Here is a 72,089-nt window from a genome sequence, read left to right on the forward strand (position 1 = left end):
ACAAGAACTGCTCGTAAATGCTTACATGTAGTTCATAGTGCCTGTACAAAAAGGGCATAAAGAAGCCATGCAACAAGTGCAGACCTCATGCCAGAGCTGGAGCTAATTAGCAAATGACATAATGAAATTTTCTCTCTGCAGCGGAGTGTGCGCTGATATGAAACTTCCTGCCAGATTAAAACTGTCTCCCGGACCGAGACTCGAACTCGGGGCCTTTGCCTTTAGCGGGCAAGTGCTCTACCATCTTTATTTATTTTTTTATTTTGTTTGTCATTGTTCGTTCTATTTGTTCTGGGCGGACATCCCATGACGCTTCTTTCAGTTCATTGTCGATCCATTCACTAATTTTTTTTTTTTATTACGTCGGGCGACTAACCCTCTGCCGAACACGCTGAGCTACAGTGCCGGCAAACTGTGAATCCTCCAATGCGTCTGAGCTACCCAAGCACGACACTCAACCTGTCCTCACAGCTTTAATTCCGAAAGGCAGAGCTTCTGAGTTCGGGTCTCGGTCTGGCACACAGTTTTAATCTGCCAGTAAGTTTCAGTTAAAGACATGCATATCTTGAGGATAGTCGGGTAGGGAGGGAGGGGGGGTTTAAAGTGCGATAAAATAATAAAACAAAACTTTACGCCACTATAGTTGTCATAAGGCATAAACGGAAATGTAAGTGCACGTAAGCAGCATAATAAGTGATATATAAAAACGTAATGATAGATAAAATAAATTAATACCAACGTCAAGTGGTGCTATGGATGGAAAATTTGGACCTAATTTCAAAACAGCAGTAGTGAGGTCAGAAGAATGCTATCAGGGGGAAAAAAAACAACGTGAATGACGTCATGAGTTTGGAAACTGTAACTGGAGCAAGTGGAGAGACAGTTTTCTATCACTTTCTAATACCAAGCGTAGGAGAGTCACTATAGAGCAAAAGAAGAATGGGCGCAACTGTATTATAGTGAAATAACTAGTTCTGGAATATATGCAGGTCGCAAGTACGATTCGTCACATAATCTTAACTAGCGGTATTCATACCAATTGAATGGTACCGTAAGTTTTCGAACACATCGTTGAACTGGTGTAGAGATGCCAATAATGTGGTAGTAGGAAATACGATGGCGCAAGCAGTGCGCAAGGCACACCAACGGGCAAGAAGCAAGAACTGGAGTAAACGGAGAGACACTTCCTAGTCAGTAGCTAAAACGAAGAATCAAAACTATCTATAGGAGAAACGAACCGTGGTGATCGCCGTATACTTTTATTACAGTGGAATTGCTAGTTCTAAATGTATAGAAAGTCCTAAACACGCTTCATGAAGTAGGTACAATGAGCGACAACTTGTATTAAATAAGTACAATAGGTTTGACTATCTGAGCGTGAATGACTAAAAGTGCTTATTACAGGTAAAGGTTACTTGTAACTATAAAATAGGGAAATACAGAAGCGTCCGATCCCACCCGTCTGCTTTGACCCATGACGTCACAAATATGGCGGAAACAAAAACAAACACACACTTTCCACAAGAAGCCTAATGACACTAACGGGATAAGCGCGGGAAATGGGGTGTTTTGGGTGGGGGGCAAACTAAATATAAATAAACTTAGACGCCTTGCGTAGCTACAACGTGTAAGTGAAGACAGCCATGAATACCCACCCACCTCCCCAAGGGTCGTAACCCCTGCAACCCATAGAAGATAAAGATGCTTCAGTAGCTGATTAGTGTTTTTTGTGTTTAAAAAAAAAATCTCACGGGATAGAACGAACAGATCAGAAAGATAAATATAATAAACTAAAACAGAAATTCGAGGAAACAGATAATTAAAATAAGTAATAAGTGTTTTTAAATTTTAAAAAAAATTTCACGAGATAGAACGAACAGATCAGAAAAGTAAATAAAATAAGATAAAACAGAACTGGAGACAGCCACACTCAAACCAAACTCCGCGCCGTCATGACGTCACACACGACAACACCCTTACGTCAGGGGTCAAAGATGACGCGTGGGATCGGACGCTTCTGTCGACCATAAAATAGAGCATCTGTAGCTGTAAGAATCGAATGTATTTAGGTCATTGTTTACATATGGCTAACCACCTGTATCAAAAATAAATCACCACCCATAGCTTGTAGATGATTTAGTATTGCAATAATAAATGGTTAACTACCTGGCAATGTAAGTGGCTAACGAAATAGAATTGAAAATCTTCACTATTTATAACTGTAGATGCCTAACAGCTTGTAACTATAATGATCAACTTATTAAAAATTAGTGTAAAAAAGTTACAAAACTAACTGTATGTAACAAATGTAACAACAGTAAAAGGTTGACTAATTCTAGCTGTGAGCAGCCATTTAAATGTAGCTGTGCGTAGATAACTAACAGCAACTAAACGCAACAGTATATGACAAAGCTGTAGTGTGTATAATACTACTAACGATTTACTGTTTCTAAATAGCAAATTAGCGACCATAGTCACTTACTGCGGATTACTGAAATTAGCGTACTGATTGCAACATACTGTATGCAAAGTACTGAATATGACTGTTGGGTTGACAGAAGATGGTTCAAATGGCTCTGAGCACTATGGGACTCAACTGCTGTGGTCATAAGTCCCCTAGAACTTAGAACTACTTAAACCTAACTAACCTAAGGACATCACACACATCCATGCCCGAGGCAGGATTCGAACCTGCGACCGTAGCAGTCGCACGGTTCCGGACTGCGCGCCTAGAACCGCGAGACCACCGCGGCCGGCGGTTGACAGAAGAGCCAACACCGTGTTACTAGAGGGGGCCGAAATGCACGCGTTTTAGCTCACGCAGGCTGGCGTGAGGAGGGAAGGACTATAGTGACGTGAGGTCTGGAACATGACAAGGTATTAGAATTCAGAAAGCGGACGTAATTAGTTTGGTACTTAACTTTAATCCATTAATGATGAACGTCGCTCTTGACGGTACATGATTCACAATATTGTCTGTCCAGAATTCATTCTAACTACTGAATATGGCGCCTTGCTAGGTCGTAGCAAATGACGTAGCTGAAGGCTATGCTAAACTGTCGTCTGTGCAAATGAGAGCGTATGTAGTCAGTGAACCATCGCTAGCAAAGTCGGCTGTACAACTGGGGCGAGTGCTAGGGAGTGTCTCTAGACTAGACCTGCCGTGTGGCGGCGCTCGGTCTGCAATCACTGATAGTGGCGACGCGCGGGTCCGACGTATACTAACGGACCGCGGCCGATTTAAAGGCTACCACCTAGCAAGTGTGGTGTCTGGCGGTGATACCACAATAACTCAAAACAAGTAGTTGTAGTAACGACTGTAACGTACCATATGACAATATTCTGCCTACTAAAATTAATTGGTTCATATAATTAACCATCTACACCTTGGGAATCCAACTGTTTCACACACTTGCTTTAAGTCTGCATATAACTGAGTGGAAGTAATTAGTTTATTTCGATTATGTGGTGAGCACTTTAATTTGGACAACGTATACCCATCAATTACTTTACTTTCTAATCCCTCTACAGACACTGATCCTATACGGGGATGCTGAAGATTATAAAATACTGCTTTAATTTCTTGTTATGTCTCTTCGTAGGCTGCGCGGGGTAGCCGTGCTGTCTTTGGCGCATTGCCACGGTTCGCGCGGCTTCCCCCGTCGGAGGTTCGAGTCCTCCCTTGGGCATGGGTGTGTGTGCTGTCCTTACTGTAAGTTAGTTTAAGTTAGATTAAGTAGTGTGTAAGCTTAGGGACCGATGACCTCAGTAATTTGGTCCCGTAGAACTTACCACAAATTCCCATTCTCTTCGCAGCATTTCTTCCTCCACTTCCCTCAAGCCCTCTGTTTCCTTGGGGCTGTTCTTATGTTAAAGGGACAATCAATGCAGTTTTCCACAGATAATTTCGTCTTCTTCTTCACTATTAATATTATCGTCATGTACATTTTTCATTACTGTTGGATCTAATTGCACCTACTAAATCTGAAGTATTGCTTCCATTACATCTACGCTCTCACACACAGTAAGCTTAACTTCATAGGTATCATTTGCTATGTTATCACTCGGCTCAACTACACCCCCTCCACTGTCGGATGATCACTTCTATTTTGACAGCCTAGGATCATCAGTTCCTTTTCTTTCCACTGTTTCGGAAGACTTGTCCGCTCTTATATTTAATGGGCAACTAATGTTGTTATCAAGTGGTAGTCATGGGGTAATCGTATCAGTTACTGGTTTATATATTTCTTCTGATACACATGCGTATTCTTTCTCCTGATAAGAATTTAAGAGACGATCAACGTCTGCTTGATCTGATTGGATGGCCAATTCCACTGATTTTTGTTCTCCATAATCTGATTCATTTTTATCAGTTCCGCTCTGCTGTCTTAGAAACTCGGCTTCACCAAACGGAATTTCCACTTTCTCTCTAGGATCTGAACACGAACTTCATGCAATTTACTAATGCCGGACTTAATCTCACTTACTACCTTTACTGATTCGTCTGTCATTAAATTTATATATTCGCACACTACGCACTTAACTTCGGGAGTATTTTGTTATATTTCCTTATTGGACGTAATCGTAGGTTTTATTGATTCTTCCAAAAGATTACGCAAATTTTGACATATCTTCCCACTCCTTAACCTTTACTTTTTCGTGTAAACATCAAGTTTTGCTGTATCACGTTCTACTTTCTGTTTATTAAATTTCGCTCTTTTTGATTCGCAGTACTGACTGTTCTTTACCTCTGAATCCCTTCTCATATTTCCATTTCCATTATGGTGACTGTTTTTATTTCTGTGGACACACTCGTCTTCTCTGTCCTTCAAGTTCGTCAAGTTGTTTTAAGTAACTTAGGATAGTACTGACCTATTCTCTTCTCTTCTATATATCTTTTCCTATAGTTGCGTGGGCAGACGAATTATTAGCGCCTTAATAAGATCATAAGATTGCCAGTCAAAGTACGTCTATATCGCCCCCATTTCCTTCCGTACGGACTTTGATCTAACAAAAAATGGTTCAAATGGCTCTGAGCACTATGGGACTTAACTGCTGAGGTCATCAGTCCCCTAGAACTACTTAAACCTAACTAACCTAAAGACATCACACACATCCATGCCCGAGGTACGATTCGAACCTGCGACCGTACCGGTCACGCGGTTCCAGACTTTGATCGAACAGTTCTTCTGTTAGATCCTCTTGTTCCCCGTGAGACCAACATTTATACTTAAACACTCTACAAAATTCTTTCCAGGCAATAAATTCATCTAAGTGCAACACTCAATTCTGTGACTTCCCCACATACATGGCCAGCAACAAATTAAATTTTTCTTTTGTGATTCCACTGTTTTCCAGTGTTCTTAAAAATATAATGTGGTGCACCCATTATTTGATAGCTCATTATTACTCTCAAAACGAAATTATTCCCACCAGTCTTTGGCGGAACGAGGAGCTCTATTTCTCCTATCATTTCTTTTGCACAGGCTCTCCCCTGGCCCCTTGGCGCAACGGATAACGCAACCATTTCGCCTAAGGGCTGCCTACACCTACATTAGAGGGACTATTAACATCGCTCTCCTCTGATGAATGTGAGGAAAGCGCATCAGTAGTCGGCCTATCTGTCTCTCCCACAAATCGTCTTGGATCTTTTCTATAATACTTTCGCGTCTCTGTCGTAATTGGTTCGTTATAAACTCTTTTCTATTATTATTATGATTATTTGCGTTGTTATTATTATTATAAGTGCAACAACGCATATATGAAAAGAGCCGCGAAATATCTGTTAGTAATGCTGTGCTTTGAATTTCTTTATCATCATTACCTTTTAACAAAACAAAATATATATATTGAGATCTTATTGTTCTGTATCTGGCCCACAGTTAAAGGAACGTCTTTTCGTGACTGTAACTCATTCTAAAAATCAACATATCTTCCCTATTTTATAATTACTGAAAATTGAAATTACTCTGTATGAATACTGATGTTACAGTTCGTATGATCGTTCAACAACAACATTTTGCAGTGGATTTTGTTCTCGGTAAAACACCATTCAATACCACGACTAGCACAAGAACATGAGACTCTTAATGAAAAAAAATACGTTTTCACTATAAAGTTTGCCAGACCAGAACGGAGCACAGCAAGATTCCTATTAGATTTTGAAGGTACATTAACTTATTTGTACTGTGAATTATATACTATCAGCAGCCCGCGTCAACCTGCAACACATCATAAAATCTGCTGATCTGCACTGCAAGTCTGGAAGCTAAAAGAAATAATATTATTTTACTATTACTTTACCGCTTCCTTGCGGTATGATAGACTATATTGGAAGTCGTTTGAATACGCCGTGGCGGCGGCTCTTTCGTTCGCCACGCAGTTCAGCACCACAGATAATATTTATATAACTGAAAAATGTCTCAACAGGATGGGATAATAGGCAAGCAAGCTTTAACAATTAATAATGCAAGTTTTCATTTAAATAACTCTATTAAAACATTTAAATATTTCAATTGTTACACACCTTTATGAAGTCACACGTAATGGCGTACATCTCTTAGTCTCGACAAAAGAATGCTACACTAGCGTTCGCTACTACGACACAGGATATCTTACTCGCTCGACTCCCAGATGAAGAAGACAAAGAAATTAATGTTCATCACGTATTGTATACTAGTTACTTATATTAATCTTTGTTCGACATTTATCGTCTGTGGCGGTTTCATTACTCGCCGACGCAGATGTTCTCAAAAATAAATAATTAAAAAAAATACATAATTTCATACAATAACAAAATATGATACATATAATTTTCTCATTACTACATAATATGTTGTTTTTGTTTCTTACTAGACGTTACAATGCCCCCTGGCAGCAATTGACTAACGTTAAGAATGTTCGGCAATATGCTGCCACTAACGTCTGTTTGGTTATTGTCTGTTACCTTGGTTGGAACATTCACTTTACACTTCTTAGTTCTTTTGCACTGTAGTTTTAATTACACTTTTTATACTGTTCTTACACTTTGCGAGGTGACCGTAAACCTAGTCCCAGGGTCATTACAGTTATCTGGCTCCCCCATTCGGGCTACGTGCGATCAGAAAACCTGGGAAAACTGCGCCAGAGCCATGGTCATCTCGCCTGGTTTGTTTTAATACCCAGTTTGATCACAAAAAGTTCAGATTCTATCCAATGTTCACAGATAACAAAGGCTATTTATGACAACATGTTACACTTTTAGTCTCTTTTTTACCAATATACTTTCTACCCTTTTTCACATTTGTGTTCTGTATTGCAATGAAAGTCACTCATTAAACAGTTTTACAGTAGTATAATGAATCGTCTTTGCACTTGCTCACGACAATTGTTTTAAAATGTTCTAGCATTCGTGCGAGTTTACTTCATTAACATGATGAAAACATATTATATCTATACATCACTGAACCAATGAATACTTTGAGTCTGCGTCGAGTAACTAAAGAAAAAACACAAATGTTTGTCACGTCATTTCGTGTCCAATAAACCATTTTCCTATCAGTGCATTAACCACATATTTGATAGTTCATTTGAATGACAACAATGTTGTACGGAGCGGGCGGCGCGAAGCAATTGTTGAGTAGCGTCGTCTGGAACGCCACGTGCCGACGGCCGCTGGGGTCGACGACCGGCTCTCAGTAACAGCGACGTCGTGCTGACGTGGCGCCCCAGCAGTCGCGAACCGCGCCGAACCATTCGCCAATGTCGGCGAGTTGCAGTGGTTTACCGCGACCAGCTGGCTGGCAGCACGGCACTCGTCTCTGCTTCTCCGCATGGCTCCCCGTCGTAGCGCATGAAACAAACATTCCACAACGGTGTACTGTCTTTAAGGACACAGATTACTAGCTGTGGAAGAAAATGCAATTTGTTTAAAAGCGTTTATTGTTCAGTAAGCCGTCGCTTCACTGATATGCACAGTCTGTTTTGGCGTGATAACAGGTTTCTTGTGGCATTGTGACACTGGTGTTCAAGGTTCGTCACACGCACATTGTACTACACACTTTCACTCACTCTCACGGTTGATACACTGCCAGAGCGTCTTTCAACACGCGAAAATGTTTCGGTACACACATACTAAATGTCTCCGTCGAGCGATGTTTGTTTGAATTGACTCCGAACGGATCAATAACTACTGTTTTTATATACTGTCTATTGTTCGTTGAGCACTGCACTATGACAGTCTGTCACTCAACACTTGACCTATCGACGTATATATTGGTGCAGATACAACAGTCATTTTCTGTCTCTACTACACACAATATTCCGTCCTTTCCTCAATTGTTTATGTACACAGTTTATTTTTAATGCATTTTAACTGTTCTTAGCATAATCACTCTCATCTACATTGTGTCCATTGTTTTTACCTTATCACAACACACTTTTAATGCTATTACTAGGCGTACATGGCCCTTTTGTAATCCTTTTTTAAAGGTGTGTGATTTTTTTGTACATAGCTTTCCTTTCCTTATTTCAGTGTAGCTTGCCTGGTTATCACCCATCTAGCAAACAGATTTTACCATGTGCATGACAGCTTGACTTGGGCATATTGCTCAATAAATACTTCATTTAGTACTAGCATTATTTTTAATGATTTTTCCTACATGACTACAGTGTAGGTTCCGCGTTGATTGACTTAATTCGCGTATCGCGTACTGAATATTCAAGGGCGTGTACCAAGTACACAGGCTTCAATTGAAGCTTCGATATATACAAAGCGGAGTTTACACGGAACGGGCTTGTTTTTGATTAGCTTCTGCTCCAGTGTAGTTCTCAGATCACTACTGGCAGCAAACATCACATCACATAATTGTTTCATATTACAAAGTCAATTTTTGGCTAGTAGAGACTCTCTCTCTCAGGGTTCCTTATTCTAATACAATTACAACTGTTACCTTACTATATAAGATTGCATCATTAATTGTACTTACATACTACACATAGAAAATGATTCAAGAAATTAATCCTTTGTAAAATAATTCAAGAAATTAATCCTCACTGTATCAACGAGAAGATTGTTCGTTGCTTGATGAGCATATAGTATTCTAATGACTCGAATTGTCTGTAAACAAAATCTTCCCTGTGTAAGCTATTGCCCACTTCCTGATTCCACTTCCTCCAAGTTTAATTACACACAAATTTCTTTCTTAATACTAACATACTTATATTCTAAAACACAATAAAAATCTTCTTACAACTATTACTCCTTATAAGTGACATGTCACTGAATAAATAACTTTACATCTTTACGTGGATACAATCCTTTTATCTTCCCCGTATGGGGATGTGCTAATAAATAGCTACATTCGTGTGGCACGCTTATTACTTCAAATGGGCCTGACTATAGCAATTGCCACTTACTATTCTGTTTTAAGGTGGCTGAGGATTTTGGGTGGTTACGAATAAGTACCAGGTCCCCTACATTATATTTCTGTTCGTTAGTTATACCTCGATCGTACCTCTTTTTTCTCTTTGGCCACTACTTCTCTCCTCGACCAAGGGATGGAGTATGTTTTGCGCGACAGTATGTTTTGTGGGGCATCACTTCTATGTGATAGTGGTACTCTTTGACTATTCCTGGTCGGTCGGTAAATACCATAGTATATTCCGATAGCAGCTGCGTCAACTGTTGCTTTTGTACATCACTTAAACCTTCGGATTCCTGCACTTTGGTTTGAAATGTCTCTACATTTGTTTCAAAATTTCGATCCTCTAAATTCGGGTAATAGAGGTCTGCTACATGTGAACAATCATCTAGTTGTAGTACCCAGGGGTTCCTACATTTGATATTAATTCGATTACAACATGGCACAAGTACCTCCTTCGATCTCATCATAGATAACTCAATCCTCCTACCTTTATTAACTATGCTTAGTTTCCCCAAGGAGAGGTCGATCACTGCGTCCCTCTCACGGAGAAAATCTACTCCCAGAATGCAGGCCACCTTTAATCCTATAACAACGAGGAACGAGCTCACTATAGCTTCGCCCTCCTTACAAATCTCCACCTGCACCTGGTACTTAACTAATTGGCTCTGTGCACTTATGGCTCCAGACACCTTACAATTATTAACCGGGAAAGTCGGTATGCTACGTCCTTTTCCCAGTGCTTTAAATAACTCTATACTCATTACACTTACTGAGGCACCTGTGTCGATGATTATATTCACTGCAACATAATTGATTTTCGCTTCTATTATGGCTTGCACATTTTCGTTATTATCTTTCTTACATTCGTGCGGTTCGTTCAGTAGATCTTTATCCATACTGATACCGTCGTTGTATCGCAGCATGCATATTCCAGGTATATTATTATCACTCGTGTTGCTCTCACTCCACCCCTCGGCCATCGATGGAGAGCATATCGAGGCCGATTCTAGTTTGTTGCATTGCTTACTTGTGAGGTACTTGGACGGCTATTGTCCGCGACCTCCACTATATGTACATTCTGATTTGTAGGCCGCCACGGCTGCGCAATAGGCGCGTTTTGCGGTGGTGGTCTATTGTTGTCATACCGGTCATTACCCTGTCGCTCTGGGCTTGTTCTCTGATTCTGATGCCAATTTCGATTACTATCGCTATAATTGCTATGCCACTGACCTCGCGCATTTTTCCAGCGGTTGGTCCCTGACATTCCAGATTCGTACCGGTCGTCAAATCGACGCTTTTTGTTATAAGTTGGTTGCCCATACCCGTTCTGGCTTCTACCATTATTACCATTTTGCGAATGCTCTTGCCGCTTGTTACCACCCCCACCATTTCCATGGTTGTGGTTTTGTGCACTATTATTTCTGTCATGTTTACATCCTGATCCATTATTTCGCGAGTGATCGCACGCTGATTTTGCGTCTTCCTGGATCAAGTCTATTGAATCTAGAACAGACAGGAAGTGTTCCATGTCGCTTTCTGGTACGTGTATTAATTTCTCTTTGATATGAATGGGTAAATGTGATTTTAGTAGTCTTATTATGTCTCTTGGTGATATAGGCTCGTCCCAGTAGCGCGTTTTGTTTATATACTTTTCAAAATACCGTCTCAAATTCCCAAGACGGGGTGAGTACGGTTCGGGATTGTATACTTCTTTTCTTAGCCGCTCTTGTATACAAGGCGACCAATATTTCGACAGAAACGCCCTTTCGAACTGTTCATATGTCATGCAGCTGTCCGCTACTTCCGTAGCCCACAACGCTGCATCACCCTGAATGTATGACATTACGTATTGAATTTTCTGTGCTTCATTCCACACACTGGGCAAGATGTTTTTAAAGCTTTTTATGAATACTACTGGGTGTACTGACTTCTGTTCAGTAGTAAACGTTTGAAACTGCCTATTTTTGATTAAACTTTCTTCAACTAATATTTTTGAACTACATGGGTTTGCTCCTGGGACATATGCTGTGTGCTCCGAACCGAAGCTACAGCTCTTCGCATTATCGACTACAGATTCACCATTGTTGTATCATGTATAAGTTTGTGGGTTGCCAAAACCATGGGCTGTTGGCGACATAGGTTCCTGTTCCAGATGTTTTCTGCTTTGTGCTAAACACTTTTCCAAGTCGGATATCCGTTTGTTAACGTTCACTTGCCACTGCGGAATATCCTCACTGAGTATTTGTTTGATGGTTTGCACGTCGTTCTGTACCTGACTATTTACTGCGGTACTGAACGATTCGGAATTTCTATCTGCTATGGCTGCTTGTACTTTAGAATTAATATTTTTGTCAATCTCACTTTCCTTCACTTCTAGCCATGAGTTGAATTCTGTTTCAATTTTAGTTGCTTGTTCGTTCCACTTCTGCTCTACAAGCTGTGTGGAATCTATTTCTAGCTTTTCTACTCGGTTGGCTAATACACCTATTTCGTCTACCCTGTTAGTGTTTGCTACTTGCAGGTTGCTGACCTGTACCGTCAACTCCTGCACGGCCTTAGGTATCGACTCATAATTCTGTTTCATATCTGCAATCTCTTTTTTCATATTTTCTAACGATTGCACAAGTTGCTGGTCCCGCTCAGCTTGCTGTCGATCTCGCTCCGCTTGCTGTTGGGCAAATTCTGCCTGGTAATTTAGCACACGCTCTAATATAGCCTGAAGTGAATACCCCCCAGGCAGATTACCACTCTCTGGTTCCTGCTTTTCTGGAGGTGGTGTAATTTCTCTATCTACATCTCCTTGAGCACTAGTGGGCGGTGGCACCACTTCCTGTGCCCCTGCCCCCACATTTTCGCATGTTATATCCTCAAAGAGAGTACTTGTACTGCTTAAAGTACCCGGTTCTACATTTCCTGCACTAACTAATTGCTGTTCCTCAGTATCCATATTGCTCGGACGTTGACTACGCAATTTAACCATATTCCTAAATTGTCTACTCAAACACAAAATCTGACAGTTTTGCCACTTGCACACAAAATACGTTAATTTATCTACACTACACTGCACACTAAAAATTTACTATCTACCATCAACTTTGTCCTGTCATAACACTAACATCAAACTACGCACAATATGCACACCACTAGCGATATGACATCACTTCACTGGAGCTCAGCTTCTACAGACAGGACAACTACACTGTAGTCTTACCTTTAATTTATCTGATCTCGGGGTTCGGCCGCCCCCGGATTACGTAGTCGTTACAGTTTCTCAGTACTATCAGGATCGTCTTCTCTGACTCGCTTGCAGTAGTACGTTTTTTCATGAAAGAGTGGTTGCACATTCATTAATACATTGCATTAATCACGATACACATACATACATTTATCACTAAATACATACATATATACATATATAACAATAGACACTGAAAGGAAAATACATAAAAATTTTATATTTGTGGCCACTGCAAATTCGGGCCCCGCGTTTTTGGGCGACAGTTCCGCGTCTCTGTCGTAATTGGTTCGTTATAAACTCTTTTCTATTATTATTATGATTATTTGCGTTGTTATTATTATTATTTGTGCAACAACGCATATATGAAAAGAGCCGCGAAATATCTGTTAGTAATGCTGTGCTTTGAATTTCTTTATCATCATTACCTTTTAACAAAACAAAATATATATATTGAGATCTTATTGTTCTGTATCTGGCCTACAGTTAAAGGAACGTTTTTTCGTGACTGTAACTCATTCTAAAAATCAACATATCTTCCCTATTTCATAATTACTGAAAATTGAAATTACTCTGTATGAATACTGATGTTACAGTTCGTATGATCGTTCAACAACAAAATTTTGCAGTGGATTTTGTTCTCGGTAAAACACCATTCAATACCACGACTAGCACAAGAACATGAGACTCTTAATGAAAAAAAATACGTTTTCACTATAAAGTTTGCCAGACCAGAACGGAGCACAGCAAGATTCCTATTAGATTTTGAAGGTACATTAACTTATTTGTACTGTGAATTATATACTATCAGCAGCCCGCGTCAACCTGCAACACATCATAAAATCTGCTGATCTGCACTGCAAGTCTGGAAGCTAAAAGAAATAATATTATTTTACTATTACTTTACCGCTTCCTTGCGGTATGATAGACTATATTGGAAGTCGTTTGAATACGCCGCGGCAGCGGCTCTTTCGTTCGCCACGCAGCTCAGCACCACAGATAATATTTATATAACTGAAAAATGTCTCAACAGGATGGGATAATAGGCAAGCAAGCTTTAACAATTAATAATGCAAGTTTTCATTTAAATAACTCTATTAAAACATTTAAATATTTCAATTGTTACACACCTTTATGAATTCACACGTAATGGCGTACATCTCTTAGTCTCGACAAAAGAATGCTACACTAGCGTTCGCTACTACGACACAGGATATCTTACTCGCTCGACTCCCAGATGAAGAAGACAAAGAAATTAATGTTCATCACGTATTATATACTAGTTACTTATTTTAATCTTTGTTCGACATTTATCGTCTGTGGCGGTTTCATTACTCGCCGACGCAGATGTTCTCAAAAATAAATAATAAAAAAAATACATAATTTCATACAATAACACAATATGATACAAATAATTTTCTCATTACTACATAATATGTTGTTTTTGTTTCTTACTAGACGTTACAATACCTTAAATCATAGTATTCAGCTTCTCTATCTCGGTGAATGTGTAAATCCTTAAGGTCTGTTCTCACATTCTCTAAAGCTAACCTGTCTATTTCTTTTTGTACTTAAATACTTTCAACTTTGCCCCAAGTGTATTACACTGCGTTTTCTACCCTTCTAATGTTATCTTCGTACAGTTTGATATTGTCAGAGCTTACTTTATTCAATAATCGGCTATTTCTCTCGTCAGCTCTCTTACTTTATAACTTCATCTACATCTGCATAGATACTCCGCAAGCCACAGTTCGGTGCGTGGCAGAGGGTACGCTGTATCAATAATAGTCATTTTCTTTCCTGTCCCACTCGCAAATAGAGCGACGGAAAAAGACTATCTATATACGTCCATAGGAGCCCTAATGTCTCGTAACGTATTTTTGTGGTTTTTACATGCTTTTTTTTATTGGCAGTAGTAGAATCGTTTAGTAGTCAGCTTCAAATTCTGGTTCTCTAAAATTTCTCAACAGTGTTTCTCGAAAAAAACGTTGCCTTCCGTCAAGGGGTTCCTATTTGAGTTCCCGAAACATCTCCATAGCGGTAACGTGTTGTTCGAACCTACCGGTAACAGGCTCTGAATTATGTCGATGTCTTTCTTCAGTCTGACTTCATACGGATCCCAAATACACGAGCAGTACTCAAGAATAGGTCGCACTAGCGTCCCATATGCGGTCTACTTTATGGGTGTACCACTCCTTTCTAAAATTTGGAACACCCAGATATTTAAACGACCTGGCTATGTCAAGCAGGGCACTAGTAATACTGTGTCCGAACATTGCAGGTTGGTTCTTCCCATTCACCCGCATTAACTAACGTACGTTGAATATCACTAACGGTTTCCTCTAGGCCTTCACTAGATTTTACCTTGAAGTTACTAAGTAAGATCGTAAACATAGATTGAGAGAACTCTCAAGGCACAATGATACGCCACGGACATCCTGCGTGTGTACGTATACCTTCTCACGCGACAGTATCATGGAGGCATTCTTCTACGGAACAATACTCTTCCACACGTGAGACGTGTCTCTATGAACTGTGTGATGCTGAGGTACTTCTGTGACCTGAAAGATACCCAGATTTGTCCCCAGTAGAACACGTGTGCTACCACTTCGGACGCCAACTCTGTCCCGGCCGAGCGAGGTGGCGCAATGGTTAGCACACTGGACTCGCATTCGGGAGGATGGCGGTTCAATCCCGCGTCCGGCCATCCAGATTTAGGTTTTCCGTGATTTCCCTAAATCGCTCCAGGCAAATGCCGGGATGGTTCCTTTCAAAGGGCACGGCCGACTTCCTTCCCCGCCCTCCCCTAATCCGATGAGACCGATGACCTCGCTGTTTGGTCTCCTTCCCCAAACAACCCAAACCAACCCAACCCCAACTCTATTCCAGTGCTACTATCGAGGATATTAAAGACCAATTGGAGCAGTTGTGGCCCAGCTTTTCAGTGGATGGTGAAGCGGCCCTTCCGAACCGTATCAGTGTGTACATTGAGGCCAGAGGGCGTTTAACATCATACTGATAAGCAGTCTCATACTGCCAAGATCTTTTTAAATTTAAGCCGGCCGGAGTGGCCCAGCGGTTCTAGGTGCTACAGTCTGGGACCGCGCGTCCGCTGCGGTCGCAGGTACGAATCCTGCCTCGGGCATGGATGTGTGTGGTGTCCTTAGGTTAGTTAGGTTTAAGTAGTTCTAAGTTCTAGGCGACTGATGACCTCAGAAGTTAAGTCCCATAGTGCTAAGAACCATTTTTTTAAATTTAACTTGATTTTGTAATCACAGAAATATTATCTGATACCCCCTGAGACCGTAAAATTTGAGTCCGCTTCCTCGTCCCCTTCTAGGTGCTTCGCATTTTTAGGCAGGCAGTGTGCAATTCGGTGTGACGGCGAGTAAAGGATAGGGAGATGTCTTCTACCGTTGTCGCAAAGTGAGTCCCAAGGTGTTCACAAAGGACCGACGCATCGGTATAAATACTGTCGTGAAACGGAAGACCAGGAAAAGTTGTTTGCCTTTGGGAGCTCGGTAAACCACAGAGCTAGGCCCACATCTGGGATTAATAAGCCAAGGATGGAGATGTAGCATCCCCACGATTTCATTTTGCTGTGTTTCATTACATAGAGAAGCTTAGTACGGAGCCACTTAACAGTGATTAGGGTGGTGTACGAAGGAAGTCGCTTGAGACGTTTTAAAGCCATTCGATGATCCCGAATGGTCGCTCCAATGTCTTTGGTCCACAGTGGCACCGGCTGGTGGCAGAGAGGGCCTGTAAAAATGGGAATAGCAGTTGGAGACGTTTCGCACAACCTCGTCTATGGAATCTGATACAGATGGGACGAAAGTAACAGCGGAGGTGTACAACTGTCAGCTGGTTCTTCGAAGAGCCTAGCGTGGTATCTGGTCAGCCAAGCTGCGAGAACTAAGTGACAGGATCATAGGAAAGCGGTCACTGTCATAGAGATCGTCGTGTAATAATCATTGTAGCCGAGCAACGAGACTTGGAGGAGAGCTTGCAAGGTACACATCCAAAAACAGTCCAAGGGCGACATTGAAAGGGGTAGAAGTACCGCCATTGAGGACACACTGTTCAAAACTGGGAAGAAGCTGTTCGATCAGATGGCGCCTACCAGAAGACGTGTTACTTCCACAAAGTGTGTGGGGCACACTGAAATCTTATGTAGGAAGGAATGTAGGACGGAATCGCAACTGTTGTATTAAGATGGTCATCTCAAGCTATGTAAGTGCACTGCCAGACAGTAGATAAACATTACAAATGGTATTTCTGGGGATTCTCACACTCGCATTGCTATTGCTTCCAGTGTAGTATGGATCAGAACATATTCACATATACTCTCTCGAGACCAGCACCTTTTTGACAGGGTACACAGCAACCACAAAAATTTGAATAAATGTAGCCAGTGAAACGTGTTTCTTATAGAACAATATAGATTGCAAATCAGCAGGAGACTAGTTGTTGTAGTTCTGGCAGGTGACAGCAATAACCATTCCAGTTCCAGTGAGTCATTGCTTTGAGGGCGTTCTGGTTAGGCGCGTGGAGGCCTAGCTGACAGGCTACGCTCCGTGATCGCTGTCTCTGTCCAGTGGAGGTGGGACAACATCAACGAACATCGTTTCGGAATCCGAGAGCATGAGGAGATCTGACGTCTCTGAGATCACTAGAGTACCCTTCTCACGAGATTACCTCTTTTCCTCTTTCAATGATTTTCGCAGTCGAGAATATTGTGAGGGCTTATACACTGTGGGTGTAGGAGGGGAAGGCAGCCTTGGGATCCACAGCCGATGGCTCCTTCAGTTACTGGTTGGGTGTCAGGTCGCTGATCTGTAGGTTTCCGATGAAATGGTTCTTGAAACAGAGATGTGTCACCAGGAGATGCAGGAGGCGGATCCTGCTTCTCCAGCTAGGTGTGGCCGGTGGTTCTACATCTACATCTACATTTATACTCCGCAAGCCACCTAATGGTGTATGGCGGAGGGTACTTTACGTGCCACTGTCATAACCTCCCTTTTCTGTTCCAGTCACGTATGGTTCGCGGGAAGAACGACTGCCGGAAAGCCTCCGTGCGCGCTCGAATCTCTCTAATTTTACATTCGTGATCTCTTCGGGAGGTATAAGTAGGGGGAAGCAATATATTCGATACCTCATTCAGAAACGCACCCTCTCAAAACCTGGACAGCAAGCTACACCGCGATGCAGAGCGCCTCTCATGCAGAGTCTGCCACTTGAGTTTGCTAAACATCTCCGTAACGCTATCACGCTTACCAAATACCTCCGTGACGAAACGCGCCGCTCTTCTATGGATCTTCTCTATCTCCTCCGTCAACCCGATCTGGTACAGATCCCACACTGATGAGCAATACTCAAGTACAGGTCGAACGAGTGTTTTGTAAGCCACCTCCTTTGTTGATGGACTACATTTTCTAAGGACACTCCCAATGAATCTCAAACTGGTACTAGCCTTACCAACAATTAATTTTATATGATCATTCCACTTCAAATCGTTCCGCACGCATACTCCCAGATATTTTACAGAAGTAACTGCCACCAGTGTTTGTTCCGCTATCATATAATCATACAATAAAGGATCCTTCATTCTATGTATTCGCAAGATGGTACTGCACCAACTACGAGGGTGCCTATCATCCCCATGGTCTAATTTGTATGCGCGATACCAGCAGTCAACGCCGAGGGAGTATATACGCCACGTACTGCCGATGTCTTGGCCACAGTAGTGGCAAAACTAGAGACTGTATCTAAATGGTCGTATTTTTTCCGAACTCCAAAATATGAGAGGCGATCAGAGAACATCAGTTCATGTAGTTCGCGTTCCTTAATCTGGATACCACACTCTGATGCTCGGGAAGGATGGGCGTTCCCACAATTGACACAGACTGGTGGTAACGCACATAGTGAATTATCGTGAAGCGGTTAGCCCCAGTCTCCAAAAATCGGGTCGAATGTACACTGGGATGTTGTATGCCCGAAGCACTGGCTTTTAAAGCATAGCGTCGGTGGGGGAGGCGGTGTTAGAAAATACGGCTTTGTAAGAACAGAACGATCCCTTCATCAGGGAAAAAATTAAAACCTATTCCCGCAGACTATTCTTTCAGTCTCTTAAGCGTCAGTTGTAATTGACAAGAGAAAAATATGAGACTGGGAGGGGAGCAGAAAATAGAGAAGTCGTCTACATACAGTGAGCAGTTCACAGGACTTCTCACTGCAAGCAATACGCCACTGATATCAGTTGTGAACAAAGCAACGCTTAAAAAGCTCTCCTGAGGGACGCGTGAGCCTGATGGAACCTAACGCAAAGAGCATTCCTGACTCTGTGCCTAAAATGATATCCGTCAAGGAAGGACTCCAGAAAAATCGTGATACGGCCAAAACATAGCTGGCAGATGATATTGTGCCTCCACGTACGGTCGTACTTCTTTTCACTGCCAGAAAAAAAGGCTAATGTTGCTTTCATAGGAAAGCACCGTGTATGGCCATCTGCAGTAGGTTTGGGCTAACAAGAGTGGAACAGTATCTTCTGAATACATATTGAAACGAGATTATGAGATTTCCATAAATCGTTCGTCGTAAGTATGAACCAGACGTAAAGAAATACAATCGCCGTGATTGGTCAGCAGCCGTGGCACATGTATACTGGTGGTGTTACGCTCTTGGAAGTAGATCATACTTATGTATTCCATATCTTATTACTGTGTTAAAGTAAATGAAACTTTAAGATTTTCTAATGTATTAAGAGCCAGTAACGTTTTTCTTAATAATACTTTAGCTGTGCAGTTTTTATTTCAAAAATCGTGTACAGCCTCAGTCTCCGTACAGTTGTGCTCTGAATGTCGCGGTGTTAATACAGGGTTATTACAAATGAATGAAGCGATTTCACAGCTCTACAATAACTTTATTATTTGAGATATTTTCACAATGCTTTGCACACACATACAAAAACTCAAAAAGTTTTTTTTAGGCATTCACAAATGTTCGATATGTGCCCCTTTAGTGATTCGGCAGACATCAAGCCGATAATCAAGTTGCTCCCACACTCGGCGCAGCATGTCCCCATCAATGAGTTCGAAAGCATCGTTGATGCGAGCTCGCAGTTCTGGCACGTTTCTTGGTAAAGGCTGTTTAAACACTGAATCTTTCACATAACCCCACAGAAAGAAATCGCATGGGGTTAAGTCAGGAGAGCGTGGAGGCCATGACATGAATTGCTGATCATGATCTCCACCACGACCGATCCATAGGTTTTCCAATCTCCTGTTTAAGAAATGCCGAACATCATGATGGAAGTGCGGTGGAGCACCATCCTGTTGAAAGATGAAGTCGGCGCTGTCGGTCTCCAGTTGTGGCATGAGTCAATTTTCCAGCATGTCCAGATACACGTGTCCTGTAACGTTTTTTTCGCAGAAGAAAAAGGGTCCGTAAACTTTAAACCGTGAGATTGCGCAAAACACGTTAACTTTTGGTGAATTGCGAATTTGCTGCACGAATACGTGAGGATTCTCTACCGCCCAGATTCGCACATTGTGTCTGTTCACTTCACCATTAAGAACAAATGTTGCTTCTTCACTGAAAACAAGTTTCGCACTGAAAGCATCCTCTTCCATGAGCTGCTGCAACCGCGCCGAAAGTTCAAAGCGTTTGACTTTATCATCGGGTGTCAGGGCTTGTAGCAATTGTAAACGCTAAGGCTTCTGCTTTAGCCTTCTCCGTAAGATTTTCCAAACCGTCGGCTGTGGTACGTTTAGCTCCCTGCTTGCTTTATTCGTCGATTTCCGCGGGCTACGCGTGAAACTTGCCCGCACGCGTTCAACCGTTTCTTCGCTCACTGCAGGCCGACCCGTTGATTTCAGCTTACAGAGGCATCCAGAAGCTTTAAACTGCGCATACCACCGCCGAATGGAGTTAGCAGTTGGTGGATCTTTGTTGAACTTCGTCCTGAAGTGTCGTTGCACTGTTATGACTGACTGATGTGAGTGCATTTCATGCACGACATACGCTTTCTCGGCTCCTGTCGCCATTTTGTCTCACTGCGCTCTCGAGCGCTCTGGCGGCAGAAACCTGAAGTGCGGCTTCAGCCGAACAAAACTGTATGAGTTTTTCTACGTACCTGTAGTGTGTCGTGACCATATGTCAATGAATGGAGCTACAGTGAATTTGTGAAATCGCTTCAATCATTTGTAATAGCCCTGTACATGCCGTGAAAATGGCCGGCGCTGCTTCCTGCTCCGTAGTGAACAACGCGCGTGAAACACCGCTAAAGTGTGGCGAGAAGCAGATTGTTCTTAATTTTTTCACAGATTTACAGAAAAGGTCAGTTTTGAAGTTAAGAGGGATTTGAAAACAGGATGTATAACTTAATCGATATCATTATAGAATGACAATTCTGTACAAATCATGCATCGATGGTACAAACTCGCTTTGGTCTTCTATTTTTGCGCTCAGTTTGGAATACTTAAATCTTTTAAACGTAAAATTCATCAAATATATGCTAATTCACAAAAATCTAATCATCATTTTAATGGAAACTGCCTGTCTTTTGCTTGTACAGCCGGCCTAAGTGGCCGAGCGGTTAAAGGCGCTACAGTCTGGAACCGCACGACCGCTACGGTCGCAGGTTCGAATCCTGCCTCGGGCATGGATGTGTGTGCTGTCCTTAGGTTAGTTAGGTTTAAGTAGTTCTAAGTTCTAGGGGACTTATGACCACAGCAGTTGAGTCCCATAGTGCTCAGAGCCATTTGAACCATTTTTTTTTTTTTGCTTGTAATAACATACTGCACGCCACATTACCGTACCACTGCAATATAAACCCAGCAGAGCAAAACTGATCGGCAGCCATGTCAAGGGCTCTGTGGCCAGAAACAACAAGGCATTTAAGGTGCCAGACGTACTGGAACTAATGCAAGAAGCTTTGTCAGAAGCCAATAACGAACGCTGGGGGATACAGAACGGCACGTCATAAAAGAAGAGGAGAAAATGTGGCGCTTGAATGGTTCCGTGGATTCTGCTATTGATCTACTAGTTATCAACATAGCAGATGGAATTCCCAGTACTGAAATGTACACTCCTGGAAATTGAAATAAGAACACCGTGAATTCATTGTCCCAGGAAGGGGAAACTTTATTGACACATTCCTGGGGTCAGATACATCACATGATCACACTGACAGAACCACAGGCACATAGACACAGGCAACAGAGCATGCACAATGTCGGCACTAGTACAGTGTATATCCACCTTTCGCAGCAATGCAGGCTGCTATTCTCCCATGGAGACGATCGTAGAGATGCTGGATGTAGTCCTGTGGAACGGCTTGCCATGCCATTTCCACCTGACGCCTCAGTTGGACCAGCGTTCGTGCTGGACGTGCAGACCGCGTGAGACGACGTTTCATCCAGTCCCAAACATGATCAATGGGGGACAGATCCGGAGATCTTGCTGGCCAGGGTAGTTGACTTACACCTTCTAGAGCACGTTGGGTGGCACGGGATACATGCGGACGTGCATTGTCCTGTTGGAACAGCAAGTTCCCTTGCCGGTCTAGGAATGGTAGAACGATGGGTTCGATGACGGTTTGGATGTACCGTGCACTATTCAGTGTCCCCTCGACGATCACCAGTGGTGTACGGCCAGTGTAGGAGATCGCTCCCCACACCATGATGCCGGGTGTTGGCCCTGTGTGCCTCGGTCGTATGCAGTCCTGATTGTGGCGCTCACCTGCACGGCGCCAAACACGCATACGACCATCATTGGCACCAAGGCAGAAGCGACTCTCATCGCTGAAGACGACACGTCTCCATTCGTCCCTCCATTCACGCCTGTCGCGACACCACTGGAGGCGGGCTGCACGATGTTGGGGCGTGAGTGGAAGACGGCCTAACGGTGTGCGGGACCGTAGCCCAGCTTCATGGAGACGGTTGCGAATGGTCCTCGCCGATACCCCAGGAGCAACAGTGTCCCTAATTTGCTGGGAAGTGGCGGTGCGGTCCCCTACGGCACTGCGTAGGATCCTACGGTCTTGGCGTGCATCCGTGCGTCGCTGCGGTCCGGTCCCAGGTCGAGGGGCACGTGCACCTTCCGCCGACCACTGGCGACAACATCGATGTACTGTGGAGACCTCACGCCCCACGTGTTGAGCAATTCGGCGGTACGTCCACCCGGCCTCCCGCATGCGCACTATACGCCCTCGCTCAAAGTCCGTCAACTGCACATACGGTTCACGTCCACGCTGTCGCGGCATGCTACCAGTGTTAAAGACTGCGATGGAGCTCCGTATGCCACGGCAAACTGGCTGACACTGACGGCGGCGGTGCACAAATGCTGCGCAGCTAGCGCCATTCGACGGCCAACACCGCGGTTCCTGGTGTGTCCGCTGTGCCGTGCGTGTGATCATTGCTTGTACAGCCCTCTCGCAGTGTCCGGAGCAAGTATGGTGGGTCTGACACACCGGTGTCAATGTGTTCCTTTTTCCATTTCCAGGAGTGTATTTCACGGATTTGTATATGAAAGTAGTTGAGAGATTACCAGACGACTGACTATAAATAACACCTTCAGTCGCTTCGATATGTAACTATACTGTGAAATACCTGCAATAGTTTTTGCGTCAGGAAAATTACCCTGTGTTTAAGTTAGCAATTTTCATCACTCTAGGTTTAATTACAATACTATTTTAGCTAAGAAAGACAGCATTGTTTCCATCCAGTCCCGAAAGAAGCGTGCGGCGCTGGAGTTTTGCCGCATATTGTTTCATTCTCCTTAGAAAATTAAATGACATTTGAAACTATATTGTTTCTCTGCTCGTCAGTTCTTACGTCGTAACTGCAAGTGGTAACTTGCAGATTTGTTGGACCAGCTGGCTGGCCGGTGGTGTCCAAGGTAAGTGCGCCGGTAAAGCTGTTGTCCCGTGTTATCGCTCAGCCGCTGTGCGCGTAGCGCGCAACATAAAACTTATCCTTACTATCTTTCTTGTCTGTAGTCGCGACAGCTTGGCTGCCGTTGCACGTGAAACGAAATCCATTGAGATTCCAGCAAACACTGAAGAATACATGGTGAATGTTTACATCAAGTTTATTGTTATGATGAACAGAGTATAGACTCCAGAACCCATACAAGGCGGGAAGTTGAGGATCTGCTCCAGTGTTTTTTCTACGCAGCTGGTAGGAGCAACATTACGATAGCTGCTGGCGTGTGTTCGGTCCTCCCCTTGTTTAAGAATGGAACTCGTTATCGATTCCCAACGAGAGTCAGGATAATTGACCATCACACCATATTTTAATAAAAGACTCAACCAGTATTTCTTGACATCAAGGTGTACCAGCATGCCGTGATGTATCAAGTCGACCAGGGAGCAGTCTCTCTAGTTACAAGTAGCGCTGTGTTGAATTCAAACATGGAGAAGCGTAGGTTATAGACCTATGACGCCAACAACACTGTGATACAATGTCAATGTTTTAACTATTTGCGGGCAAACGCACAAAAGGTTTGCGTTAATTACTTCTAGACACATCAGAGCAATAAATTTGAGTGGAGCATGAATTAATTAAGTTCTCAGGGATTGCACTCACAAATGCATTCGTTTGTATGGGTATATTACACTGTTGTTAATATTCAATTTGCGACCAGCCTGTATTTTCAATTAATATTCCGTAATCGCTGTGATGGCGAGAACAGTCAGCTGAACATACTCGGGAGCATATGCCCGATACGATTACAGTTATCACAAAAAATAAAAAATATTGTTATTAAAAATTTACCTGTACTGCTGACTGAAGATTGAATTAACTTTTTCTTAAGTAAGTAGACTTGAAGAGCCATAATTGACAAACTTAGTTAGGCCGGTAGCAATGGTGGCCAACAATAGAGAAATTAAGCTAAAACTACGTTAAATATCTCAGATGAGGGCACTATATTAAAAAAACGAAGCTTTTTATAATTGAAAAATATACTACTGTATTCTGAAAACGCATATGTAAATAATTCATACAATTTTTGTTAACAGACCTGTATTTTAATAAGAGCTATTGCAGTCATGTCTGTCTAACCAGCAGTAATCTTAAAGGAGTCAGAGTCAATCTTCGTTCTATGGACAAAAGAAGCAAAGAACAGTAATTATTAACGTCGCTTGTAATCAGAATCAGAGATCACACAGTCATATGTAATTGTTCATTGGCTGCGTCGTACGGAGCGTTAAGTGCTCCGTTCTGCACTTGACGCCACTTCAGAGAAGAGTCCATACCAAAATTTCTCTCCTGTCCTCTCATGGCAGAACTGCCACACTACACTTGGGTTCCTTTTTCACGTTATGGCTTTTTTCGACCAAAAGGAGCATTCCTCTTATACCGCAATGTCCCTTCTATCAAACTGCATCAGAACTTCAGTAGTTTTCTCCTTCCTTTTTCACGTCATGGCTTTTTTCGACCAAAAGGAGCATTCCTGTTATACCGCAATGTCCCTTCTATCAAACTGCGTCAGAACTTCAGTAGTTTTCTCCTTCCTAGTGAGCTTCCGCCAATCAGACGTTTTGTGCCCATTCTTGATGCCTAAAGTACATTGGCCTTTTCATGTGTCGCACTCGCTGGACGAAAATGCGTCACTCGCTTTTGTTCATATCCCGTTGGAACTTTGAAATGCAGTTTTCTAAAGCTTCTTCTCTGGTCTTGTACCGATGCCCTCGCTACAAGGAGCCCTCCAGCTTGAATCACCCGGCCCAGCGTTGCTGTGCTCCTTCCTGCCACCCCTTTAAGTGGTTGCCGGCGTAACTCCCACAGTGTGGCTTCACTACGCTGTTGTGAAGCTGGCTTTTCAAAACTAAAAGCGACTCGACTCGCTTTCCCTGTTCTACCTTCTGCTCAAAGACATGCATTTATAGGAATGGTGTGTTAATTACTGTCGATTGACTTTCATCCCTTTTTGCATTACATATTGATGGAGAAATGTTCTCACAACTGTCGATTTACATTAGGTGTCATCTTCACCTTCTCATTGCAATTTGTAAAGGTCTTATGTAAGATGCAAACCTGACCATTTATTCTGCCACCTTACAGCTTCACACGATTTCTTTTGTTTCCTACAGTACTTTCATCATGCAGATAAAAATATTTTCTGTCTGTTCTGCAGTAAATCCTAACCAGAAGACAGTACACTAGGAGTAAAGGGATAAAGTATGTCAGGGACAAACACTGTCACACCTCCCTTAACCCTTTGCCAGTGAGCCCTTTGCCACTCAGCTAATCTTTTCGATATAGGCGATAGCCCTGTAGCGCGTGGGTCTAAGTGAAATATGTTTCCTGATGGCATATACACCCAGTTCTACCCTGTGTTAAGGGTTTAGTTCTTCCACATTATTTCCGAAGAGATTTATATCAGATTGCAGTATGTCCACCATTTGTTGGTGAGGTTTTCGTTCTGTTTGTCTTTGAACACTCGTGGGAAATAACAGGGTTAATGCAAGCAGACTAGAGGGTTTGGCACGTCCTTTAAATTGAGCACTTCTGTTTCCAAATCTCCAGCATCAGATGTGGATGCTAGTTCCGCTGGTCTTGCTTTACTTTTCATTCTAATAGACTTCGACTTGTTCTGCGGAGTAACTTAGCTTTTTTGGGGCGAAACATGGAAAGGACGTGCCTGATTGAACCAACAGTGTAAATGGGAAAAACCAACGGGTATTTCAGTTCTGTATGACCTGTATTTTTCGGTGTTTGTTTGGTCTCGGTTACAATCGGTGTTTTTTATTTTTTACTAATGACAGAGCAAAAATAACGAAATATCAATTAGACATAGCAGTAGTGCTAAAATTTTTCGTTTGCAAACAGACTATTTTTTTTAAAAAAAAGGAAGTAATTTTTACACCTAAAATTTACGTTGGTTTGATTATTAAGTCTACAGAAAATGGAAAAAGCAATCAGTGATATTTTAATAACAATGCTAACAGAAACGAATATCAAACACATGGGATAAGAATTGGTACATTATTGCTGAGACAATAATATCCCCATTGCCCTATTAAGTTAATATTTAGATTCTATGTGTCTTGTAACTGACAGAGTCAAAATTTTTCAGCACTTGTTCGATTTCTAACATTTTTTCTGGGAAATAATAGCAAAAAAAAAAGAAGAAAAAAAAACGAAGATCGATTATTTCAGAAACTGGTTATTTTGAGCGGTCAGGTTAAGATGGCTTTAAAAAGAAACTATAACCGAAAACCGGTTGTTTCAGCTGTCACGACATGGATATGTGTGTATGTGCAGTGTGCATGACTTGGTCCCACGTGGTCTACACTGGTCATCTATTGAAGTGTATCCAATTTAGTGTAGGCACTCCACGAATTCCTCTCTTCTGCCAACCTTTTCATTTCTGAGTAGCACTTTCAACGTACGTCCTCAATTATTTGCTGGATGTATTCCGATCTCTGCCTTCCTCTACAGTTGTTCCCTCTACAACTCCCTCTAGTACCATTGAAGTCACTCCCTGATGTCTTAACAGATGCCCTGCCATCCTGTCCCTCCTTTTTGTCGGTGATTTCCATACATTTCTTTCCTCTCCGGTTCTCCTCACTCCTTACCTTATCAGTCCACCCTATTTTCAACATTCTTGTGTAGTACCACATCTCAAATGCTTCGATTCTCTTTTGTTCCAGTTCTCCCGCAGTCCACGTCTCACTACCATACAATGCTGCGCTCCAGAGATACATTCTCAGAAATGTCTTCCTCAAATTAAGACCTGTGTTTGATACTAGCAGTCTTCTCTTGGCCAGAAATGACCTTTTTGCCACTGCTAATCTCTTTATTTATGTCCTCCTTGCCCCGCCCATCATGGGTTAGTTTGGTGCCTAGATAGCAGAATTCTAATAATTTGTCTGCTTCTTATTCCCTAATTCTGATGTTAAATTTCTCGCTATTCCCATTTCTGCTACTTGTCATTACTTCCGTCTGTCTTCAATTTACACTATTCCCATATTCTGTTCTTATTAGACTGTTCATGCCATTCAACATATCCTGTAATTCTTTTTCACTTTCTCTGTGGATAGCAATGTCATCAGCGAATCTCATTACTGATATCCTTTCCATTTGCAGTTTTCTTCGAAAAGTGCTAAGTGGATGAATACCACAAAAAATCATTAGTATTCTCATACAGATATTAATTGTTTGAAACTCTGCTAAAAAATCATGTTATGATCGTGGATCATACCACTATTTGGGCATTACGAATAGTCGTTGCTAAAGGACGGAAGCATAAGTTGAAGAACTCTGTTTTTCGGGTTAATTTCTGCGTTTTCAAGGCTACAAGCAGGTAAAGGCATACTATGTGGTCACAGGCAGCAAATCAGCTACTTCCTATTTTTTGTGCGTAATATGAATGAACTGTTGTTAAGTTTTTTATTTATTACTGTTAACGTAATGTCCTTCCTCTTTGATTATTTCGTAGAGATGACAGGTATATCTTTAAACTCTTAAAGCAAATGAAGCAATTTGCTTCATTATTATGTCATCTCGTAAAAATATTTTAATCCCACTCTTGAACCTTTCATTTATTTTCTTCATTGCTTCTCCGATGTACAGATTAAGCAGTAGGGGAGAAAGACTACACCCCTGCCATACACCATTTTTAACCCTAGCATTCGTTCTTTGTCTTCCACTCTTATTGTTTCCTCCTGGTTCTTTTACATATTTTATATTCCCGCATTCCCCTATGGCCTTCCCCTATTTTTCTAAGAATTCCTAAAATCTCCCACAAATTTATTTTGTCAAATTCTTTTTCCAGCTTGACAAACGCAATGAACGTGTCTTGATTTTTCTTCATTCTTGCTTCCATTATCAACCGCAACGTCACAACTACCTTTCCCTAAAGGCAAAACCGGCCGGTGTGACCGAGCGGTTCTAGGCGCTTCAGTCTGGAGCAGCGCGATCGGTACGGTCGCAGGTTCGAATCCTGCCTCGGGCATGGATGTGTGTGGTGTCCTTAGGTTAGTTAGGTTTAAGTAGTTCTAAGTTCTAGGGGACTGATGACCTCAGATGTTAAGTCCCATAGTGCTCAGAGCCATTTGAACCTATAGGCAAACTGGTCGACATGTAATACGTCTTCAATTGTCTTTTCCATTCCTCTGGCTATTATTCTTTTAAGCAATTTGAATGCGTGAACTGTTAAATTGACTGTGCGATTATTCTCGCACTTGTCGGCTCTTGACCAATGATCACTTTCTGTGCAGACGCACAGCAAGCTCGAACTCTGACGGGTATTGACGAAATGCCTTAAGTAATGAGCATAATGGGCAGGGACACTACATTAGTAGTGCGTGGATAACTTGAGAATTTGGGTCTGACGGTAGTGCGTGCAGTTGCACTGCCCACTGTATCTGGATGGTTTAGCGGTCGTAGAATCTGCCTAGTAAGCAGGATACCCGGCTTAAAATCTCGGTCCAGCACAAATTTTCAACCTTTTCCACTGATCTCAATCAATACCCACTCGCAGCGAATATTTGTAATTCCTTTGTGTCCTAACACTAATAATAGATGGAATTAAACATGACACACAAATGCATGAATGTAAAATTGAATCACATAGAGGGGAGAAGTGTACTCCTCAAGAGCCAACATAATGTTGTTTCTAGCAACAGTTATTTAATTATTTTAACAATGACATTATTAGAGTGACTTACGTTTCATTATTTGGAGTAGGCAAGAAGTGTTAACTGATTTTAGTAGCATGGGAGTGTTCCTTGAAAAGTTAGTTCTTGGGTCACAAAGCTGCGAAATAGTATGTAGATGTGTATAAGTAGGTGTCACCGAGATGGAGCAGAGGCTGGTACACGACAACATCGACTTGTTGCGAAGGTGACATTGCCTATTTAATAACGACAAATCAGTGGAATAGCTGCCGAAGTGAAGAAAACTCGTGAGATCTTTTTCTTGTGTTGTCTATTCACCATTCTTCTATGTAATGCCGCAAACAAAACTAACTTTCCCCACTGAACACTAGGTAACGAATTAAAAAATAACCAAAAAAAGAGAACACAACTTTAATTGTTACTTCTGTTGGCTATTGTGCCGAGTATATAACTTTTCAAGTGAAACTTTATGTGCTGTATAGCCTAAAATTTTCGTTCCTCGTTCTTTATGTCAAAGTAAATTCTCATAGTTCCTTTAGACTGTGACCTGCTGACTTCTTCTGGGGCACATTGTCTTCTAGTCTGAATGTCTACCAGTTTCTACTCTGGCAATATTTGGAAACTAAGGCCGACACAATGGATCCATTCAAAAATTTAAAGTAGGTACACATTGCTCCAACCGAGATGAGCCACAAACACGTAGATAAGTATTGGCTCAGAGGGTGTCTCTTAAATAAAGGCCGCCAGTTCGGATATTTTCCTTAAAGCATATGGAAAACCTAAGCAAAATTTTCTTTTACTAAATTAATAGTTTTTTATGACCCTCGAGACAACGACATTAACTTTCCTTGTGACATACACTGGGGCGACGAGAGTCATGGTATACCTCCTAATATCGTGTTGAAGCTCCTTTTTACGGGCGGAGTGCAGTAGGTCGACGTGGCATGGACTCAACACATCTTTGGATTCCCCTGCAGAAGTACAAAGCCATGCTGCCTATACAGCTATCCGTAATTACGAAAGTGATTCCGGTGCAGAATTTTCTTCACGAACTGACCTCTGCATTACGTTCCATAAATATTTCGATGGTATTCTTGTCGACCGAACTGGGTGGCCAAATCATTCGCTCGAACTGACCAGTATGTTCTTCGAACCAATCGCTAACAGTTCTGGCTCGATGACAGGGCGCATTGTCATACACAAAAATTCCATCATTTATTGCAAACATGAAGTCGATTAATGGCTGAAAATGGTCCTTAGGTATCCGAACATAACCATTTAGTGTCAATGATCGGTTCAATTGGACCACGGGACCCCGTCTATTCCAAGTAAACAGTATTATGGAGTCACCACCAGCTTTCCTAGTGCCTAGTGACAACTTGAGTCCTTTGCTTTTGGGGGCTCCGTGCCATACACGAACCCTACCATCAGCTCTTACCATTTGAAATCGGGACTTGTCACCAGGCCACGGTTTACGAGTCGTCTATGGTCCAACCGTTATGGTCACAAGCCCAGGAGGGCTGCTGCAGGCGATGACGGTTGTCTGCTGCCATAGGCCATTAATGCCACTTTTCTCTCTATCGTCCTAACGAATACCTTCGTCGTACGACACATATTGATTTCTGCACTTTTCACGCATTTTTGCTTGTGTGTTTGCACTGACAACTCTACGCAAACGCCTCTGCTGTCGGTCGTTAAGTGGAGGCTGCCCGCAGTGTGCTGTCTGCGGTGAGAGGTAATGCCTGAAATCTGGTATTGTTGGCACACTCTGACATTGTGGATCTCGAAATATAGAATTCCCTGCCGATTTCCGAAATGAAATGTCCCAGCATCTAGTTCCAACTACCATTCCGCCTTAAAACTCTTCTGATTGCCATCGTGCGCCCATAATCGCATCGGAGGAGTGTTCACATGGATAACCTGAGTACAAATGACAGCTGCATCAATGCACTGCCTATTTATACCTCGTGTACGCCATGCTATCGCCATCTGTATATTTGCATACCGTTATCTCATGACTTCTGTCGCCTAGTGTATAACACATTAAGCATAAAGTGCTATAGACAGCAAGGGATGCGTTTTGAGCAGAGCACGACTTTTTACAGGTGGCGTCATCTACTGGAATGTCTCTTCCAATACCAGAAAACACGAGGGATCTTCTGGTGGCCAGCAAACCGTTCCTCGTGGCATGCAAACTGTTTGGTCTAATGCCATTCACAGTGGATACGACTACCGCATCCCTGAAGACGACGAAGTGCGACATTGTGGTATCTGTCATCACCTGCGTGTACCAGCTAATTTCCGCCTGTGCATACGCATATTTATTTCTCCATATTACAGGATCGCTTTCCGGGACGTATATTATGCAGTTTTTGCTAATTTTAGATATAATTGCCTTGTGTGGAGTATCTGTGGTTTCTGACCAATTGAACAAACGCAGATACGAAGAAATGCTTAAACTGATTGTGTCATGTGACACGATTATGACGATGTATAGCAGGCCGCTGAATGCAAGGGTAGGAAAAATCGTAAAAATTCAACTGGCATTTTTACTCAGTCCCTATGTTTGGGCTTTGGTGGACCTGTTCTGTGGGAATACTAGTTCCTATAGTGCTACGTGCATTTTATTTGGCAGAAATGCCTACGCAACTGTGATACTGACGACTTTCAGATTTTCGAACCTGCAACTGATCGTAAAGAACAGAACTTCGACTTTCAACAGTTGTCTGGTCGGCGTCAGAAATGAAATACGAGATACGTTATGCAGACGAGTATGTTACAGATACGCAGTAAACGGGCCGCTTAACACCAGCGTTGCAGGTGTTAGCTACTTGTCGTCCCACATCCGATCCCTAAGAAGAGCACACGCCAAGATATGTGAGCTGTCTCTCGAGGTGACTTTGGCACACGAAAACTTTCTAATGGTCTTCGTGGTCTCGCTGATCCTTATAGTTGCCACGGAGCTTTGTATGAGCTTCAGAAACGAGGGTGTCTTGGGCAGGGGGCCAGACATGTGGCTGGTGTGGTACGCGCTGACATACAACGCGTGCACGCTGTCCGCTCTGCTGGTTCCCGCCCACCTGGCCCGGGCGGAGTCGTCGCGGTCGACTCGGCTGAGCTCCCAGCTGTTGCTCGACTGCTCCTGGTCCGGGCTTAGTGCAGCGGAGCGCGAGCTGCGGCTGCTAGTTCGGCAGGTGGCCGCTAGGCGCCCCGAGGCGCTGCTGCTGCGGACGGTCGCCATGGACTTGCGCTTCGTCTTCACCTTCGTCTCCACAGTCACCACCTACTGCACCATCCTACTCACCTTCCTGCCACCAGGTGCGCTCTGCTCGCCATCTCATTATGTGTCTGCATATATCAATTTATTGACAGGTACCCCAGTTCCAGTGGCTATAACCGATGAAAAGTGACAGAAGCGGAAGCAATGGATCATAATTTGTGTCACTGCCGGAACTTGAACCCATGTCTCCTGCTTACTAGGCCTATGTGCTAACTACCACACCGCCATAGCTTTGCTTGTACGACAACTGCACGGCGCACCCTAGCCCAATGGCCTCCCTAACACAAACTTCAGTTCACAACTTCATCACAATTTTCCCTTCTTAAATTGTGACTACTGTCATGGTACTCTGACACTGGAATAGCACCCTAGTTTTTCACATAATGTGGAAATCCTGCCTGTGCCTCAAGTGTAGGTTATCTATTGATGTAATGGAATTACATTTTCCTGGAGACATACGAGTCTCAACTTTATCTTCGACAATGATGGAAGCAAGCTGAAGCAATGAATCAAAATCTATGCCATGGCTGGGCCTTGACCCTGCGTCTCCTTCTTAGCAGGCAGATGTGCTAAACACTACACCACTGCCGGCCGCTGTGGGCGAGCGGTTCTAGGAGCTTCAGTCCGGAAGCGCGCGGCTGCTACAGTCGCAGGTTCGAATCCTGCCTCAGGCATGGATATGTGTGATGTCCTTAGGTTAGTTAGGTTTAAGTAGTTCTAAGTCTAGGGGACTGATGACCTCAGATGTTAAGTCCCATAGTGCTTAGAGCCATTTGAACCACTACATCACCAAAGATGGACCACCATAGTCCAATGCCTTCCTTAACACAAATTTCAGTTCACAACTTCAGCACATATTTCCCTTTTTAAATCGTCAGTACTGCCGAGGCTGTACAACACGGCAACAGGACCCCAGTTTCGAACATAATGACTGTATCTCAGGCATAAGCAATGTATTGATCTGACAGAACTAGGCTTTATGTGTTATTGCATCCTTACCAAAGAAAAAGTTGATGCATATGTCTCCAGGAAAATGTAATTCCATCACATCAATAGATCACCTAGGTGTGAGGAACAGGGGAATTTCCCCATTGCATCCAAAGCTGGGGTGCTTGTCTAGTATCAAAAAGCCTCAGCAATACTGACAATTTAAGAAGGGGAAAACTGGGTGAAGGTGTGACCTGAAGTTTGTGTTAGGGAGTGCATTGGGCTAGTGTAATCCACGCAGTTGTGATAACCACAATCTTACAGCGATGTAGTGGTTAGCACATCTGCCTAATAAGCAGGAAATCTGGGTTCAGATCCTGCCCATAGTACAAACTTCGATTCATTGCTTCAACTTCTATCCTTATCGAAGATAAAGTTGCGACTCATACGTCTCGAGGAAAGTGTATTTCCATCAGGTAGATTAAAATGATTGTACAATACTGAATTGTTGTAATGTATGATTTCCAGGCCTCACCTGCGTGCTCGTGCTGTTCACTACTGGGGTTACTAGAGCAAGGAACCCTGCGGAACATGAGATTTTGCCCAGCCTAAAGATGCCGAACTGGTCTTTGTGCAATCTTTCTAAATTGGTTGTGGCTGGGGCTGGTTCTTTCGGTACCTTTTGTTATGAAAGTTTTGAAAATTCCCGGTGAGCTGTCGTGCATTGCCCTAGGGGGCTGTTACGTTCGCGTACGTGCGGTGGAACTACTGGATGCGTATAAAGGATCCGCCGCTACGATCTGATTTCAGTTCCGGCGAGTTAGTGCGACGGCTTACTCAACCTGAAGATGGCGGCCAGGTGGGCCGCCGAAACATTGAATCAAGTTGATGTTATGTTCCGGCTAGAGACACGATATGAGCATCATCAGTTACTACGCCGGGAAAGTTTACAGAGCCACATCACAGGGAATTCTGCTCACAATCATGTCATTATTGCCAATGATACAATTCCTGGCTGCAATTGCACATCATTCTATTTCGTTCTCAATATGTTTCTGGGAAACCTCCTTTCTTACTATACGACAGAACGGATCAACTAACAAGCACAAACGAGTAACGCTTATTACCACACAGTTATATACACAAGCAAATTAGACACCATCATAACCAGAACAGAATACAGTATAGAATAGGACGGAGCAAGCTTTGTTCCCTTCGAACTTGCAAGTTTTATCGCCGCCTTGAGTTTTCACTGGACGAGTCCACACTCGCCTAAAATGTCTTAGTGAAGACAAACCGGAGCTGAAGAATCGGGAATGAGTACGCAGATAATCGACTATTGGCCGCATATATAACAGTAAATATTACTCGTGAGTAACAGACGCGTAAAACAACACTTGGAGGTTGGCAATTACGACAGAAAACTTTCAAGTTATAATTTGGCATAACGCTAAACGTTAGCATGAAATATAATAAATCACAACATGTAGTATTTACAGTCATATTTCCGGAAACAGAGACTGCAGTTTTGTCGTAGGTTCTGTTCTAATCAGTCAACAAAGAGCAAATGTGAAGTTTCGAGAAAATGATTGAAACATATCGGAATTAAACATCTTGGGGTATGTATCTGGTACATGTGATCACTATGTCTTTCGACATTGCAGTATTGCAGTGTACATCCACTAAAAAAGACGTCTCATGTTGACATCATACACTTGTCAAGAGTGCATACTGTTCCACTCGACTGTGTTCTAATCTGTTCATCGCAACTTATTACACTCAGATGAAGAATAAGCGAAGAACGTCCCCTAGCACAGAAACTTCAATATTGAAAAACTTGACACACTAAACAACAACTGCAAGTGTCAACAAGCAGTATTCCACGTACCAATTTATAGTAGCTTTTCGCCAGATAATTGCTCATTTATTACTGTCGAGTATCTGCTGGTCGTAACTGCGTAGAATTATTTATTGAGTTACTTGTGCTTCTGTAGTCTTTACACACTAATTGCTCACAAATGAAAATTTTTTCCGAAATATGGCCTTGATGTTTGGTAGAACAGACCCATATCTGTGTTTTAAAAACTTTTTTTTTCGGATTTAGCCATTCGAGCTCGGGTACTTCCCTTATCAGAAGAATTAATGAAAATTCTGTGAGTTTTAGACTCTTTGACTTGGCAGCGCTTAATCGTATTCTTTACTTCGACACCCACAGTCGCTATGAATCTGTTGAACGTTAAAACCACTATTCCACTGGAGCTATAAAGTGTTTTCAAAATCAAAAACTTATTTCTTGAAGGAAGTCATCTTCCTGGGCTAGTTGTTTTCATTTTTGAAACTAGGAAACCCGACAATGCTTCGTAATTGTTAAATATGAATAGTAATTAGATACATGTCATAATCTCCTGCTGTCCCCTGACTGTCCATCTCTGCCCCCGTCTCTGTCCATCTACTCCTCCCCCTCTACTCTCTCCATCTACTCCTCGCCCTCTGATCTTGAGCCTTATTTATTGTTACTGTTAATTCAGATTCCGTAGTAGAATTCTAATCGTATGTTGATAAACATAAATACATCTTGTCTGTTTTCTGTGAAAACCGGCTGCGAGGAAGATAACGAAACTACACATTCTTGTGTATACATTTTTTATTAAAAATATGTGTAATGAGAATGAACAAGTTCGGGAGAAACAAGTTTCCTAATGACTTTAATGCCCTTCAACTTAACTGAAACTGAGAGAAAACAAAACCTCACGGCACGTATTCACAGCAGAGCAAAGCACAGCATTTGATTTCTCGCAATCGGTTTTAACAGAAAACTTCTACATCGTTGTTTAAAAAATATAGCCCATGTCCTTATGAACATTTGAGTGTCCACCATCATTTATTATATATGCATTTGTATATTATATATATTTAAAAATTACATAGCCTTTGTTCATCCGAATGTTTACAAGAGTCACGCGCAAAAATTTGAAATAAGTCGGTCAAGAACTTTGAGAGATTTTTGGTAACAACGTCTCTCCTTTACATTCTACGTGTATATTTATATATTACATAAGTATTAAAAATATGTAGCTTGTGTCCGTCCGAATATTCATTACCGTATCGAGTAAAAATTTGAAGTTAGTTGATGAAGTAATTTTAGACATTTTTGGTTACCTCGTTTTACCTTTCTATATTGAACATAAAAAAATTTCGATGGTACTAAGCCACCGCCATGCAGTATTTTTTGTAAGAATAAACAGCCATTTGAGTGTATATTGCTGTATTTTCTCCTGTACTATCTAGCTTTCGATTTTTATGATATTATTGAATAAAATGCTAAAAGTTCTTAGTCCATTAACACTCTGTCTTGTTAACCTGCTTTGGATTGACTTCACCAGATATGACGTGTTAATCGTCTAAGAATTTTTTGCATTGGGCTCGAAAATAGCACAAAAGCCGAAATCTAGGTGGCACAGAAGAAAAATACAGTAATATAGCCAAATAGTGGTTTATTCTTTCAAAAATGTATTTAATATGTATTTATATAGTACAAGATGGCGCCCCCAAGATAAATATAAACACGAGCGTATCCGGATGCGAAGTTGTGTCAAAATTTCAAAGCTGTCGCTGAAGAACTTTCTGAGATCTAAGATTTTGAACAAACGAATATTTACGTTTTTATTCATACAGATAATCACTCTATTTCATGACTCATCTCTCAGCTAATTTCGTACCCTTAGGCATTTTCAGGGTACCTTAGTTACTTATATCACAACAAAAATTGTAACCATACAGCATCTTATATTCCACATACCTGTGTGGAGGAGGCGACATCTGAAAGCTTCTTTAATAACGTTATCTTACAATCATGGTAGTCACAGGTACAACTATCTCATGCGTGTATTCGTATGCAGAAAGAGAAAAATAAGACCATTATGAGCGTTTTGTCTGCAGCACATTCAATGATACTCAGTACACCGTCAAATGTTGCTTCCTCCATACAGATACGTGTGGAATATAAGATGCCATACGATTAAAACTCATTAGAGAGGTGCAAGTAACAGAGTTAGCTCGAAAATACCGAAGGTGGCGAAATTGCTTAAGACCTACGTCATGAAATACCGCTAATTTTTTTTTTAAAATAACAATAGCCTAAGCAGAAAAATTACTTCATTCAAGAAATTCACAGCTGACGTGGACACATGTACACCAAAAACTAAAAATTTATTGACATTCTCTGTAAGTCTACGACGGATTGTAAGCCATCGCCGAGTAATACTTGCATATACATCTGCGTCAACACTTCTGCACTGAACCATTTTTGAATCTGCATTCCTATCTTTTCATTCCTTTATTTTTGAAGTCCAGAGCTTATTGAAGTGAACAATGCTCAGCTGTACCTACAGAAATAAGGATTTCGACTTGATCATCGTACAGTGTAAATTGGTATACTTCCTTGAAATTCTAATCCTACTGGATACAGAAAATGATAAATTCATTGTTCGAAACATTCAGCATTTACGTTAAAAATATTACGAATTGGATGCTTCATCTATAATTGCTGAAGTACATACATCGTACTAGACACCACATTTCTTTATTTGAAGATCTTCACACAAAAGATAACATTTTTGTACGGTGAGCTTTAAAATTAATAACCTGGAAACTAAGCGAAAGATGCAAGAGTTTTATTAGCATTTTCGAGGCACGAAGAACTTTTTAACAATCATTGTGTTAAATGCTACTAGTGAAGAAAGTATTTCCAAACTAAAGGTAATAAATACCTATCAGGTATCAACTATGAGCCAGCGAAGGTTAAGTAACCTTCCAACTTTATCAATTTAAGGAAAAATTAACGTAAATTTTAACCATGTAATTGAACAATTTGCAAGAATTAAATCCAGAAGATTTTAAATAAGTGCAATTTGATGTTTCCTGTTTACCCATAAACTGTTTCAGTTTCTAAGTTAACGTTAACGACTTGCGAGGAGTAATGTGATTTTATAATTGTAATTGTAGGTTTGGAAAATTAATGATTTTAAAACTGCGATTTGAAACGCCTTATGAAGAGGCGCAGTATTTTAAATAGCCTCAGACACTGAAACAATATGGTACGCCATTGCATTCGTGATCTTCACGGTCTGACACCATAGATCAGTCTGAGCTGAGAATATTCTCGGTGAATGTACGGACTTTCCTCAAAAGATCACACCGTACGAGAAAATAGAGCGGATGTAACCAAAGTGAAGCAACACTCGCGTTTCAGTCTCACAGACAGTAGACATCATTCTCACAGTGAAAACAGCAACATTCAGTATTGGGACAATAGCCCGCCCGGTTGGCCGTGCTGTCCAACGCACGTCTTTCCGGGTGGGAAGGTGCGCCTGGTCCGCGGCACGAATCCGCCCGGCGGATTTGTATCGAGGTCCGGTGAACCGACCAGCCTACGGATGGTTTTCCATATACCTCGGCGAATGCGGGCTGGTTCCCCTTATTCCGCCTCAGTTACACTATGTCGGCGATTGCTGTGCAAACAAGTTCTCCACGTACACGTACACCACCATTACTCTACCATGACAACATAGGGGCTACACTCGTCTGGTGTGAGACGTTCCCTGGGTGGTCCACCGGGGGCCGAACCGCACAATAACCCTGGGTTCGGTGTGGGGCGGCGGAGGGGTGAAGTGGACTGCGGTAGTCGTCGTGGGGTTGTGGACGACTGCGGCTGTGGCGGGGACGGAGTCTCTCCGTCGTTTCTAGTTCCCCGGATAACATACAATATCTTCAACGTGATACTTTCTTCTACCGTCAACATTAAGAATTTAACATGGTCAGCTTCACCAACATTTTGATCACTTTGCGCCAATAAAATATTGGTTTCTAACGGTTCTGTGTTAAACTGCACGCAATGCATTTTGTTGCAGTTAAGTGTCAATCTGTTCTCCACAAGCCACATACCGATGTTACCCATTCACTTGTTAACTACATGTTATTAGACATGAGGTTGTATTGCGTATAGCATTTGTAAATACACTCCTGGAAATTGAAATAAGAACACCGTGAATTCATTGTCCCAGGAAGGGGAAACTTTATTGACACATTCCTGGGGTCAGATACATCACATGATCACACTGACAGAACCACAGGCACATAGACACAGGCAACAGAGCATGCACAATGTCGGCACTAGTACAGTGTATATCCACCTTTCGCAGCAATGCAGGCTGCTATTCTCCCATGGAGACGATCGTAGAGATGCTGGATGTAGTCCTGTGGAACGGCTTGCCATGCCATTTCCACCAGCGTTCGTGCTGGACGTGCAGACCGCGTGAGACGACGCTTCATCCAGTTCCAAACATGCTCAATGGGGGACAGATCCGGATATCTTGCTGGCCAGGGTAGTTGACTTACACCTTCTAGAGCACGTTGGGTGGCACGGGATACATGCGGACGTGCATTGTCCTGTTGGAACAGCAAGTTCCCTTGCCGGTCTAGGAATGGTAGAACGATGGGTTCGATGACGGTTTGGATGTACCGTGCACTATTCAGTGTCCCCTCGACCATCACCAGTGGTGTACGGCCAGTGTAGGAGATCGCTCCCCACACCATGATGCCGGGTGTTGGCCCTGTGTCCCTCAGTCGTATGCAGTCCTGACTGTGGCGCTCACCTGCACGGCGCCAAACACGCATACGACCATCATTGGCACCAAGGCAGAAGCGACTCTCATCGCTGAGGACGACACGTCTCCATTCGTCCCTCCATTCACGCCTGTCGCGACACCACTGGAGGCGGGCTGCACGATGTTGGGGCGTGAGCGGAAGACGGCCTAACGGTGTGCGGGACCGTAGCCCAGCTTCATGGAGACGGTTGCGAATGGTCCTCGCCGATACCCCAGGAGCAACAGTGTCCCTAATTTGCTGGGAAGCGGCGGTGCGGTCCCCTACGTCACTGCGTAGGATCCTACGGTCTTGGCGTGCATCCGTGCGTCGCTGCGGTCCGGTCCCAGGTCGACGGGCACGTGCACCTTCCGCCGACCACTGGCGACAACATCGATATACTGTGGAGACCTCACGCCCCACGTGTTGAGCAATTCGGCGGTACGTCCACCCAGCCTCCCGCATGCCCACTATACGCCCTCGCTCAAAGTCCGTCAACTGCACATACGGTTCACGTCCACGCTGTCGCGGCATGCTACCAGTGTTAAAGACTGCGATGGAGCTCCGTATGCCACGGCAAACTGGCTGACACTGACGGCGGCGGTGCACAAATGCTGCGCAGCTAGCGCCATTCGACGGCCAACACCGCGGTTCCTGGTGTGTCCGCTGTGCCGTGCGTGTGATCATTGCTTGTACAGCCCTCTCGCAGTGTCCGGAGCAAGTATGGTGGGTCTGACACACCGGTGTCAATGTGTTCTTTTTTCCATTTCCAGGAGTGTATTTGAGTTCTACACATTTAAGTGCTGTATAATGTATTAAAGCTATTTGGTATATGATGTTAATTCTTCAGGTACAGAATTTTGAGTACAATGCTATATATTGTTAGAATTATTTATATAACATCTGGACAGTTGAGCGATCTTTGTGGCTAATGCACTGTCTAGTGTCTTGGAACAGTTGCAGCTCTCTTACCATGGACAGGTGAGATTTCGTAATTAATTGATTTTCTTTAATCTCTTAACAGTTTTACCTGTCTAGAAAATGCAAATTTATTTTAGCACACAATGGTTACTACTTCTGAACGTGTTTAATTTGTAAATGGTTTCTGAGAATACTTCTACTTAATTTGGCTTCACTTACCGATTATTGGTGTGTAGTAGAGTTATAATGTAACTTATAGACTGTTAAATATAGCACTGGCAAGAGTTTCTCGTTTGCAATTCCCTTAAAATTCAATCTAATATTTGTTCCTAGGTACGTGATCATGTTTTAACTTGGAACATGTTTTCACATTTGGAAAAACTTAGTTTGCCAGAGTAATTTTTGCAATTTCAGATTGTACAGTTGACTGAAAAAAGAACAACTGCATGGTGGGTTCATAGCCATAATACAGCTTGGAATTTAATCATAAGTCTTTATTTTTTTAAAGCGTAATAATTGATTCAGTTTTATCTTTGCTTGTTTACGTACAATGTAGTTACCTTGGAACATTGGCTTCTAGATATTCTCAATATGAAAATGTACGAAAAATATTTTATTTATCTTGCCGACCATTAACGAGCTGTGACTATTAAATATCCTGCAGAACTCTGGTGGATCACTATTAGTTGCATTCTCACACAAGCGCATTGTAATATGTTGAGCGCCCAAATTCATCTCTAATAGTTCTTTCACAATTGACCACACAGTTTTCATTTTGTTCAAAGAGTTTTCTGTTTTCTTCGTGTAATCTAACATTTTAGCCTGGCTCAGCACTTTACAATGCTGTCAGTATCGAAATTGTGCACCAGTCCTGCTTGTGTTTGTTATAAAACTGATCTCTTTTCCTCGTACATGATATTCGGATGCTACCAGTTATCCTAACCGATCGCTTATTAATACTACATACATGACTGCACCTTTTTTTAATGGGACAGAGCTGTCAAATAAAGTGATAAAGGTCTGAAGAAATGTATTAGTTCGTCGTTCAGGTCGTCTCTAGTGTAGATTTCTTACCAAGTCTCCCTGTCGATATAGGTCGTAAATGACTGCATTGAAAGTGGACTCATATCTCCAAACTTTTTATTCGTTACTTTGAGATATTCCTTGAGTCCTTTCAGTATTCAAAATGTGCTGCTCCAATAGATAAAAATCTTTGAAGATATTGTCTATGGCTGTCCTTCTGTTTCCCTGAACTTTAGTTGAAAACCATACTACATTTATTAAGTTGTAAGTTTCCAGTTAATATTTTTTTCTCTGGAGAGTCAGTCATAACTTTTAAACTGAAATCTCGACACACAACCAACTTCATGTCTTTCTTAAGAATGGAACCCAGCAGATTAAGGACGGAAAGGAAAATCCTGTACTCTGGACTCAGGTACATCTAGAGGCCCAAAATGAAAATGTTTTTCCTTTGGACTTGAAACTCTCCAGTGCAACCTTCAGATAAACAGGATAATAATGTAATACTCAATTCTGTATTATTGTCAGTACTTAGTATCAATGCTGCACAAGTATGGGCTGCTGGTACACACAGTAAGCAGTATGTCAGAAAGATCTGCATCCATGTGCATGACTTTTTAACGATATGTTCTCTTTTACCCACAGACACTCGAGAATATTAAGATCGATTATGAGGTCGAATCGGGGCAGCTGCAGGAGTTCGTTTCCATAGCCGCCAATCTATGCACGAACAGCCCTAGGACACTTAACTCTGAAATTTTCATCGTGAAATAGGGGCACTCGTTGCTCTTGCCTAACCAAAATTCGCTAACAGTTCTTGGTTGTAATTCAGCGTTGCAGAGTAGGAATACATCCAGCTGCAAGCCATGGATGTGCCGTCCACACTGTCTGAGTCACATCTGTATTCAGGTAGTCCAACGCTGCAGCAGTTCGTGACGGCTAGGACATACATTGTTTAATACTTCACTTGCGTCTAGGACACCCAGTAGTCAGTGGTGTGGCCTATCTTCTTGTTGACATTCTTGGGTCATTTCTGACTGGTTGTGTTTGTTTCTGTACTGAGTCCTCCGACTATGGTGCTGGTGTTCGATACTTCGATACATAACATCGGTCTCTTACGTCAGTCAACCTGTGTTATTGCTTTGAGGTAATGGTACCATAAGAACAGTACCAGTGGGTCCTCCTAGTGTGAATAACGGAAACACTAATACAGAGCTGTATTATTCTACTCAGAAGATGATAAACAGCGAACTGTGAGTCCCTGATGTGTAAGAACGAGCCCAGGACTTGGTAACAACATTGAGCACCTCCAGTAACATCAGCAGGCATGCGGGGATAATACAGTAGAATGGTCCATATGTCAACAAGTATTTGTTTCCAGATGTTTATCAGACTTTTTTCTAGTTTTGATCAGTACTCATGTGGGAGTATGGAGTACTATTCTTAAAAGTCTGTAAGTAAGATAGCAGGCTTCTTCCTACGTTTAACTAGATACAGTTGAAGGAACATGATTTAAAGAGGCATGATTTAAAGGGACAGTAGTTGGTTATCAGTGAGCATTCAAGACCAGGATCGATTATAACCGGTTTCTTATATCAGGGTCACTGATAAGGACTTCCAAATCAGGTTCACACTTGGCTGACTTAAGGTCATCCATCAATTCCCCCCCCCCCCCCCCCCCCCGTGGGTAACCACTGGTACATGTATATTGTACATTCAAGGTCACCCCAGGGGCATCCCCAGCTCTTCCTCACACCCTCTAGTCCCAGACCACCCTGGACCAATGATATTAAAGGACCCCCACCATCTTTTATAACTGGGGCATAGTGAGAGGGTTTCACTCTGGAGCTGTACATCATAGGTAGAGGATCAGGCTGTGTCTATTTGTTAATAAAAAAATTACATTATTTCGCACTTATACGCTATGACATCCCAAAGTCACACACACACGCACACACACACACACATAAACACACACACATGCACACATACACACACAAGCCACACATATTAAAAATGTAATGGTGCTTAGCAATGACAAATAACTCAGGTATGTACTCTGTTGTCACTGGCTGAGAACATGATGTAAGACAACACCACCATGATGTTGATGTCATGTTGAGAACAGTGGGATGGAACTAACGTAGTTGGATCAAATTGTGAAAAAATACTTACAATTGTTGAAAATATCAAAAATACAAAGAATGTGGAAAATACATAAAATTGTGGAAAATACAGAAAATATGAAAGATACATAAAATTATGAGATAATGAGAGTACTCACATATCTGCTTGGATGTTGTCTCTGCTACTGCTTCAAATGACGAAAATCATGCAGTATTAAACTTTTTTTGACAAATCGACCTTGAGTGATAAGACTTAAAGTCATTTGTTACTAACAAACACAGCCTGATGCTTTTCCTGTGATTTATAGATCCAGTGTGACCTCCAATCACTACAGTGCATCAGTTGTAAAAAATGAATATGGGGAGGGGTGCTTAAATCTCATTAGTCCAAGGTCCCTTACATGACCCTGAATGAACCACATATACATGCCACTGTTTCCCTGGGGATGGGAGGGGGGATGAAAGGAAGTGGGGGTGACCTTCAATATAGGTAGCCCAAGTGTGTAGTCTGACACCAGAAGCCATTATCAGTGACCATGAGATAAGAAACTGGTTATAATCAATCTTGGGCATGAATGCCCACTCATAACCATTGTAAACAGCCATATCTGATACTAGTGCAGACAGGCCGTGTTAACTGGCCCGGGACTCTGCTCACCACCAGATTCGAACTTGGATTCTCCGTTAGGCGTGACGATGGTGAGGGTGCGTCCAGTGATGGCTCCTGATGACAGAGTAACAACATTTATTAATCAGCTTCAATACATTGGTTGTGGGCCCTCTGGGCGAGGTTTGCCTCCACTCATAACACTCTTGGCGGGGACGAAGGTGACCAACAGACGTTCACACATGCGCTCGCTGCTGCGTCTGAAGCTGTGCTGGCGTAACTCGAATCTGCTGCCTCGATAGCGGTGCTCCAGCCTTGCACCGATTTACTGCGGCAGCTGGAGCCATGCACCCTGGGCCTCTGTCGTGCCGCCAGTTGAACAGGTCAGTGCCCTGTCTCAGCAGACATCCCCGGCAGTAACTTCCGAGGTGGCAGCGTCCCAGGATGACGGCGACAGTGCGTTACCACAATGCATCCCAAGCAATCACCCCCATTACAGGCGGCTGCAGCCGCGCTGAGTAGCCGCGCAGTTTGAGGCGTCATGTCACGGACTGCGCGGCTCCTCCCGCCGGAGGTTCGAGTCCTCCCTCTGGCATGGATGTGTGTGCTGTTCTTAGCATAAGTTAGTTTAAGTAGTGTGTAAGTCCTAAGCAGTTTGGTCCCTTAGGAAGTCACACACATTTGAACTTTGAACAGGTGGCTGCCTGTTGATGGCATCTGACGATAGTTACAGCGACGGCGTCACTCTGGCACCTCCTAGGCGACGACCTGCATTAAGACGGTGAATACATAGAAAGAAGGATCCTTTATTGTATGATTATATGATAGCGGAACAAACACTGGTGGCAGTTACTTCTGTAAAATATCTGGGAGTATGCGTGCGGAACGATTTGAAGTGGAATGATCACATAAAATTAATTGTTGGTAAGGCGGGTACCAGGTTGAGATTCATTGGGAGAGTCCTTAGAAAATGTAGTCCATCAACAAAGGAGGTGGCTTACAAAACACTCGTTCGACCTATACTTGAGTATTGCTCATCAGTGTGGGATCCGTACCAGATCGGGTTGACGTAGGAGATAGAGAAGATCCAAAGAAGAGCGGCGCGTTTCGTCACAGGGTTATTTGGTAACCGTGACAGCGTTACGGAGATGTTTAGCAAACTCAAGTGGCAGGCTCTGCAAGAGAGGCGCTCTGCATCGCGGTGTAGCTTGCTCGCCAGGTTTCGAGAGGGTGCGTTTCTGGATATCGAATATATTGCTTCCCCCTACTTATACCTCCCGAGGAGTTCACGAATGTAAAGTTAGAGAGATTCGAGCGCGCACGGAGGCTTTCAGACAGTCGTTCTTCCAGTGAACCATACGCGACTGGAACAGAAAAGGGAGGTAATGACAGTGGCACGTAAAGTGCCCTCCGCCACACACCGTTGGGTGGCTTGCGGAGTATAAATGTAGATGTAGATGTAGACTGTTACGATGGCTGTAATGGCAGTGACGACTCCAGACTGGTGGTGGCGCTAAGTGACACGCTCTGTGTCACTCCAGCACCTCATGATGGTCGATTTTATGGGCTGGCTGACGAACCTTAAATACGGCTCTCTGCCGCTGATGTCTGCTGTTCTTCTTCCCCAATAGGTTGGTTAAATATTCTGGTGTAGCTCGGCTAGCGTAACCGGCCGGATTACCACCTTCGATGTCGATACCCTGACGTGTGCCAAGCTGCTTCTTGTTTCGTCTTCTGCTGTACAGCGAGCTGGCCGTTGACACAGCATTCTCCTTCATGTTGTTGAACTTTGCACTCCACCGACCCAATTACGCCACGGTACCATAACACTGAACTGCACAATCGAATGAAACAGAATTCTGGCTTCCAATATTCCTGCATATTGTAACTATTAGTAACATGATTACTGCAGAACTCCTACCTTTAACTAACTTAACCATCCTCATCTTTCGAGTCTCTACACTTCCCCCTTCTATGGAAAGAATGCATCCTCGCATTCTGCCTCTACATTTATTTACATCCAACTCTGCTCACATGGTTTTAAACACTCTACCAATACCGGACTTGTACAGTATTTACACAGTTCACTTCGTTTGAGACTGTGGCTTGTCACTGCTAATAACACTACAGTTCTCCCTGTTGTACACAATTGTTCCTTATGGTCCTTCGAGCACATTTAGTCTTTGACTCCATGACTGATTGATTATTACATTGCCTTGCCAAGGGACATGCCGTTCTGATCGGTTTAAACTTGTAGGCTGAATGTTTGGTGGGGTGGAAATTGGGAAATCTTTCTCTTGAACAAGAAATACATTAATCCAATCACCACAATAAATTCGCAAGTGGCTTATGTTGATGAACCAATGACTAGCAATTGCTGCTGGTTACGTCTGTTGACTTTCATGTGCTAGAAGAGATGTTCCATGGCAACATACCATGCTCGGTGGTAATCATCCGATCCAGAGAAGTGTGCAGGTCCTCATCAATGGTACCGTTAAGAAACGAAATGCGTTCAGGTGACAAAACCGAGGAAGATAGGTCAGGTACATAAGTTAAGGAATGGACTATACTGATGCCTATAGTTCCCGTTATCATAGCTGATAAGAGAAAAGAAAATCCTAATGTCAGTCTCGCTCCATTGCTCTAGGTCTTACATGTACTGATGATTCGCCATATTATCGTGTTTCCTTCACTTTGCTTTTTTCAGTTTTCGTCCCCGTGTCCACTATCCACCCCTTCTACAGCAACTGGGGTCACATGTATCAAATTGTCCAAATCCCCCTTAAACGGCAAAATTCGGCTTACATGAACAGTCGAAGGGCGGGTGGGGACCTGCAATTTAACGTTAACTGGTGACTTCATCTCTATTATCTGGTAACAGCCATTATAGTGCGACACAAATTTCTTCATTTTCCCCTTCAGCACATAAGAATTCGTTAACATAATCCACTTACAAAAAATGGTTCAAATGACTCTAAGCACTATGGGACTTAACATCTGAGTTCATCAGTCCCCTATAGTTAGAACTACGTAAACCTAACTAACATAAGAACATGACACACATCCATGTCCGAGGCAGGATTCGAACCTGCGACCGTAGCAAACACGTTCCGGGCTGAAGCGCCTAGAACCGCTCCGCCACAGCATAATCCACTTACACATATGATACTTACGTAACCCTGCTTTCACATCATGCACCCTTTCCTGTATCTCTAACGGCTTCGTATTCATCTTTTGTACTTGTCTCCAGATAAGATTCATTCTCCTAGCGAAATCCTTCGCTGACCAGATGTCTCCTTGTTGCGTCGCTTTGCAAAACTCAAAGGGCGACGGCATCTTGCGCCCAAAAATTTCTTCATATGAGGTAATCCTGTGCTCTGGTGAAGTTTAGAGTCGTATGCAGCTATGACGTAGGCCAATAAGACGTCTGAATTGTTATGCGGAATTTATTTAAAAGCTCAACATTTTCGCTATAGTCCTGTAGACTCGTTCTGTGTCACCATTAGCTTTAGGATGCAGAGCATTAGTCCATAATTTTCCAGTGCACAACAGCGTTCATACAGGTAGTTGCTGCGTTAATTCCGACATCAAATTTGTGTTCTGATCCGTGATTATGGTTTCAGGTGTCCTAAACCAAAGTATTCACTGGCTGACTAGTGCTGAGTATCTGCAATGGCTTGCTGGTCTGGTAAAGCTATCACGGAAACGTACCAATAAAAATGGTCAATAATGGTTAATCTGTAACAGTTCCCTGCTGGTGTTTGTGGTAGTGGTCCAAGGATGTCCGTCTTACAATTTGGAAGGGCTTATAAGCTTCTGGTAACCTTTGTAGCCGCCCGTTGTGGCCGTGCGGTTCTAGGCGCTTCAGTCTGGAACCGCATGACCGCTACGGTCGCAGATTCGAATCCTGCCTCGGGCATGGATGTGTGTGATGTCCTTAGGGGACTGATGACCACAGATGTTACGTCCCATAGTGCTCAGAGCCATTTTTAACCTCTGTAATTTAATTTTCTGGTGATTATGCTCTGCTCTTTTAGCACATGGAACACAATTTTTCACGTTAATGGTCCACGTCCTGCCTACATGTCATCCACCAATAATCGTGTACTACTGTAATCTCTGTTGCTCTTCGATCTGAATGTCCCACTAAAATCGCATCACGCATGTGCCTCAACACTTCATCAAACAAGCTCTGTGGTGCTACTAACTGCAGCCCATTTCGCCTTGTGCAGTACAATACTCCGTCCTCAGTGCAGAACTACTGCTGTTTAGCAAATCGCTGAGAGCCTGGATGAGCACTCTGTTCTGTCCTCCGTTTACTTACGTCAATGACTTCGCTTTCCATAGCGCATTCCTTATGGCTGAGTCCGTCCGCAGTAGCTTGCGACCTACCCAGCCGATGTACTGCCTCGTAATCGAACTTGCTTAACCGAAGGCCCATCTTGACAATCTACTCGCTGAATCTTTAAGTTCTAAAAGCCACTTAACTGCTGCATGAGCAATCACCACTATAAATCATCTACTGAAGAGGTAATAAAGAAAGTACCCGCTTCCACAAATCATTGCATTTCCTTCTCCTTTCGTTCAGCCTTGTTGAGCTGCCATGAAGCGTATGCAATAGGGTGCTCATGTACATCTACTTCCTGACTCAAAATAGCTCCTAGCGAAAAATCTCTGGGATCACAAAAAAATGGGTGATTTTTCAAAACCCAGATAGACCAAGACGGGACTAGATGTCAACACATCTTTCAACTTCTAGAACGCCACCCCATACTCAGCTCACCAACGAAACTTCACTCCTTCCCGTAGCAATTGCATGACAGGTCTTGCAATTTCTGCAATTTTTGGAAAGTACCAATGGGAAAAATTCGCGAGCCACAAATAAGATTACTTTTGAATACATTATGGGCACAGCAGTGATCAATGTCTTATAAATAATTACTATTAAAAACAGTCTTGATCACAATTTATTTATCAAGGTGACCGGTTTCAACCACTACTGTGGTCATCTTCAGACCATTGAGTAGGAACCTCTTTCTGTTGAAGAATCACTACTTCACTTCTTCAACAGAAAGAGGTTCCTACTCAATGGTCTGAAGATGACCACAGTAGTGGTTGAAACCGGTCACCTTGTTAAATAAATTGTGATCAAGACTGTTTTTAATAGTAATTACAAATAAGATTGCTATTGCTTTACCTTGGTGGGTGTTGGAAAATTTTGAACGGCAACTAGCTTTGGATCGATACGAATTACGTCTTGCCCTATCACGTGACCTAAATACCGAACCTCTTGCAATACAAAATGATATTTCTCTAAACCCAACGTTAAACGTGCTGCGCGCAGACGATCAAACACTTTGTGCAACCGCTGCAGATGTTCAGGAATATTCCTTGAATACACGATTATGTCATCTTGGGATACCATGCACTGTTTTGGTTTTAATCCTTGTAACACACTATCCAACAAACGCTGGAAGGTTGCCGGTGCGATTTTAAGACCAAAAGTCATGTGGCGAAACTGGAAATGACCAGTCGGCGTTGAAAACACGGTTTTCAGTCGGTCCTCTAGTGTTCCAACTGGTGGTAACCACTACGTAAATCCAGGGTTGTGAACTAGCGACACTGACCCAAGTTGTTATATCAGGCATAGAATACGCATCCGACACCGTTTTCTGGTTGAGAAACCGTAGTCACAGAAGAAATTATATGCTTTGCCACGATCTGGTGGTTTTTTTTTTTTTTTTTTGCCTACAATTACGATGGGAGAAGATCACGGACTACAAGTAAGTTCTATGATGCCATCTCTAAGTTGCTTATTTATAAACTCTTCCCTAATTGGCTGTAAATGCCTTGGAATTCGATACCATCGTTGATAGATGGGTGCTTCACGTCCAGTAGGAACTTGGTGCTGAACAAGCGGTGTTCCGGGTAATGGATGGATTAAATAATTCCACATACTCATTCAACAGTTTTGCTCTATCCTGAGCTCCCAGGTGTGGTACCTTACTCCTTGGCGCTGTCCAGTCTACAGATCCTCCCAGAATTGTGCAGTTTCCTGTAAAATCACAGTCTAGTTCATCTTCATGTAACACTTCTAAATTCGCATCTAAAATACCCTGCAACAACTTCACTTTCTGGGGGTGAAAACTGTCAATGCTGACAGGCACTACCCGGCATGCCATCTACCTCCTGAACGTAGGATACTCTATGTCGAATAAAGCAATCAGCTGCATCTAATACTTCGTTATTCGCCAAAGGTTGACTGGAAGGTCAGTACCAACATCAATCCAGACTATCTTTCTTGCCGGCCGCGGTGGCCTAGCAGTTCTAGTCGCTTCAGTCCGGAACCATGGGACTGCTACGGTCGCAGGTTCGAATCCTGCCTCGGGCATGGATGTGTGTGATGTCCTTAGGTTGGTTAGGTTTAAGTAGTTCTAAGTTCTAGGGGACTGATGACCTCAGATGTTAAGTCCCATAGTGCTCAGAGCCATTTGAACCATTTTTGAACTATCTTTCTTGAACCCTTCAGTATGCGATCCCGCGAATTAACCTTAAGGGACCTTCTATGGAGTTTAGTTGGCTTCCCCTGGCCTTGGGGCGAACCTTGCGACAATGAAGGTATTCCGGCTGCAGAGCCTAGCTGAATCTAAGTTTCATCCCGTTCTACCGTATGCTGTTCCAGATCAATTGCGGTGCGACGTGCACCGAGGAAATAAAGTCCGATAATCAGCGTCGTTCACTTAACCTGTTTGCCCCAAATACTCGCTTACTTGCAACCGATACCTGCGAACCGGTATCCAAGAACGTTTCACATACTGGGGGCGGGGCACAGCGGACACCCCGCCCCTGTGCTGTGTAACTGCTGCCCATAAGATCTACTCTGAGACTGAAACTTCTGTTGTTGCTGACTTCTGTTACAACATTGCTGATCCGAGTGACCAAATTTCCTACAATACCTGCAACGTTGCTGTCTGCAATCTATTTGTACATGACCCTTTCACCCACACCAAAAATAATTTATGTCCGTACTAAACACAGTCCGACGTTCACGTGACCTAGCCAATGACTCAACTTCGTCTAACGGTAGTGTAATATCCATTGCTTCACTCAAATACTTAGGAAATTCTAAACGAACCTCTCTTTACATTTCCCGTTGTAACGCCAGCATAAATGCTTCAAGAGCCCTCTGCTTTGCTTCCTGTAAAACTACCGAGGTAACCTTATCATTATCCGTGAGCTTATAGGTATCAACATTGATTTTTCGAATGCGGTCGACGGAACCTTCAATTAGTTCATCCTGCTTACGAAAAACCCTAGTGAGTTGTTCCCGGCTATATCTGGCTGTGTTCTCCTTCCGATATCCCTCTATTAACCCTTCCCGAAACCCCTCAAATGTTTTAGCCTCCCTCAGATTGTCAGTACACATAAAATGTGCTCTAGCATCTACTCTTAAGTTCAATCTAGCACCACTTAATAAATCCTCCTTACTCTATCCTCCTGATTTGGCGGCTGTAGCCAAACTGTCCGAAAAATTAAAAAAAATTTCCCTGAAAATGGGGTAACCAATGTCGCAGCAGTGCCATTAAGAGTGGATGGGTTGGGATGTGACAGCTCCATAGCTTTTAGCTTATTTATCTCTTTCTGTGATCTCTCTAGCTGATCCCTAAGTTGCTCGATAACCTCAGTGGCTGAAAGCTCCTTTGCACAACTATAATTTAATCAAGAGAAAAGTATCCCTGAGGAATAAAAAAAAAATGATTCAGGCAAAATACAGGAAAAGGGACAATTCAACAGGGTCGAAACGAAAGTAAATGAAATCTGCACTTACTTTCTACGCTGCATGGTACAGTATCGCTGCAGGTGCTCCATACTGCTCACTCTTAACTCCACGACGTTCATCCTCCATAACGCCTCAGCGGTATACCTGATACCAGTGTAAATCGCCGTCTCAACAAGACGGGACTGCACTACTTGTCATCACATTCGAACTTGTGTTCTCTGTTAGGCGTGAGGAAGAGGATAGTGATGCTGTGCCCACGGATGACTCCTGATGAGAGAATAGTAACATTTATTAATCAGTTGCAATATATTGGTTGTGGGCCCTCTGGGCGAGATTTGATTCCACTCATAATACTCTTGGCGGCGCCGGAGGTGACTGGCGTACGTTCACACATGCGCCCATTGCTGCGTCTGAAGCTGCGCTAGTGTAACTCGAATTTGCCGCGCACCGACCTTGCAGAGACTTAACTGTGCCAGCTGGGACCACGCGCCACGGGCCTTTGTTGAGCTGGAAGCTGGGGGTGTGGCAGAGGTCCTAGGGTGATGACGACAGTGCATTACCACAAAAAAACCCAAACAGTGACTCCAATGACATGCAGCTGCCTGTTGACGGCGTCTGACGATGCTTCACGACGGCGGCGTCACCCTGGCGCTTTCTATGCGACGACTAGCATTAAAACAGTGATTGTTACGATTACTGCGATGGCAGTGAAGACTCCGCAGTGGTACGTCACTCCAACACCTCACGACGGACGATGTTGACAAGCTGGCCCCCGGTCGTTAAATACGGCTTTCTGCCGCTGATTTCTGCTACTCTCCTTCCCCATTATGTCTGTGGAATATTCTAGTATTGCTCGGCTAGCATAACTGGCCGCAATATAGCCCTCGACGTCGACACCCTGGCATGCGGCGAGCTGCTTCTTGTCACGTCTTCCGCTGTGCAGTGAGCTGGCAGTTGACACAGGGTTCTCCTTCGTGTTGCTGAACTTGGCGCTCCGCCGACCCAACTACGCCACGGTACCGTAGCACTGAATTGCGCAACCAAATGTAACACTCATACGACTTACGGCTCGCAGTATTCCTTCACATTTTAACTAACATTATTACTGCAAGACTCCTACCTTTAACTAAATTTATCACTCTCATCTTCTAACTTCTGCACTACTTCTGTCTCTTTAAATTGCATCTCTTTAAATTGTGTCCCTTTAAATCGAGTCCCTTTAAATCTAGAAAGTACTCTTGTAGCTTACTCCTGTATAGTCACTCACTTAGCAGTAACAGACATTTGAGACGCTGACAGGGATCCAACGTCTTAGTTACATGTTTGACTTGCAACTGTTTTCCATTTTTCACAGCGCCAATGTATAAAATTTAGTTTTAATCCAAATTTACTCTTTGCTTATGAGGTATTGGAATGTCAAATGTAGTGTCAGTACATTAGACACTACTCACCTCCACAGACGTGTCACATTGGCAGCCACTGCAGTAACGCTACGGTCTCAGGTTCGAATCCTGCCTCGGGCATGGATGTTTGTGATGTCCTTAGGTTAGTTAGGTTTAACTAGTTCTAAGTTCTGGGGGACTAATGACCTCAGCGGTTGAGTCCCATAGTGCTCAGAGCCATTTGAACCACTGCAGTAAATGACACACAATGCGGATGAACGATCAATGTTACCACTTTTCAAAAATGTTGCATTGCAGCACAGTGTCTTTTCCACAATTCTAAACCATCTGTGCAGTTCATACACCCTGTAACAGACCATACTTACCTTTATCCAACATTGTTTATCCCAACGATAGTGCTGCTCCAACACAAGGCATCGAATACTTCACAATCGCTTAGAATATTTAGTGTCTCAATATACACTGAAGACCCGAGGAAATTGGTACACCTGTCAAATATCGTGTAGGGCCCCCGCCAGCACGCAGGAGTGCCGTGACACCACGTGTATGGACTTGACTAATGTATGAAATAGTGCTGGAGGGAACTAACACAATGCATCCTCAAGGACTGTTCATAAATCCGTAAGAGGACGGGGGGTGGAGATCTCTTGTGAACAGCACTTTGCAAGGCATCCCAGATATGCTCAAAAATGTTCATGTCTGGAGAGTTTGGTGGCCAACGGAAGTGTTTAAAGGCAGCAGAGTGTTCCTGGAGCCACTTTGTAGCAATTACGGTCGTGTAGGGTGTCGCATTGTCCTGTTGGAATTGCCCAAGTCCGTCGGAATGCACAATGGACATGAATCGATGCAGGTGATCAGACAGGATACTTATGCACGTGTCACTTCTCAGAATCCTATCAAGACGTATCATAGGTCCCATATCACTCCACCTGCACACCCCCCATACCATTAAAGAGCCTTCACCAGCTTGAACAGTCCCCTGCTGACATTCAGGGTCCATGGATTCATGAGATTGTCACGCAACGTGTTTCCAATCATCAACACTCCAATGTTGGTGTGGACGGGCACAGGCGAGGGGTAAAACTTCGTGTCTTGCAGTCATACACTAATGGGCTTACGGGTCAGAAAGCCCATATCGATGATGTTTCGTTGAATGGTTCGCAGGCTGACGCTTGTTGATGGCCCAGCATTGTAATCTGCAGTAATTTGCGGAAGGGTTGCACTTCTGTCACATTGAACCATTTTCTTCAGTCTTTGTTAGTCCCGTTCTTGCAGGATCTTTTTTCCGGCCTCAGCGATGTCGAAGATTTGATGTTTTACTGGATTCCTGATATTCGTAGTACACTCGTGAAATGGTCATACGGGAGAATCCCCAATTCATCGCTACCTCGGAGATGCTATGTCCCATCGCTCATGCGCAGACTATAACACGGCGTTCAAACTGACTTATATCTTGATAACCTGCCACTGTGCAGTAACCGATCCAGCAACTGCACCACACACTTGTCTAAAATAGGCGTTACCGACCACAGCGCCGTATTCTTCCTCTTCACGTATATCTGTATTTGAATACGCATGCCTATATCAGTTTCTTTGGCGCTTCAGTGTAGTAAGTAATGAGAAATACTGAATACGGTACCGATCTTCTAGCAGAAATTATTTAAAAAATAAAACTTTCTTAAAATAAGTTGTATTACAGCGTAACATGAGATGTGTCATTCTTTTGTTGCAGGTAATGCGAACACACAAAAGACATAAGAGAGTGCCAACGGTGTAGCAGTGTGATGCTGGGCGTTTTCTCCATTAGTCTAACCGAGAAAATAAATCGGCATAAATTTTTTTAGGACTCGTGTCATTGTTAAATAGTACCTGTGACACACGACTTTTCTTCTACACTTTTGGTCTTGTTCCAGTTCTTATTGAGAAGTGTTTCTTCATGTTTGATGTTAGATATGTAGTCCTTCATCAAAAATAAAAGGTTCTTCAGTTATTTCAGGTGCACGCTGTTGCAGTGCCTACAACTAATCGCCAATGTAACCACGTAGAAATGTCTTTTTTTGTCGTGGAAACATAAATAACATACACCTCACGTGTAAGAAGGTTTTGAAAATTGTCATGATTGTAAATAAATACTCTGTTCGATTGCGTATGTTTAATGTAATACCTTTGACTACACAAGTGATAATAAAAATGTAAGAAAATACACGTAGTGTCTTGTGCATTAATCTCTCTCTCTATTCGTTTAGTCGGTTCCAACTCTTCGTGACCCCATGAACCAAATCACGCCACTTTTTCCTGTCTTGCACTTTCTCCCGTAGACCTTCCAGATTGGAACACATTGCTTCTGTGATGCCATCAATCCATCTCATCCTCTGACGTCCTCTTCTTCTAGTTCCTTCAATCTTCCGCAGCATTAATGTTTTTTTCCAGCGAGGCATGCCTTCGCATTGTGTGTCCAAAGTAGGTCAGCTTTCGTTTTAACATTAGACCTTCCAGGGAGAAATCTGGTTTAATTTGCTCCAGTATTGATCTGTTGGTTCTCTTTGCAGTCCATGGAACTCATGCATTAATACACGACATAATAAAAGATGATGCTGAAACCTGGGATCCTGTGATCCCACTGACTGAGAGTGCAGCTGCAAGCCGAAAAACGACGTTCATGTGTCTTACATCCTCAGGTTGAGGTAAGAGCGGAGACATCATATAGCAGAACAGTCTGCAGTCATAAAAAATAGGCTCAGAAATTAAACAGGATATGTTAGAGTTCTGCCAAATGCACATTGAATGAGTTAGTATGAAGTTCATGTATGGGTAAAGCACACTACGTTGTTGCTAATGTGGGATATCAACAATGGAAGTAATGATAACATAAGGATACGAAATATTGAAAAGCAAGCAACGCCATTTGTTGTTCGCTCACGTTACTGCTATAGGGATACAGTCCAAGACCCTTACAGCCATCATGGTTGTGTCTAACATGGTGTTGTCATGCAGATGTGTTTACGCTCGAGAGTGCGAAGAAAACATTACTCCCAGGAGCGTGTTTATCGTTCAGAAATACAGGTTGTCTTACCTGCGCGGTGGTTGCTTAGTCGGGCCAGTGGTTTCTGGACTCCATCAGCATCAGCAGCAGCCAGCATCCATTTCCAAGTGCTCTCATTGACGTTGAAGGCGTGCACCCAGGAGAGTTGCCTTCCATCCAAAACTGAAGTGCTCATTACCTTGGAGAGCTGGATCTGTGGCCATCAGTTAGGGGACAGAGGCTGACAGCAACAGTGTTGGCTGTAGAAAGCTGCAACAGTTGCTGCCCTGCACAATGCCGAGCAGCGAACAGCTTCTTGGCCCCAGTGGTGAAGCCCCCATTTGGCCAGCAGGTTGATTGTGGCGGTCTCTGCAACCCATCAGTGATGACCCAGAAGTTTCAGTAGCAGAGACACTCCAACAAGAGTTGCAGCTATATAGATCATTGTAGATAATTAGGTGTGCAAAGAATTGACTGAAATAACACCTCCCATCGTCTCCATAGCACAGGTAAAAGTCAGATCATTGACTGATTAAGAAAGGCGTAGTACTTATGCTGGCACTTCCCATGTGCACTATTGAAGGGGGGCTAACAATGACATGACGTGTACTAGTTTTCCTGTTCGTCAGCTCTCCTGGTGACTTCTGAATTTCATTATTTAGCCTTTCAGACGCTCCTTTCCGCTGCATTAGTGGCTGAATAGTTACTGTTGCGTATCTGGACCTTCTTGTGACACACTACTTTGTCACCAGTATGATGACATCTTTGTGTTGCCATGACATCACTGTGCTTCGTTTGGGAACCTGAGTGCTCAGCCAGTGTGGTGTTTAACAGCCACTTCTGCGTTCACCTTGACTTGGTCAGTGTTTCATCCTAGCTGGTAGTCTACCGATCATTGACTCAGGTGGCTTGGCTTCTGGTATCGCCAGTGAAGAACTTTAAAGAATTTTCTCCAAAAAGAGCCCAGGCAAAGAGAAATGGAATTCCACTCCTTAATGAAGAGGTCAGAGAACAGATGGAGAGAGCAAATTGAGGGTCTCTTTTAGTGGAGGAACTATACGCTAACACAATAGAAGAAGATGTGAGAGTCGATATGGAGGGCAAAGCGAGTTCAGTATTGGAGTATGAGGTTGGTAAAGATATGGAAGACTTGCTGTCGAGCAAGACGGAAGGATAGATAATATTCCTTCGGAGTTTCTAACTACACTCAAGCATGTAGTAACCTAACGATAATTCCGTTTAGTGTACGGAACCTATGAAAATGTAAACATGCTATATGATTTACGGAAGAATACAAAGCACAACCAGTCTCGACGACAACAAGGTCAGAGAAAGGAACTATCGAATAACCAGCTTGACAAATTAATGCTGATTGGAATAATATACAGTAGAATTGTAAAGAAAGTAGCGGATCTGTTTGTTAGACTTAATGGACGGTAAAGGCAAAAGAGGGGTAGCTCTGATATCTTATATACACCCATGCTCATAAATTAAGGGTAATGCTGATACATCGTGAAACAACGCTCTGGTGGGCGGTTTGCGGGTTTAAATCACCTCGGGGTATGACCATGCGGTTCATTTGACCTGCGGTCGTCGCACGGGGGCGCTGGCAGCAGTCCACATACGCAGAGGTGTGTCGGTGCATGTCAGAGTACGGTGCAGCGAGTAAGTGTGCAGACCTTTTCAGTCGTGCTAATGGTGACTGTGTGTTGAAAATGGCTCAAAGAACACATATTGATGACGTTATAAGGGGTAGAATACTAGGGCGACTGGAAGCTGGTCAAACACAGCAGATCGTAGTACGGGCCCTCCATGAGCCACAAAGTGTGATCTCAAGATTATGGCAACGTTTGCAACAGACAGGAAAAGTGTCCAGGTGCTACAGTACGGGACGCCCACAGTGTACAATACCACAAGAAGACCGATATCTGACCATCAGTGCCCCCAGACGGCCACGGAGTACTGCAGGTAGCCTTGCTCGAAACCTTACCGCAACCAATGGGACAGTTTTCTCCACACACACAGTTTACACATGACTGAACAGACACGGCTTATTCGCCTGGAGACCTGCAAGGTGCATTCCACTGACCCCTGGTCACAGGAGAGCCCGTAAAGCCTGGTGTCAAGAACACAGTACATGGCCATTGAAACAGTGGCCCCAGGCTATGTTCGCGGAAGAGTACAGGTATAGTCTGAACAGTGATTCTCCCCGGATTTTCATCTGGCGTGAACCAGGAACCAGACACGAACCCCTTAATGTCCTTGAAAGGGACCTGTACGGAGGTCGTGGTTTGATGGAGTGGGGTGTCTTTGACAGAGGAACTGTAACAGGCCAGATGTATCGGGACATTTTGCACCAGTATGTCCGCATTTCAGGCGTTCAGTGGGTCCCACCTTCCTCCTGATGGATGATAACGCACGGCCCCACCGAGCTGCCATCTTGGAGGAGTACCTTTAAACAGAATATATCAGGCGAATGGAATGGCCTGCCCGTTCTCCAAACCTAAACCCCATCTAGCACGTCTCGGATGCTCTCTGTCGACGTTTCGCTGCATGTTTTCAAACCCCTACGACACTGCAGGAACTCAGACAGGCAGTGGTGCAAGAATGGGAGGCTATACCCCAGCAGTTGCTCCACCACATGATCCAGAGTATGTCATTATTGATGTCGGGGTACATGGTCAGGAAACAGAGGCATTTTGTAGCACATGTGTTTCGGAACGGTTTTCTCAACTTATCACCAACACCGTGGACTTACGGATCTGTGTCGTGTGTGTTCCCTAGGTGCTTATGTTATTAGCGCCAGTTTTATGTAGTACCACGTTGTGTGGCACCACATTCTGCAATTATCCTTAATTTATCAGCACAAGTGTAGAAGAATGGCTAAAATAATTGAAAGAAAGTGGCAAAAGTGGAATTAAAATTTTGGCCTCTCTCTCTGAAAGTGAGGAAGATTTGTGGAAACTGCTGAATGAAGAGTCTGATGAGCGTTGAATATGAATGAGTGCAAGCTAAAGAAAGATGAAATTCAGTGAATTGGAAAAAACAGTCAACCAGTTGCAAAATACAGTTTTATGAAATCTTGATAGTGGTTTTAAGTTTTAAAATTGTCTTCTTCAGAGGGCATTGTACCTGTTAACAAATATTACAATGTGTATAGAGATATGGTATCATTCATCGTCATCATTATCATCATCATCATCATTTAAGACATTATGCCTTTCAGCGTTCAGTCTCGAGCATAGCCCCCTTATAAAATTCCTCCTTGATCCCCTATTCAGTGCTAAAATTGGTGCCCCTTCTGATGTTAAACCTATTACTTCAAAATCATTCTTAACCGAATCCAGGTACCTTCTCCTTGGTCTGCCCCGACTCCTCCTACCCTCTACTACTGAACCCATGAGTCTCTTGGATAACCTTGCTTCTCCCATGCGTGTAACATGACCCCACCATCTAAGCCTGTTCGCTCTGACTGCTACATCTATAGAGTTCATTCCCAGTTTTTCTTTGATTTCCTCATTGTGGACACCCTCCTGCCATGTTCCCATCTACTAGTACCTGCAATCATCCTAGCTACTTTCATATCCGTAACCTCAACCTTGTTGATAAGGTAACCTGAATCCACCCAGCTTTCGCTCCCATACAACAAAGTTGGTCGAAAGATTGAACGGTGCTGACTTCCTTCTTGCAGAAGAGAGTATATCGTAGCTGAGCGCTCACTGCATTAGCTTTGCTACACCTCGCTTCCAGTTCTTTCACTATGTTGCCATCCTGTGAGAATATGCATCCTAAGTACTTGAAACCGTCCACCTGTTCTTTGTTCCTTCTATTTGGCACTCAATCCGTTTATATTTCCTTCCCACTGACATTACTTTCGTTTTGGAGATGCTAGTCTTCATACCATAGTCCCTACATTCCTAGCTCTGAAATATTACTTTGCAAACTTTCAATCGAATCTGCCATCACAACTACGTCATCCGCATATGCAACACTGCTTATTTTGTGTTCACATATCTTAATCTCACCCAGCCAGTCTGTTGTTTTCAACATATGATCCATAAATAATATGAACAACAGTGGAGACAGGTTGCAGCCTTGTCTTACCCCTGAAACTACTCTGAACCATGAACTCAATTTACCGTCAACTCTAACAGCTGCCTGACTATCCATGTAAAGACCTTTAATTGCTTGCAAAAGTTTGCCTCCTATTCCATAATCTCGTAGGACAGACAATAACTTCCTCCTAGGAACCCGGTCATATGCCTTTTCTAGATCTATAAAGCATAGATACAATTCCCTGTTCCACTCATAACACTTCTCCATTATTAGCCGTAAGCTAAAGATCTGGTCCTGACAACCTCTAAGAGGCCTAAACCCACACTGATTTTCATCCAATCGGTCCTTAACTAATACTCGCACTTTCCTTTCAACAACACCTGAGAAGATTTTACCCACAACGCTGATTAAAGTGATATTTCTGTAGTTGTTACAATCTTTTCTGTTTCCATGTTTAAAGACTGGTGTGATTACTGCTTTTGTCCAGTCTAATGGAACCTATCCCGACTCCCAGGCCATTTCAATTACCCTGTGTAGACATTTAAGACCTGACATTCCACTGTATTTGATGAGTTCCGACTTAATTTCATCCACCCCAGCTGCTTTATTGCACTGCAATATATTGACCATTTTCTCCACTTCCTCAAATGTGATCCTATTTTCATCATCATACCTATCCCATTCTACCTCGAAATCTGAAACATTACTGATCGTATTTTCACCTAAATTGAGCAGCTCTTCAAAATATCTCCATCTGACCAAGGCATCCACAGGATTCACCAGCAGTTTTCCTGACCTGTCCAAAATACTTGTCATTTCCTTCTTGACAAGTATTTTGGACATATGGTATCATTACAATAAACAAAATTACGGAAAATGTTTATATATAATTTCAATGGAGAGTGCCACTTGTAAGATTTGTACATATATAACATTTCAATATAAACCATGCCATTGGACCTACAGAGCGTTAGTATACCATGTACAAAGTTACTGACGTCCGCCAGCTGCCTGAAGAGAAGAGGCACGAGCCTTAGGTTGCCTTTGGTAGGTGGCGTTCCCGTGTGCCTTGTCTGTGTGTAGCTGCAATGAGCAGCTTGGGTGATTTCACGAGTGTAATTACTATCACTAACATAGTAATTAAAATGTGGAAAGGGGGAGAGGGAAGGTGGTAAAACGTATGCCATTGAAGTCACGTGTCGTATAAAGCGCATGCAGGGTCAGGTAAACATAGCAATCAAGAAAACGCGCGAATGCACTAGTAACAAGGAAATATTATCAGTATATAAGAGGCCCAATAATTGACGTATTAAGTTGATCCTTTACATGAGGGGATGCTGTTAAAGATCATTCTGTGACAGAGAAACTGCAAATATTGAAAGACAAATTCAAATTGGAGAAAGAGAAGGGAAGGGGGAATGGGGGGGGGGGGGAGTAAATCACTTGTGCAACATCATGCTAAACGAATGTACTGATGAAGCATAGTATGTGAATAATATACTAGAAGGGAACATAACGAATAAATTAAGGCACGCTATGCAGTGTATATGTGCCTAAAAGCTCTTTATAAGCACTATGACTTTAATGGCGCACTGTAACGCACAGCGATTCTTGCAATCTGCTCCCCACTACTTGGCATGCAAGGATCGTTCTGAGTGTGTGTAGAAATGTTTATGTTCTGGCCCTGATAGGTAGGGTACACGAATCGTGGAATTGGTTAGACATGAGAGGAGCGGTTATTTGTGGATTTCTGAAAGAGTTTCTTTACCAAGTAATTTAAGTTAATGAGCGTAGGTAGCCTACTTTTAGGGAAAAAACCCATTCCCTGTACTATTATATTGTTATTATTGTTCATGTTATTTACAGAATGATTCAGGATAGTAATGGTTTACTGATAATTAAATTTAGAGAAGGACCCACGAATCTTGATTCAAGTATCAGATAGTTGTAGATGACAATGCTTTGCATCCGATAAGTTAAAACAGACAAGTAAGAACAGAAGTAAACTCTGCTGAAATGGATTCTGTAATATACAATACTTTAACAACATAATTTGACAACCATTCCTAACTGAACTTCAGAAAAACAATCTTGCTTAGTCGGCTGAACACAACACGAATGAGGGTTTAGTATACGATCCCAAGCTAAAGGCTGAAATGGACGAAGAGGCAACCTGTGACAGCATAGTATGTAATGTACTCTCTGCGTGACAGTAATGCATCATTTACCTATGCCGCATAGTGTGTCGTTAGATGTGCAGAACGCCAGACGACTGCATCTGCTCTGTGCTGCCTGTCAACATGTGAAACTGCTTATTCTTGAGAGATGTCTCAGTTACATACTCTTACCGAGTTTTTCTGTGAAGCAGAGGACTGTTTGTCACTAGTTTGTCTATAATGGCTGTGTACACTTGCCTAGTTGGTGGGGCGATTTGTCGCAAGAACACATTAACTAACACAACTCTTCTCAACTTGTACAATATATGAGGCTCTCAGTTTATTTAACACTGAACTATTTAGTGTCCATTGTGTTAAGGTGAGCATAGAATAAATCTCTCCCCACGCCCAAAAGAGCGTTAAGTACTCTGTGTATCAACACAACGTTTTGGAGAGAGAGCTTCTTTCTTGTCTGCAAATTGCATATATCGAGCTACCTCTCCCCTCTTTAAGCAGAACATTGCCACCCTGCAGAATTAGAGTCTGCCAACCAAACTGCTACATACAGGAATTATTTCTCCCACTCGCAAAACATTACTGTCCTATCTGCTACCTCCACCTCCATAAACAAATGTGTAAAGTGTGCAATCTCCATTCCCTCGAAATTTTCAGATTGTTCCACCAATGGAAGAGGATTCTATGAGAAGTCCAGGTCGTTATTAATATCATATACAATCCTGGAAATGGAAAAAAGAACACATTGACACCGGTATGTCAGACCCACCATACTTCCTCCGGACACTGCGAGAGGGCTGTACAAGCAATGATCACACGCACGGCACAGCGGACACACCAGGAACCGCGGTGTTGGCCGTCGAATGGCGCTAGCTGCGCAGCATTTGTGCACCGCCGCCGTCAGTGTCAGCCAGTTTGCCGTGGCATACGGAGCTCCATCGCAGTCCTTAACACTGGTAGCATGCCGCGACAGCGTGGACGTGAACCGTATGTGCAGTTGACGGACTTTGAGCGAGGGCGTATAGTGGGCATGCGGGAGGCCGGGTGGACGTACCGCCGAATTGCTCAACACGTGGGGCGTGAGGTCTCCACAGTACATCGATGTTGTCGCCAGTGGTCGGCGGAAGGTGCACGTGCCAGTCGACCTGGGACCGGACCGCAGCGACGCACGGATGCACGCCAAGACCGTAGGATCCTACGCAGTGCCGTAGGGGACCGCACTGCCACTTCCCAGCAAATTAGGGACACTGTTGCTCCTGGGGTATCGGCGAGGACCATTCGCAACCGTCTCCATGAAGCTGGGCTACGGTCCCGCACACCGTTAGGCCGTCTTCCGCTCACGCCCCAACATCGTGCAGCCCGCCTCCAGTGGTGTCGCGACAGGCGTGAAGGGGGGGACGAATCGAGACGTGTCGTCTTCAGCGATGAGAGTCGCTTCTGCCTTGGTGCCAATGATGGTCGTATGCGTGTTTGGCGCCGTGCAGGTGAGCGCCACAATCAGGACTGCATACGACCGAGGCACACAGGGCCAACACCCGGCATCATGGTGTGGGGAGCGATCTCCTACACTGGCCGTACACCACTGGTGATCGTCGAGGAGACACTGAATAGTGCACAGTACATCCAAACCGTCATCGAACCCATCGTTCTACCATTCCTAGACCGGCAAGGGAACTTGCTGTTCCAACAGGACAATGCACGTCCGCAAGTATCCCGTGCCACCCAACGTGCTCTAGAAGGTGTAAGTCAACTACCCTGGCCAGCAAGATCTCCGGATCTGTCCCCCATTGAGCATGTTTGGGACTGGATGAAGCGTCGTCTCACGCGGTCTGCACGTCCAGCACGAACGCTGGTCCAACTGAGGCGCCAGGTGGAAATGGCATGGCAAGCCGTTCCACAGGACTACATCCAGCATCTCTACGATCGTCTTCATGGGAGAATAGCAACCTGCATTGCTGGGAAAAGTGGATATACACTGTACTAGTGCCGACATTGTGCATGCTCTGTTGCCTGTGTCTATGTGCCTGTGGTTCTGTCAGTGTGATCATGTGATGTATCTGACCCCAGGAATGTGTCAATAAAGTTTCCCCTTCCTGGGACAATGAATTCACGGTGTTCTTATTTCAATTTCCAGGAGTGTATAATGCACTATTCACATGAGTGCCGTGTGCTGCTATAACTGCGTGTACATACATCAGCCTGATCTTCCATGTTAGTACTGTATTACCAAGGTCTCCACTTTGGTAATGTAATAAATCATCGTTTTGCTCGACATCGGAGGGCCTCGTTCTTGGTGATTTGCCCACGTTTGCATTGCGTGAAGACTAACAGTAGTTCTGTGTTGACTTTTACTATTTAACAGTCAGAGTGCTACGTGTTCATACTATTGGCTGAGCATTAAGCTGAAGTGTTACGGAATTTTTGCATGGTATTTCGACATATTAGACTTATGAGATGTCAGGGGACGATTGTGGAAGGTGAATCTTCATCCTTCTAGGTCAGGTTTTGTTTCCCCTCCGCCACGGTCTCCTCCTCTATTCTTGGAGTAACTTCTGCTCTACTCACTAGAGTTTTCTTCTTCTTGGGCTAGGGTAGAGTGTTATCTCACAATATCTGAGTTCCAGAACGAAATTTTCACTCTGCAGAGGAGTATGCGCAGATACGAAACTTCCTGGAAGAACTGTCTCCTGGATCAAAACTCGAACTCGGGACCTAGTTCTGCAACGTCTGCAGGAGAGCTTCTGCGACGTTTGGAATGTAGGAGAAGGGGTACTGGAGGAACTGAAGCTGTGAGGACGGGTCGTGAGTCCAGCTTCGGTAGTTCAGATGGATGGTAGAGTACTTGCCTGCGAAAAGCAACAGGTCCCGAATTCGAGTCTCGGTGTGGCACACAGTTTTTATCTGAAAGGACGTTTAATACGTGACCTGACGGTATTGAATAACTTTGTCAGGTTGCGCTCCTGTTCCTATGTCTGCTATTACATGAATGCATCGTTTTTCATCAGTTGCCGAAGATAGCTATTCACTAGTCTGGTTCCTATTTGACGTAAGGTTCCATGCTGCTCATTCTTGGCTTCTGTTCGCCTTCAGACCGCCCCTTTTTGATGCATTGTTTGTATTTTACGGCTTGTAAACTATCATCTCAATGCCATCCATCATCAATGTCTTCAACTTTTACCTGCACTGCCTCTTTGATGTTCAATTCTGTTGTCCCACAATCACTGCGCCCTTGACTTAATGTTCCAACAGCGATGTCCTCTTGCTGGCATCTACATCTCATGTTTATAATGCTGTGTAATCTATACGATAATCTAATTTTAAGTTACATGTCACACTGAAAAATAAAGACTTTCATAAGATGTTATATGTAAAATTGTTGTAAAGAACTTAACTCTGTTACATAGAGTGGTTGATTCTTCAAGTTTTGCGTACCATATAATGCTATCAGTTTTCTATATCTTCCTATTTCATAGTGAATATTGTAAGGTGTTCACAATGAATGGGTTTAGGATTATAATTTGCATGCTATTATTATTCGTTTCTACTTGTACTTAATAATTAGCTGTTTGTTTATTCTTTTCTACTCGTACTTAATTATTAGCTGTTTGTTCTCTACAAGTTCTTAGTTACTTTTGATCGTGTTTCCAATCCATCCACATCGATTATTGTTCATTATCTCTCAGCCCGTACGTTTTTTATGTGAATCAGGGTTTTCGCTAACGTCTCTTCCTGGTATATTAGTAGAACTGGTTGTTTTTCCATTCCTTAAGTCTAATCATCCAATTGATTCACGTACCCGTATTTTTACTTACTACATTGGTTGTGTCTATTGTTTAGTTTCCTTCTTCTCATATTTATATACACATCTCCCTTTTTTCCATTCTCTTCTTCACTCTCGTCCAACTATAAAACAGAAATCGTATTTGCATACATTATGTGTTTTCATTTACAGATGCACCTCTGGCGTCATGTATTGTATTTGGTTTACTTTCTCAGTTGCTGCTCCTCACTAATTCTCCTCAGTCTCCATCTCCAATTATGTAAGACAGTTTTGCAGCCGTATTAATCCTACTTTATTTTCACTTAAGCACAACATTTAATTTGCGGTCCATTGTCCTCAACGTATTTATAATAATTAAAATCCTCAAATCATGAAGCGTTCTATTAAGTACGGGGCTCTCAAATCATTTACTTTGAGCCCATAATTCTTTTACACCTTTCGTCACTATCTGCGTAGAAAATATGCTTACTACCTTTTCACTAACTAGCTCTTTACGTTGGTCTCTCAATCTTAGCTTAGTTACACATCCATTAAACTGTGACAATAATCTTACTGTCCTCTAGGTTGTTCTTATTCACAACTAGTCTCCTTTTTGTGTATACAAACATATAGCCCTTAAGCAACATTACACATCTCATTAACAAATACTGCAGCTTGTAAGTTACTTCATCCCATTATGTTATTAGGATTGTCTGCTTCCCTTTTTCCAGCTGGTTCTTTCGCTACTATTTCAAAATACTGCATATGGCCTGTTTTTCTGATGGCCAGTAATCGCTTATTGTCTGCTATCCAAAGTATATTACGAAATGCTGTACCTTAAACCTATGGCAACGATTTGCTCTTTCACCAGAATTTATTCTCTATTAACATCGCTAATCATAGCTTACATTACTATTCTTGATGTGTCTGAAGGTGGTTTATATGGTGCACTCTCAATAGCCTTTGTGTTTTGGTGTTAACCAGACCCACTGCATTTGCTTAGGCAATATGACAGTCTTTGACCAGTCCCCTATATGCAAGTATGAATTTGTGACACTTTTCTTTTTGCTTATTTGACAGGCAATGTGTTTTGAGTACTACTTTTTCAAATCATTCCTGCTCAGTGATTATTAAGTATTCTGTGTGCTATGACATCTGCGTTGTTGTCTCGGGCTTAACAGGAATTTAATTATTTCTCCAATTTTCTGTGGTGTCTGTTGGTCCTGTAGAATAGTTATGGGTGGTAGTTGCGGTGTGCTATGAGGCAATTCATTTATCGTGTCTTGGAAGTGTCGTAAATGGACATCCCAAGTGTTATGCCTTTCGTTCCAATATAGGCGGCATAAGGCCCCTAAATCTTCCATCTGGTGTTACGATGGCTTAGAACTAGGTGATACTTCGAAATGTGTATAGATCTGATTCTGTGCCTTTTTACTGTGGGTCGCCATTGAATTGATCTGTATTGTGATCTATTGTGTGGCAACAGCTTGCCGATCCATCCTACTTGCTTCAGAAAATTCTCCATCAGTGCTTTACTGATGTTCTTTCCCGTTGCTTTGTTCATGTTTTGAAGTAAGTTCTGTCATCACAGAAAAGGACCTGTGTCCCTTTGTTGTATGGTGAAGAGTACCAGGAATGTTGGGGCTAATTATTTCAATTTACTAGATATTATAGGGTACATGGTTGCCCTTGATTAGCATGTTACATGTTTTTCTCATTGACAGTTCCTACACTTTGCTAGTACCGCTCTAAATCGCCTTTCCATGTTATTGAGATGGCATGACCGTTTCATTTTGAGAAACATTTTTTTGGTCCAAAATGACCATAGCTTGGATGGATGTACCAAATGTATCTGTTAACTAATTCATTTGGTAGAAAAATGTTCCATAAGGTATTGCATTTTAATTTGGCGATAAAACAAGATGTCACTATGCAACTAACAATGTTGCCTACTTCATTCTTATCCTTCCACTTGTGTTAGATCTTTATGATTTCTGGATCCTTGTCTTGTCTGTTTTGATACTGTTAAAAGTGTTAGTGATCAAGTTTTCAAATGGAACGATTCTCATACAGTAGATTGCGATATCTTTCTCATGTGTATTTTGCCTTGTGTCGTCGTTGCTGCACGTCATAAGACATCTGCTATTACATTTATTGCCCGATGTACATAAATCACTGTGTAATCGTATTCTTGTAGGGTAAGCACCCGCCAAATGAGTCGTTATACGTCAGTTTCGCCGTCAGTAAGCATTCTGATGCTTTGGCATTGGTGTAAACCTTGGTCTTTCTGCCAAAAATAAGAAATCAAATTTTTTTAAATCCTCATAATATAGCTAAAGCTTCTAGCTCTGTTATGGAGTAGTTTCCTTCGTATTTCGATAAAACCATGCTTTCAAATGCTATGGTTTTATGAACCGTTTCCCCTTCTTGTTCAAATTGTAGATATATGAACACTCCCAGTCCTGTTTTGGCGCTGTCTGTTGCCATGCATAAATCCTGCTGTTAGGTTAGATGTGATAAAATCAGCGCTGCTAATAACGCTGCCTTAAACTTCTTAAATTCTTCGTCGGGTTGTCCGTCCCATTGCCTGGACATATTTTTCCATGTAAGTACACGTAAGGATGACGTGGCCAGCGTGTCAACTGATATAATTTTTTTGTAAAAATTTACAATCAATAAAACTCCTCGTAGTGTTTTTCGATAGTAGGGCGTATCATACTAACTGCTTCCATTTTGTCTGGATCTGGAGTAATTCCCTTTGCTGAAATGGCCTGTTCCAGAAACTGTGCCTGTTTTGTCTGTTACCTTATGATCTTTTAACTTTTGAAGGAATTTACTTAATGTTTGGTTGTGTTGAGCCCATGTTCACTCTCTGCCATCAAAATACCATCGATACAGCAAGTTAATCTCTGTTGCAGTTCCTTTCTAGAATTGTTCTCAAGATCCTTATAAACGCCGCTGAGGAGATATCGAGTCCAAAAGTATGTCTTTTAAATTGGTAAAGTCTACCAAACGCAGTGAAGACAGTGAACCGTCACCCTCTGGTGCTAACTCAATTATTCAAAAATTCCTAATATATCATGATGTATACACTTTGACCTCACGAAATTTTTGTATTAATGCTTGTAACTTTTCTGACGTATCTCTTTCAGTCATAGTCAGTGTTTTTATCTGCCTAGAGCCAAGCACAAGGCGGAAGCTTCCATCTTTTTGCCAACAATTTGTAGTGGACTATTGTACATTAACTGTGCTAATTTTACCACGCTAACATCCATCATTTTATATAACTCGAGAAATAGTTGTTTTCTATACCATAATGGCATGGTATAGGGTGGTACCATGAATGGTTTGTGTTATTTGACTTTGAACTTGTATTGGCAGTTCTTAATCACATCTGTCTTGGGTAGGAATACCTCTCTAATGCTGTGCAATGTGCATTCTAACTCTCCTCTTTCTTGATCAGTGGTATTGTTAAGCTTCCCAATAACACAGATTCCTGTTTATTTGGAAAGCGATCTGTAGACCCCCTTGCAATGCTGTCTGAAATTTCAAAAGGTAATAAAACATATACTAATTAGAATTACCACTGACAAGAAAAAGATCAAGAAAAATCATGTAATAAGTTATTTAGTTTAAAGATCAAGAAAAATGATCAAGAAAAATAATGCAATAAGTTATTTATTTTAAAGGTACATGAATGTTTTCTAATGAACGAAATCAGTTGAATGATATAGTAACAGTACAGTAATACAGCAAATACTTAAAATCTATTTATTTTTAATGGAATTCACTTGATAAACAATGTTCTTAAACATGGAGTGGAGTAACTAATGTGAGGAATGAAATTCTTTGTAGTTTTCCATAACACCATTGAAATCTGGAGTAAGTGTTATCACCATCAATCTTAGGTCCGATTCCTCATTAAGACGATTTCACTTTAAGGTTTTAATATTGCAAAGAGCAGACAAGGTCTGCTCACATAAGATACTGGTAGCGAAAGGCATCAAATGTTGCAATATTTAGATAACTCTTCATACTCACAGCACACACGTGACACAAGGCTATAAAGTTATTTCCTTTGAAAACGTTTTTCCATGTAGTATTGCAAGACAGATCCATCAACTGTTCTTCTTCTGTGTGAGATGGGTTCCTACCTTGTATATCATGGATTTCTACATTAGTTAAAGGACTTTCAATCAGACAATTACCAGGTTGTGGGACAGGGAAACAATGTCAAAAAAATTGCAGTTAATGCTCTCAAGTGTTCTACAAGTGCTTCGTGCACATCAGCAGAGAGTTTTTCACATGAAGAATCTGTGAAATTATTGAGAACTGGAAATGATGAATAGGTATTGTTATGTGTTCCTACTGCCCAGAGCTGTAATTTCAGAATTGTAGCACCCCCTTTATTCTCAACCTGGACTACATTAACATTTTGTCCTTGCAGGCCTAAGTTAAGTTCGTCGAGAAAGGAGACAATATCCATCAAATAGGACACGTTACACTACTAATCAAAATCACACAAATTCTCACTTGAAAAAGAATGTTGCTTGTCTAAACGAAACAAGCACACTTCATCGTGCAGCTCAAAAAAAAAAAAAGACATAAAATTTTCCCTCTTGACAACCAATGTACTTCAATGTGTACGAAAAGTTGAGTGTGTTCAGTGACAGTTACATCACCTAAAACTGTGAAAAGACGTGAGTTTCGAGAACGTGACTTGATGAGATCAGCATGTTTTATAATTTCATCCACATTTCAATTCCTCAGGCATTTCTCTCGGTGCTAAAGCTTCTCTGTGTAGGAAGCAACGAGTACACTTTACTTCTGGCGCTAAAGATTTCACTCGAGCCCTTAGGCCTGTCTTCAAACATGTAAAAGCACATGCTCCGTCCGCAGTCATAGCTCCACTATTATCCCACTGTTTATCATGAACGCATTACGTGCACAAAACACATCTTTGCCATTGTTCAGGAATTTTTGTACAGAACATAAGCTCCTCACAAATTTTTTCTTTACACTCAAAACATATGAAAACTAGAAAATTTGATTTTCTGTCTATGTCTGTACTTTCATCAAGTTGTAAGGAATAAAATCAGCTACCTTTA

This window comes from Schistocerca nitens, chromosome 5 (genome assembly GCF_023898315.1).
Source record: "Schistocerca nitens isolate TAMUIC-IGC-003100 chromosome 5, iqSchNite1.1, whole genome shotgun sequence".
Classification (NCBI taxonomy): domain Eukaryota; kingdom Metazoa; phylum Arthropoda; class Insecta; order Orthoptera; family Acrididae; genus Schistocerca; species Schistocerca nitens.